The sequence below is a fragment of the Schistocerca nitens genome, chromosome 1 (assembly GCF_023898315.1).
Source record: "Schistocerca nitens isolate TAMUIC-IGC-003100 chromosome 1, iqSchNite1.1, whole genome shotgun sequence".
In the NCBI taxonomy this organism is placed as follows: domain Eukaryota; kingdom Metazoa; phylum Arthropoda; class Insecta; order Orthoptera; family Acrididae; genus Schistocerca; species Schistocerca nitens.
The window spans coordinates 932,484,026-932,556,114 of record NC_064614.1 but is presented as its reverse complement, the minus strand read 5'-3'; the positions used below and the strand labels follow the sequence as shown (position 1 = coordinate 932,556,114).

General features: G+C 41.0%; 1 protein-coding gene and 1 long non-coding RNA gene across 2 annotated transcripts; one reads left to right on the top strand and one right to left on the bottom strand.

The window, feature by feature from the left end:
- The first annotated feature begins 14,930 nt into the window (after positions 1-14,930).
- Positions 14,931-35,400, top strand: LOC126193774 (RNA transcription, translation and transport factor protein). The gene is made up of 5 exons (XM_049932714.1): positions 14,931-15,120; positions 27,268-27,492; positions 34,525-34,620; positions 34,700-34,860; positions 34,945-35,400. The coding sequence occupies exons 1-5, from the start codon at positions 15,060-15,062 to the stop codon at positions 35,146-35,148; spliced, it is 747 nt and encodes a 248-aa protein (XP_049788671.1). The 5' UTR covers positions 14,931-15,059; the 3' UTR covers positions 35,149-35,400.
- LOC126193791 (uncharacterized) lies at positions 35,129-68,704 on the bottom strand. The gene is made up of 2 exons (XR_007538485.1): positions 68,574-68,704; positions 35,129-35,392 (listed from the first exon to the last, which is right to left on the bottom strand). It is a non-coding gene; the product is annotated as an uncharacterized LOC126193791 (long non-coding RNA).
- Positions 68,705-72,089: the final 3,385 nt, after the last annotated feature.

The window sequence follows — 72,089 nt, the reverse complement described above, 5'->3', positions numbered from 1 at the left end:
ATTGTGGCGATTTATTCTGGACCCCATTGCATCCTCATATTGAGAACCCTGTCAAAATGATGGATACTTCCCCCAATATGGACTTCGTGTGTTCAGAAGTTAACTATTCCTTGGAAATAGCGCAGGAAATTGTTGTTTAGAACGGCATCTGAATAGTGGTCATGCTTCCAAAGTTCTTCGAATGTGAACTGGTACTTCCATTTGTCTATTTTCAATTCCACATTTTGTAAACCTATTGAACTAACTATCTTTGTTTCCAATTCATTCAGTCCACAATGAAGCAAATATAATTAACGACCACGAGTAGATTTAACAAATAAAACAGTAATTTGCGTGCCTATATCAATGACAAAAGTAGACTGTGCACTTTGGCTTGCAAAGTTATAATTGCTGTTTGACCAAGTCCCACATCTCTTACTTGATTTATTTTGTGGAAGAACCACTCTTATGCATGTTTCCTGTGTTCGCATTTCTTCTAGCACTTCGGTAACCTGTTTGGTCAGCTGAGTGACGATGTACACATGGACTATTTCCTCTCTCACGTCCGATCTTTCTACATCAGGTACCTGCTGGTGCCAAACGCTCAGGAGTCTTGTAATCTGGGTCTTTGCAGTGCATGCAGCGCACTTCGGCAATGAATTAACGTCTAGCTGGGCCTACCCTAATGGAAGATTAGACGAATTTCATGGGCTCTTTGCACAGAAACGAGAGTTGTAACGCCTCCATTATTCTTAGTGCACTCAATGAAGCACACCCCGCCTCAGCACCTATCTGGGGTTCAGTCCTGCGAAGGAATACATCTACACACTGAGCTTCTACTTCGGGGCTGGGTAATACATGGGTCCTTTTTTACTTTTTCCTAGTATATACACACGACACAGCTCTTATTCTGTCAGCAAAGAAAATTAAATCCTCTCTTGGAATATTGGCATACACTGGAAACTTTGTCCCTATAGCAGCAAACGCTATGCTCATCTCCTTTATGTGTGGTATTGCGGAAAGAGCATGGTGCCAAAGCAAGGTTGCATCAGGCAGCACCTGAAGCAGACTGCAAGTCGCGCAATTGAAATATCTTGTAAGAAAGACGTAGAAACGCGATTGTTCATCATGACAACGCTTCGCCAGGAAAGCCAGAAGAATTACATTAGAAGACTCCACGGGAAGGAAATCTATCTGAATATTAGAAAGGTGGGTAAGCTTAGACAATGGAAGGGGAGAATGCTCAATTCTCTTTGTTTCCTGCTGAGATCCCGAGAAGACGGTGTGGTTCCAGCATTTGCTAGAATTAAATATCATTTCAATTTCAGAGCAGCCAACAGAATTAACCATCGAGCGAGCTTAACATCGGTCAGAGAGAGAGTACGTGACATGCGCCACTGACTTGGTACGACGTCCAGAGAGTTCCTGTCTCTACACCTTTTTTTAGAAAACTCTAACCAGACAAGACTGGGACCGAGTTGATGGCACCTCCTGGTTTCTGACGGAGAGCACAAGGAAGAAATCAGAGTCCACGTTTGGACGTCTTAAAAACAAGGCACAACAGAACGAGGACGCTCGCACGATGTTCAACCTTAGTGAGAAGGAATTCGACTCAATCACGTTGAAAGTACTAACCAAGGGTCTTAATTTCGCATTTACTCGCAGAAATGTTTCTGTTGTGGCCTTCTGCAGTGCAGTGGAGGAGGTGGTTCTGAAACTTCCTGCTGAGGTTGAAGAAATCCGGTGAGAGACATGTATGGCCATCACCAAAGCCAAGCTGCCCCAGTCAAATATCTCTGGTGATAAGGGTGATGAGAGATTAGACCCTCGTTCAACTCCAGGATGATGACGGCATTGAATTATTACCAGCAGATAAGGAGAATGCTGCTGTCGTCTTACAGAATTATGACAAAAAGGTGCGACAACTTCTGGATGACCTGGCATAAATAGCAGTAGAAAGGGACCACACAAACAAGGTGGATAAGAAGACCAGGGCATTTCTAAAAGACTCCACGGGAAGGAAATCTGTCTGAATATTAGAAATGTGGGTAAGCTTAGACAATGGAAGGGGAGAATGCTCAGTTCTCTTTGTTTTCTGCTGAGATCCCGAGAAGACGGTGTGGTTCCAGCATTTTCTAGAATTAAATATCACTTTCGACGTGATTGAGTCGAATTTCTTCTCACTAAGGTTGAAGATCGTGCGAGCGTTATAGGTACAGAAAGCTGGCTGAAGACAGAGATAAATTCTGCCGAAATTTTTACAAAGGTACAGACGGTGTTTAGAAAGGATAGATTGCATGCAACCGGTGGTGGAGTGTTCGTCGCTGTTAGTAGTAGTTTATCCTGTAGTGAAGTAGAAGTGGATAGTTCCTGTGAATTATTATGGGGGGAGGTTACACTCAACAACCGAGCTAGGTTAATAATTGGCTCCTTTTACCGACCTCCCGACTCATCAGCATTAGTGGCAGAACAACTGAGAGAAAATTTGGAATACATTTCACATAAATTTTCTCAGCATGTTGTAGTCTTAGGTGGAGATTTCAATTTACCAGATATAGACTGGGACACTCAGATGTTTAGGACGGGTGGTAGGGACAGAGCATCGAGTGACATTATACTGAGTGCACTATCCGAAAATTACCTCGAGCAATTAAACAGAGAAACGACTCGTGGAGATAACATCTTGGTCCTACTGATAACAAACAGACCTGAACTTTTCGACTCTGTATGTGCAGAACAGGGAATCAGTGATCATAAGGCCGTTACAGCATCCCTGAATATGGAAGTTAATAGGAATATAAAAAAAGGGAGGAAGGTTTATCTGTTTAGCAAGAGTAATAGAAGGCAGATTTCAGACTACCTAACAGATCAAAACGAAAATTTCTGTTCCGACATTTACTATGTTGAGTGTTTATGGAAAAAGTTCAAGGCAATCGTAAAATGCGTTTTAGACAGGTACGTGCCGAGTAAAACTGTGAGGGACGGGAAAAACCCACCGTGGTACAACAAAGTTAGGAAACTACTGCGAAAGCAAAGAGAGCTTCACTCCAAGTTTAAACGCAGCCAAAACCTCTCAGACAAACAGAAGCTAAACGATGTCAAAGTTAGCGTAAGGAGGGCTATGCGTGAAGCGTTCAGTGAATTCGAAAGTAAAATTCTATGTACCGACTTCACAGAAAATCCTAGGAAGTTCTGGTCTTAAGTTAAATCAGTAAGTGGCTCGAAACATCATATCCAGACACTCCGGGATGATGATGGCATTGAAACAGAGGATGACACGCGTAAAGCTGAAATACTAAACACCTTTTTCCAAAGCTGTTTCACAGAGGAAGACCGCACTGCAGTTCCTTCTCTAAATCCTCGCACAAACGAAAAAATGGCTGACATCGAAATAAGTGTCCAAGGAATAGAAAAGCAACTGGAATCACTCAACAGAGGAAAGTCCACTGGACCTGACGGGATACCAATTCGATTCTACACAGAGTACGCGAAAGAACTTGCCCCCCTTCTAACAGCCGTGTACCACAAGTCTCTAGAGGAACGGAAGGTTCCAAATGATTGGAAAAGAGCACAAGTAGTCCCAGTCTTCAAGAAGGGTCGTCGAGCAGATGCGCAAAACTATAGACCTATATCTCTGACGTCGATCTGTTGTAGAATTTTAGAACATGTTTTTTGCTCGAGTATCATGTCGTTTTTGGAAACCCAGAATCTACTATGTAGGAATCAAAATGGATTCCGGAAACAGCGATCGTGTGAGACCCAACTCGCTTTATTTGTTCATGAGACCCAGAAAATATTAGATACAGGCTCCCAGGTAGATGCTATTTTTCTTGACTTCCGGAAGGCATTCGATACAGTTCCGCACTGTCGCCTGATAAACAAAGTAAGAGCCTACGGAATATCAGGCCAGCTGTGTGGCTGGATTGAAGAGTTTTTAGCAAACAGAACACAGCATGTTGTTATCAATGGAGAGACGTCTACAGACGTTAAAGTAACCTCTGGTGTGCCACAGGGGAGTGTTATGGGACCATTGCTTTTCACAATATATATAAATGCACTAGTAGATAGTGTCGGAAGTTCCATGAGGCTTTTCGCGGATGATGCTGTAGTATACAGAGAAGTTGCAGCATTAGAAAATTGTAGCGAAATGCAGGAAGATCTGCAGCGGATAGGCACTTGGTACAGGGAGTGGCAACTGTCCCTTAACATAGACAAATGTAATGTATTGCGAATACATAGAAAGAAGGATCCTTTATTGTATGATTATATGATAGCGGAACAAACACTGGTAGCAGTTACTTCTGTAAAATATCTGGGAGTATGTGTGCGGAACGATTTGAAGTGGAATGATCATATAAAATTAATTGTTGGTGAGGCGGGTACTAGGTTGAGATTCATTGGGAGAGTGCTTAGAAAATGTAGTCCATCAACAAAGGAGGTGGCTTACAAAACACTCGTTCGACCTATACTTGAGTATTGCTCATCAGTGTGGGATCCGTACCAGATCGGGTTGACGGAGGAGATAGAGAAGATCCAAAGAAGAGCGGCGCGTTTCGTCACAGGGTTATTTGGTAACCGTGATAGCGTTACGGAGATGTTTAATAAACTCAAGTGGCAAACTGCACAAGAGAGGCGCTCTGCATCGCGGTGTAGCTTGCTCGCCAGGTTTCGAGAGGGTGCGTTTCTGGATGAGGTATCGAATATATTGCTTCCCCCTACTTATACCTCCCTAGGAGATCACGAATGAGGCTTTCAGACAGTCGTCCTTCCCGCGAACCATACACGACTGGAACAGGAAAGGGAGGTAATGACAGTGGCAAGTAAAGTGCCCTCCGCCACACACCGTTGGGTGGCTTGCGGAGTATAAATGTAGATGTAGATGTAAAAGAAACTGGCCTTCTAGAAAACATCGTTAAGCAGCTAAGGTCAAAAGTACCCAGGCTTTATGGCCTACCTAAGTTGCGCAAGGAAGGGGTACCTTTAGTCCAATAGTCAGCAACAATGGCGCACCACCTACCTTACTCCTCAACACCTTAAGGAGATGCTCTTGTCATATGTGGGGAAGTGTGGCCATCACATTCACAACTCGGATGATTTGCTACAATGTGTCGGGCAGCTACAGATCATGGACTCTGGCATCATGCTCAGTTTCGACGTGGTCAGCCTGATAACTTGTTCCCTGTGTGATGGCATTGATGCGTATAAGTCGCGAATGGCATCGTCTCGTATAGTCATCCATACTGCATTCACCTGGTCCCAAAGGTCATCTGTGTTGGTTGACACTGGGTCACAGCACTGCACTCACCGTTTCACCATATCCCACACATTTTCAACTGGCGACAAGTTTGGTGATCTGGCAAGCCAGGGCAAAAGGCTGACATCCTGTGACAGCAAGAAGGCATGTGTTCATGCAGCAACGTTGGTCATGCATTGTCTTGCTGAAAAATATCGTCTGGAGTGTTATGTGGCTACAGGTCGCAGGATGTCATTCACTGGCCACAGTGCCCTGTACTGAACCAACTGTGATTTGTGGTTGTACCCAATAGCACCCAACACCATAAGGCCTTGCGTTGGCGCTGTATGTCTTGTGCGAATGGAGTCACTGTGAGGCTGCTCCCCCTGTATGTGGCAACAAAATGCAGCCATCATTTTCAAACAAACAAAATCTGGATTAATCCAATAACACTATCTGATGTCATTCTCGTCTCCAGTGATGTCGTTCCATACACCATTGCCGTCTAGCGTGTTCCTGCACATTCGTCAAAGGTAGGGGGAGAAGTGGAGGAAATGCACGTAATGCATGCCGTAATAAACGGTGATAGTGTACGATGTGTTACATTTTTCCACTGTTGCGCCAGAGCTGAGGGGGATACAGATCTGTCCTGCAATGTCATGCAGATGAGATGTCGATCTTCTCGGAGTTGGGGATCTGGATTATGTGACCTGACCCATCTCGTCGTATTCTACACCCTTCCATGAACCATTCAACACACACCCATTGCACTGCCGAAACACTTCGTCCCACACAAGCAGCAATTTCCCGGATTGATGCATCACATTCCCTCATGCCAATAATGCGCACTCTTTCAAACTCACTGATCTGATGGTACTGTTCGCGCATATGTCCGCGAGACATACTGCACGTCTGCTCAAAGTCACACTGGTCCATTACCTTCAGATTATAGCGACAACGACAGCCGCAGGCACATTTTACTCATAGGTGCTGTTGCGCTGCGATAGCGATGTTGACCTTGAACCCACAGGCCGACATGGTTCAAATGCTACTCATTTCTGCAGGACATTCTTATGTACATGCCCTTTGAATGTGAACGTCCTGCTACAGTAATTCAAGGTTTTCTTTTTTTTCTGAACATGAGTCTACCTCTTCAAACTTTCCCTGCAGCAGCAGATCTTTTTGACATTTTAGCCCTCAATATCATCGGACCATTCCCCATAGTAGCCCAAAATAATCGACATGTTTTGTCTATCATTGACCATTTCTCTCGCTAACTTATTATGATGCATATTGAAGACATGAGCACTGAGAAAGTTATGAAAGCATTCGTCACTCATTTAGTACTGCCATATGGGAGGCCACAGGCTGTTGTAGCAGCCCAAGGCGTAAACTCTGTGCCTAATCTTATTGTACAGGTATGTTGACAACCTAAAGTAAAAAACTTGTGAATATCGACATTTTATCCGCAGAGTAACGGCTGGATTGAATGCGTTTATAAAATAATTGTTAAAATTTTGTCTTATTATGTGGACAGATCACACTCAGACTTTGACAGACAACTGTCATTTGTAATTTCATTATACAACGCCAAGGTACAAGAAAGTTCTGAGCCCTCTGAGCTTCTTTACTGTCACCCAATACACTCCCTGTTCGAAATGAAGAAGTTACCTGGATAAAAGATTAAAGTTTACTTGGAAGAAAGCTCAGCAGAACTGTGCAGCCATGACATGGAATCAACAGTTCTGTAGCTAAAAGAATGCTAGGATGCTTACAACAAATCAGAGATTATATGATACGAGCGTTCCCCGGAAAGTAATTCTTTATTGAACGTAATGAGAATTACACACACGAAAGAATGTTGTTTTATCTACACACCCTATTTCTCCCCATAATGTCCATTCTGTTCTATGGCTTTCCTCCAGCGCGAAACAAGGGCGTGTATGCCCTATCGGCACCAATCCTTGTCCTGGTGGCGGAGCCAATGCTTCACTGTGTGAATCACCTCCTCATCGCCCTCGAAATGATTTCCACGAATGGCATCCTTTAATAGCGAATGACAACATCAGGTTTGACAGCCATGCATGGTCTCTCCGACTGCTGCAAATCGTGGAACTCCGCTGAACCGCCTTCTGATGACCTCACCCTCTGTGCCCAGCAACTAATTGTATTTCTGTCGACAGCAGATGCTCAATAGACTTTACACAAGCTTTTGTGAATATTCCTCTCTGCAGTATGAAAGTCAATGACGGTATGTTGCTTGTAGCGCACATCACCTACAGACAGCATTTCGCAACTGTCCTGCAGCTATGCTATTTGTCGGAAGTGACAGAAATTTGGCGTGCTCACTCAGGAGACTTCGAATAATACAAACCTAACGTTTTGCATTCGTAGCATTGTTTTCGGTTGAGAAAAGATGTGGTGCATTACTTTCTGGACAACCCTCGTATTACGACAAAGTTCTGTGAAATCGGGCAGATCTAAGAAATTTACGTGCCCTTGGATGGACGACATTTCAGATATTGTGTTTCATGTTGCTTGTCAATACTAAACTACAGTTCCCAGATCAGAAGATTGTAGTTCAACTTGATTGCTTAACTGGGGACAAAGCAGTAGGGTAATGAGGCTCTGAGGACACTTTTGACACAAAATTGATATGCAAATTAATTAAATTGATTAATTTACCCACAACCCCACCCACAATCCCAGAACATTATGGGCTTTCCCACCCGGCATGGACGTCCTCTCCTACTTCCCCTCCCCTCCCTCCCCCATCCCTCCTCTTGTCCCTCCCCAACGTATCCTATTGGCGAGAATTTTGAATTTTGGTGTGCAATTCAAAACATCGTGGGAATTTCAAAAATGACGGGAATTTTTTTTGTCCCAGGGCTGTGCTGATGTCCCACCCCACCCGGGAATTGGCGGGAAATTCAAAATGGTGGGTGCCCTTTTCAGGACTCGAATCCTGGTCCTCCTGGGCGGAAAGCCGAAGAACACACCCCAACACAGACAAACTGTCCAGGTGCAGGAGAGGAAGGTTATGTTACTGTATTTTATTTATTCTGGATGGAAAACTGAAGTAAAGATCGGTCCTTATTACGTTATTAATCATAAAGATTGTGCCTAAATACGCAGCTGTAGGCAAAGCGCTGCACAAGGAGCGCCTAAAATCGTAACACAGCTCAAAAATTGACGATGTCATACAACTGGTGTTATCCTGCTGGGGAAAAAAATCACAATACCACTCGAAACTAGTAGCAGACACACTCAAACTCTTCAAAGGATGATACCTTCACCTACAAGCTGGCTGGAAAAAAGCTGGAGTGGAAGGTACTATCTTTACTTGTGGCAGGACTTGAGTTCAATGGAAGAGATGTTGGTGTAGGACAGAGAGGAGTTTAATAAGTGTGTCACCAGTAAGCAAACAGCTGAGGACTGTGCGCTGTCAGTTACGTTCTTGTCCGCCCCCGTAGCTGAGTGGTCGCCAGCACAGTAGCTTAGCGTGTTCGGTCAGAGAGCCGGTTGGCCCCTGTAATGAAAAACTGAGTGGAAGGATCAACCATCGAACTTGAACAGCATGTCTTGCGACGTCCGTAAGGACCAAACACAACGATCAATAACGAACAAAATGAAAAAAAAATGTGGTCAGCGTGACAGAATGTTAATCCTAAGGGCCTGGGTTCGGTTCCCAGCTAGGTCAGATACTTTCGCCACTCAGGGACTGTGTATTATTGCGTTGTAATTACCATCATTTCAACCCCATCGACGCGCAAGTCGCCCCAGTGGCGTCAAATCGAAAGACTTGCATCCGATGAACGGTTTACCCGATGGGAGGCCCTAGTCACACGACATTAATTTTTCGTCACGTTATTTATGAATGGCAGGAAAACGTTCGATTTCACCAGCGCTTGAGCATCACTATGATTTCGGCGAAACCGAAAGTTTTCCTGCTATTCATTAAGGACGTGACTGACTGCGTAGGAAAAATCTTAAGAAAGTGGTACATTGCGGTAATTTACACACCCACACGGAAGATACAAGATCATTTAAATTAGCCAAGGATGCTCGCCAACCGCTGGAAAAAGCTGGAATTTATAGGATTCCATGTAGTTGTTGGGAGGTGTACGTGGGTACTACAAAAAGAACTGTCAAAAAATGACTCGAAGAGCACAAGGGTAATTGCAGAAGAGGGGAGATTGACAGACCAGCTGTTGCGGAACATGCTTTAGAGCCAGGAGACCACCACATTCATTTTGACCAGACTCAAGTACTGGCAGCCACAAACGGATGCCACAAAAGGCTATACAGAGAGGCCATAGAGATTGTGAAGCACCCCAGAAATTTTAATAGGAAGGAGGAGGGCGTGAAATTGAATGATATTTGGATTCTGGTGCTGAAGAAAACGTGTACAAGTCTTCCACCATGGAATGATAGTAACAGCCGACGACGGAAGTCGACAATGGCCAGTTGCGCTCTCGTAGTCAAAACGTGATGTCGCGCCACTGCGCGGAAGCTCGCAGAAACGGAATTTTGCTGTAATCAGTATCGAGGCAGAGTGTGAATCAGACATTCAACAAAGGTACTATCCCCCTTGAAAATGCCCTTAGCAGATGGGGACGAAACGTCGGGTTTTGAAGTAAAATTGCTTAGACCGCGGCATAATAACCCGGAATATTTTATTAGTTGTGACAATTCCGTTCATAAAAGTTTAAATTTTTCAATAGTTTTACTCTTTGAGATGTGTTTGAAAATTGGTATATTCTTGGAATTTATAGGTGCGGCCAATGATCTGTTGTTTAACTTGTTCCTTAGTCGAGATTTTCAATTCGCTGTGAGAAGTCTACTAATAGCCTGTTATAGACTTTTGCACCAGAATATAAAACTACATGCTGAACTCTAGACAGGAATCCATATTCTATCACAAAAGTTTTGTCTACTATTGTGGTAGTAAATTCTACAGTTCACCTCTAATTCACTCTTGTTATGAACCATTTATTGTTTTAGAAAGTAAAACAAGTGTAAGAATCCCTATGTTCCTGAAGGCACTCCTGCAATAGCTTTCATTATCAACTTAAAACAATTTTCTGACGATTTTCTTTAGAATAAATAGGGCCTTCTTTTTTGCTATACTGTCACATAATAATGTGGCATAGGACAGTACTGAGTGAAAGATGCTAGCAACCCCTTTTGCAGGTCGACATAATGAGAGAGCTTTCCAAGTGCAAAGCAAATGGAACTGAGAATTTTGATTCAGTTATCCACATGGTAGCGCCACCTTAGTTTCATTAAATTATTTCCATCAGTAGCATGTAAAAGAGTAATTGTATGAAGCTCTGTGTTAATAGCTGCAGTAATTTTCCTCAGTTGTTACCTGTATGCTTTATTGTCATATAGATAAGTGAATACAGTTGTTAAAGAGTAGTAATAATGATTGTTATACAGGAGTGTGCAAATAATCAGTCACTTCCAAATCTACATCCAACGAGTACAGCAGGGATGAGGAGCAGACTGTCAATACAAGACCATAGGCGAGAGCTATATCTTTTGTAATCCTCTTGGCCTTATCAAATAGATTTTGTTTCTTTGTTTAGCTCTTTACAGCAAACAATCTATAACGGATTTTCTTTATTTTATTACCGTTTCTCTATTTGCCATGGAGATAACTGTTAGTAACTTCTCTACTTCTCTGTTAAAGAATTATAAGCCGCCACCTTCTTATCTCGATTGCTGTATTTCTTGCTCTTGATTCTTCACTAACATGTGTGACTCATACACGTTTCAGTAAGTTCAGTAATGAGCTCTCTGGAGCACGCGTATCTGCCATTTTAAAGTTCACTGTGCGCACACAGACGAGAACCACAAGTGTGATCAAACAGCTGACCGAAAAACATTTCGCACACCATATTTACAGTGATATTCTGTTCACATGCTATGGTTTGCCTCTGCAAATGTGGTTGGTTCCCACAGATTTGAACAGCTATACTCAGAACTCCAACTACAACTTCTAGGTTTGTGTACATCTCATATGGGGTCAGATTTCATGTACGTAGGCAACAATTTGTCTGCGAAAATCTTTGCACACATCACATGTGTGCAATGATCTGTTTGGGTAGATGTGATGTATGCAGAGATTCATGTCAGTCAGGCCTTCATGTCAGTCAGTATCGCAAAGCCAGTCTGGTGAGACGCTGGTGGTGATCACCACAGTCTAACATAGTAGCCGCGACACTCACTGCTGTAAAAGTTGCTGTCGTTTGACAGATGGAGTGACACTAGCCCTCCAAGCGGCGGGAAATGAGAATTTCAGATGCGTCGTAAGCATAATGTTTGTTTTACATTCCTTACTTACGTGATTTACGAAATATCTGAATTACTTTTTTTCCTTCCAAGAGTTTGTGTTTCTAAAAAAGAACTAAAATAAGCGCAAGTAGGGATAAAAATCATGAATCCAGTTGCAAGTTACAACACATTCGTGAAGAAACACTTATGATGTTGCATAGGACTGCAGCTTACCAATTGATATCAAAAGAACAGAAAAACACATATTCACATGTAAGAAGCACATGCATACATCTCTATGTGCAAAAGGGATCGATAGTCCATTTTTCTTCCATAAGTCTACGGTGTTTTAGTTACTGTCGCCTGTTGCCACAGGTACGACCTTCATCTTTATATCATTCTGAGTGGGACAAGCTACTGATAAATAGTGGAAAAAATATGCTGTGCATGTAAATCCCAAGTTCTCAAAGCCAATAACTCTGTCAGAAGTGCTGTCATATGTTACACTTGCTATTAGAGACATTTCATCCAATAACATATTCACCAGCTTATCAGTATCGGAGAAACGCTGCATTCCTGCTTTAAAAGGCGAAGTATACTGTCACTTATCCCACATTTTGTTTGTGTGCTTCCACATACCACTGTAATGTCTGCATTGATGGAAGCATGAATCATTCTGACAAAACCTGTATGCCTGAGTGCTATAATATAATAAATTTAGACCAAACAGCTTATTTTCGTCTTTTCATCTTGCATCAGATTTCTCCTTCAATGGCATGCTAATCTGGCTTAACAACGAGTGAAGGGCACCTATTTAAAAAATTTCTGGATCCTATAGTCTTCAAAATTTGTTTCTCCTTCTTCACTTGACCCTTCTGATACAGTTTCTGTTGTTGTCTGTACTTAAAGTGATAGGCATTTTCCTTGTCCCGTAATGGTCTGTACGAAGTCTAGCGATCTGCACATACCTACACTTCACACGCTTTTGCAGGACGTGAATACCTCGACTTAATTCTAACCACTTCATCGTCAAAGCAGGCCTGTATTGACGATTCAGATGAATCTGGCGCTGATATACAGAGAGTTGAAATGGCTGCTTCTGTGCCATGGAACTGTTTTACATCTTTAGACGAATTTTCGAACCTTTGTGGTAGTATTTTTCTTCATCGTCAGTTGAGGTGGCTTATCTGCGATGTCAAACAGTGTGGGTACTGCATTACACACGAGTTTGTTGTTGTCTGCATTTATGAACTGTTTTTGTTCAAAATATAGCGAACAAAACTTAACATTATTATAAAGGGAAAAAAGGGTCTTTTTTCATAAGATCCTCTCGTCTGGTATTCACTACCCGTTTTCTACTCCTAAAATGAAATATTAATCATTAATACACAAGTAGTTTGTAAGCAAATCCTGATGATACAGTTTAGTAACATTATGGTAGATACCTGTCAGGGTCCTTAGGAAACCTAGAAAAGAGACAGATGTGTTTCTTCTTCTTGTTGCTGCAATTCATTGCGTTACAGACGCTCCCGTTTGTAAAAACCATTGTACAAACCAAAACCAAGAAGTACCATAACAGTCGGGACACTCGCTGTCGTAAAAGTTGTTACAGTTTGACAGCTGGAGCAACACTAGCGCTCCAAGCGCATGTCAGATGCATCGTAAGCATAGTGTTTGGTTTGCATCCCTTTCCTATGTGATTTACGAAATATTTGAATTTTTTGCCTCCAAGAGCTTGCGTAATGTTAGAGGACATAGATATTTCTAAAACGATTCTAAAATAAGCGCAAGTTGGGATAAAACTCATGAATCCAGTGGCAAGTTACAACACATTGGTGAAGAAACACTTGTGACATTGGAAAGAACTGCAGCTTACCATGTTGATATCACGGAATACAAACACACAGAGTCACACATAAGAAGCATAGACATGTACCTCTACATGCAAAAGGGATCGACGCTCCATTTGTCGTTCCTTAGACCTAGTTTGTTTTAGTCATTGTCGCCTGTTGCCACAAGTAAGACCTTCATCTTTATATTATTCTAAGTGGGACAGACAACTGCCAAATAGCGGGAGAAATATACTGTGAGTGTAAGCCCCAAGTCCTCAAACACAATAACACTGTCAGAAGTGCTGTCATATGTATATTTGCCATTAGAGACTTTTCATCCAATGAAATATGCACTAGTTTATCAATATCAGAGAGGTGGTGTACCTTCTGATTTAAAAGGTGGAACATATTGTCACTTATCCCACATTTTATTTGTATGCCTTCCACATCCTCTGTAATGTACACACTGATGGAAAAATAAAACATTTTGACAAAATCTTTATGCCTGAGTGCTGTAATATAATAAATTTAGAGCAAACAGCTTAGTTTTGTATCTCCATCTTGCAGATGGCATGCTAATCTGGTTTAACAACAAGCCAAGGGCATCATTTTTTTAATATTGGGATCCTATAGTCTTCAAAATTTGTTTATCCTTCTTCACTTGATCCTTCTCACACAGTTTCCGTTTCTGCCTGTACTTAAAATGACAGGAACTTTACTTGTCCCATAACAATTTTCCACGAAGTCTAGCGATTTGCACATGCTGATACTCTACACGCTTTTTCTAAACACGAATAACTGCACTTAATTTTACCACTTCATCGTCAAAGCAGGTTTGTGCTGACGATTCAGAAAATCTGGCACTGATATTTGGAAAGATGAACTGGCTGCTTTTGTGCCATAGAAGTGTTTTACAGCTTTAGACGGATTGTCGAACCTTTCTGGCGGTCTCCTCTTCATCGTCAGTTGAGGTGGCGTATTTGGAATGTCAAACAATGTGGTTCATTGCATTCCACACGAGTTTATTATCGTTTGTTCGACATGTAGCAGATGAAACTTAACATTACTATAAGGGTTAACAGGGTCTTTTTTCATAAGATCTTCTCCTCTGCTATTCACTAGCCTTTTTCTACTCCTAAAACGAAACATTTATCATCAATATAAACATGGATGTCTCCCTATACCTCCATGAATATAAATGTAATTTGCAAGCGAATCCTGACGATGCAGTTTAGCAACATGATGGTATATACGTCTCAGAATCGTTAGGAAACCTAAAAAAAAAAGAAAAAAAATGTGGTATCTTCTTCTTGTTGTTGCTGCATTTTATTACGCTACGCTATACTCTAGTTTGTAAAGACCATTGTACAAACCAAAATAAACAACATGCAATGTTCACTTTCGCGATCGCCCCGAACCTATCACTTTAACTTACTGGCCGGTTGGCGCGCTGCTGGTGCAATAGGCAACAAGATCGAGGCGAAGTGTCGCGACTGTTATGTTAGGCTGTGGTTTTAGTTGCTGACCTCTTGGTACGCTGCTGGCGTGGTGATCACTGGTTGTAAGAATTTGCCAATGATCTTTGGTGATTGGTGTTCATTGTCATTGCTATGATCTTTGCACAGGATTGTAAATGTTGATGCATTGACGGCGAGTGGTGTGTGAATGTTGAATTTTGAAGTGTGTTATTATAAACTGTTTATTAATAGCATTAGCCTTAGGAGACCACCTTCGGCATGATGTTTAAGAGAAAGCTTGCAGCTCTTGAGTATCCAGTGAAGGATTTTAACGTGAATGGTTAGTAAGTAGTGGTAATGCATTTTTGCTGTTTTGCAAAGTGTCATCATCATTCATGTTTCAGTTATGATTTAATATCCTGACATCTTGTAATTTGCAATAGCCGCAGCTATGGAAAGTAACGCGAACTTATTGCAAGCATCGACTTTAACCGACATTGTTAAGAATTTGACACGAAACACAGCTTTTCACAAGTCCGTGTTTTATGGTTTGCGATAACAACATAAAAAAGTTGTTAATGTGTGCAAATTTTACATCAGTAACAACTTTTTTCCAATTTACTATTTAAGTTGGTATTTCCTTTCGCTAATTTCCATTGTTAAATAAATGGAGTGCGTACACCAAAAATCAGAACATTTTTGCGATTATACAAGGTTCTTCATTTAATCGAAACTAGGTTAGAATGCTGCCTGTTTTCATGGCAACATAAGAGACCATACAATTTTAATGAGCAGTAACCTATTTGTTTAAGAATTTATCATTAAAATGAATATAATAGTATGAGTTGTGTGTGTATGCCAAGCTTCCTTAAATGATGTCCTCCTCATGTTTCCTCACATTATATCTGCAGCTATACTTCGCAAGCTACGTGATGGTGTGTGGTGTTGTGTACTTCTGGTACCACTATCTGTTATTCCCCTCGTTCTCTATTTCATTCACAAATGGGCCATGGAGATAATGATTGCTCCTATATCTCCGTAATAACTCGAATTTTCTCATTGTGGTCATTTTGAAACATGTATATGGGACGAAGTAATACCTTGCCTAACTCTTCCCAGAATTTAATCTCTTGAAATTTCCAAAGTAACGTAACTGAAATGTGGTAAGGATCCCAGAGTGAAGATCCATTGAAGTCTTTTGGAAACCACGCCCATAGAGGAATTAAATTTTTTAAAGGTGCTTCTTATGAATCTGAGCTTGGCATCTGCTTTTCATACTATTTATTTTATGCCTAGGTCATTCCACTTCATGCCATTCTAGATCATTGTTTTCCAACCCGAGGGTAATTACCCCTGAGGGGTAACAACAAGAAGTTGAATTGAATTTCTTGCAAGAAACTATTTTTTTTAAAAAAAGATTGTTACTATTATCACTATTTCGTGAGACTTTAATACTGATTAGGCTATCAAACTTTCCAGAAACAACTAGCATTAACATGTGACACTATGTGGTGGGAATTACAATTTAAGAAACAAATGTGCGAACATCTTCCTCACGTAGTCCACCCCTACTCATATGTAGTACGCGTTCATGGCAGTAAAATTGGGGGGGGGGGGGGTCATATGCTCAAATATTTCATGAAAATGCCTTTGGGAAGTTCCTACAATACACCAGCAATTGTTTCATTATTAACTTTACATCAATAAATGAACTAATTGACAGCAACTATGTAATGCTGACCACACTGCTGAGGGCAAACATTGTATAATAATTATTATTAGTGTCAGTAATGAAACACAACACATTGACAGCCAAGGTCTTCCAATTTCTGTCAGTTCTGAGGTAAGGCGACTGTAGCCAAGTGATTTACAAGTAGTAGACATAAGTACTGTCACATATTTTTACTTTGTTGTTGTTGTTGTGGTCTTCAGTCCTGAGACTGGTTTGATGCAGCTCTCCATGCTACTCTATCCTGTGCAAGCTTCTTCATCTCCCACTACCTACTGCAACCTACATCCTTCTGAATCTGCTTAGTGTATTCATCTCTTGGTCTCCCCCTACGATTTTTACCCTCCACGCTGCCCTCCAATACTAAATTGGTGATCCCTTGATGCCTCAGAACATGTCCTACCAACCGATCCCTTCTTCTGGTCAAGTTGTGCCACAAACTCCTCTTCTCCCCAATCCTATTCAGTACCTCCTCATTAGTTATGTGATCTACCCATCTAATCTTCAGCATTCTTCTGTAGCACCACATTTCGAAAGCTTCTATTCTCTTCTTGTCCAAACTATTTACCGTCCATGTTTCACTTCCATACATGGCTACACTCCATACAAATACTTTCAGAAATGACTTCCTGACACTTAAATCTATACTCAATGTTAACAAATTTCTCTTCTTCAGAAACGCTTTCCCTGCCATTGCCAATCTACATTTTATATCCTCTCTACTTCGACCATTATCAGTTATTTTACACCCCAAATAGCAAAACTCCTTTACTACTTCAAGTGTCTCATTTCCTAATCTAATTCCCTCAGCATCACCCGACTTAATTCGACTACATTCCATTATCCTCGTTTTGCTTTTGTTGATGTTCATCTTATATCCTCCCTTCAAGACACCATCCATTCCGTTCAACTGCTCTTCCAAGTCCTTTGCTGTCTCTGACAGAATTACAATGTCATCGGCGAACCTCAAAGTTTTTATTTCTTCTCCATGGATTTTAATACCTACTCCGAATTTTTCTTTTGTTTCCTTTACTGCTTGCTCAATATACAGATTGAATAAAATCGGGGAGAGGCTACAACCCTGTCTTACTCCCTTACCAACCACTGCTTCCCTTTCATGCCCCTCGACTCTTATAACTGCCATCTGGTTTCTGTACAAATTGTAAATAGCCTTTCGCTCCCTGTATTTTACCCCTGCCACCTTTAGAATTTGAAAGAGAGTATTCCAGTCAACATTGTCAAAAGCTTTCTCTAAGTCTACAAATGCTAGAAACGTAGGTTTGCCTTTCCTTAATCTTTCTTCTAAGATAAGTCGTAAGGTCAGTATTGCCTCACGTGTTCCAGTATTTCTACGGAATCCAAACTGATCTTCCCTGAGGTCGGCTTCTACTAGTTTTTCCATTCGTCTGTAAAGAATTCGTGTTAGTATTTTGCAGCTGTGGCTTATTAAACTGATTGTTCGGTAATTTTCACATCTGTCAACACCTGCTTTCTTTGGGATTGGAATTATTATATTCTTGTTGAAGTCTGAGGGTATTTCGCCTGTTTCATACATCTTGCTCACCAGATGGTAGAGTTTTGTCAGGACTGGCTCTCCCAAGGCCGTCAGTAGTTCCAATGGAATGTTGTCTACTCCGGGGGCCTTGTTTCGACTCAGGTCTTTCAGTGCTCTGTCAAACTCTTCACGCAGTATCGTATCTCCCATTTCATCTTCATCTACATCCTCTTCCATTGCCATAATATTGTCCTCAAGAACATCGCCCCTGTATAGACCCTCTATATACTCCTTCCACCTTTCTGCCTTCCCTTCTTTGCTTAGAACTGGGTTTCCATCTGAGCTCTTGATATTCATACAAGTGGTTCTCTTCTCTCCAAAGGTCTCTTTAATTTTCCTGTAGGGAGTATCTATCTTACCCCTAGTGAGACAAGCCTCTACATCCTTACATTTGTCCTCTAGCCATCACTGCTTAGCCATTTTGCACTTCCTGTCGATCTCATTTTTGAGACATTTGTATTCCTTTTTGCCTGCGTCATTTACTGCATTTTTATATTTTCTCCTTTCATCAATTAAATTCAATATTTCTTCTGTTACCCAAGGATTTTTACTTAACTGATTTTAAATAGGGATGCCGGGTGTGTCTAAAGCAAATGTCGTGAGAGATAGGAGTGCTGGAAAGCAAGCTTTGTAACAAATATCAACGCTCAATGTGGATAGTTACCATTCTTTTCTGTGAAGGAGTTGCAGGTAGCACTTGTAGTGGATCGAGAATTCATAATTCTATAAAGAAAGTCATTAGATCTAAGCAACACCAATTGTCTAGTTGACTCATTAGTTTGAGATTTAACACAGCATCTATATAAACAAATTTTGTCTCTCTTCCATCATTTTAAAAATGTACCTGGTTGAGGGTTCCTCCCCCTCCCCTCCCAGAGTTTACTTAGTTGCTAATGTTGATATTGGAGGAAGGGGGTTGTAAACTAATGTCTGATTACAAACAGGTCTAATGATGTTGGCAACCATTGTTGTAGAATAGTTTCTCGTAGGCATGTTATGGTCTTTACTGCTCTCAGTGATTTAACACCAATAGTGTAATTGTACAGCAGCGGATTTCTTCATCTATTCATATGCAACATGTTACATTTATTTACATTCAGGGTCATCAGCCAATTCTTGCAGCTCTCGTCAGTCCCTTGCAGGTCTTCCTGCAGTTTGTCACAGACTTAAGCCATTGCTAACTTCTTATAGGCAATTGCATTATTTGTGAACAGTGTCATGGAGTTAATGGCATTATTCACTAGGCCATTATATATATATATATTGTAAACGGTACCAGTCCTGTCACATTGCTTTGGGTTACTCTTGAAATTATCTTTACATCTGTCAATTTTGTTCCATTAAGAATATCATGTTGTTGACTTCTGTCTACAAGGAAATCCTGATTCTACTCACATGTCTTCTTTATTTCCCAGCAAGAGAGAGCGCAGAGCTGTATTAAATGTCTTCTTGAAGTCAAAGCACACTTTGTCAGACAGGGTGCTGATTTCTACAGTGGTCTGGACTTCATGGATGAATGGAGCAAGCTGAGTTTTGAAAAGCTTGTGTTTGCAGATTTTATGGTGGTTTTTATAGAGGAAATTTTCATTCTCCAAAGATTCTATAATACATGAGCATAAAGCCTGTTTCATAATTCTACAGCAGATTGACATTACTGATGTAGGCCTATATATGCATCTGATCTACAGCCCCCCTGGGAAACTGGGATGACTACACTTTTTTCGTTCACTAGGTGCCTGTTGTTGCTTCAGCGACATTCAGTTAACTACTGTTAGAAGGGGAGCAAGTTCTTTCCCGGACCAGTAGTCTCCGTAGAATCTTACTCCTATCTCAACCATTCTAGATTACTTTCGCTATGAAGCAGTTGTAGTTTTTTTTCTATCTATTCCATGACTTATCTCAGTATCTGCTATTTTAGCATTTGTGCATTGAATTAAAGGAGAAGCCAAATTGCGCCCTTCTGCAGTGAAATGGGGTTGGAAGACTGACTTCCATATTTCATCCTTGTCTCTGTAATCTTCCATCTCTGCCTGTATGGTCACTGAACAGCTTGACATAGATTTCAGTCTGCGTGCTGACTTTACATAACATTAAACCTTTGTAGGGTTTTTAATCAGTTCAGTTGTTGTTTTCTAATACATTCAACATTACTCTCATTGCTTTCCTTACACTCATTTTTACTTTATTCAGCTTTTATTTGTCAGCTACATTTTTTTCACTTAAATTTGAGATGCTCTCATTGGTTTTGTATGAACTGCCTAACACAGCTATTAAACCACTGTGTGTCCTTCCCATTTGTGAAACAACTGCTTGTCACATACTTATCTTAGGTGCATTGATCAGTGCTTTTTAATTTTATCCATTTGTGCTCCACATCTTTATCCATACGAATTAAAATAAACTGAATACTAGATCCAGAATGAAATTTTCACTTTGCAGCGGAGTGTGCGCTGATATGAAACTTCCTGGCAGATTAAAACTGTGTGCCAGACCGAGACTCGAACTTGAGACCTTTGCCTTTCGCGGGCAAGTGCTCTAACAACTGAGCTACCCAAGCACGGCTCACACCCCATCCTCACAGCTTTAATTCCTCCAGTACCTCGTCTCCTACATTCCAAATACTGGATGTTGACTACACAGACACTCTGTAATTTGTATCCTGTTTCTCTTGCTAAGCAAAAATATTTTCCTGTCTTTACTACATTCCTAGTAGTACCACTATCACTCACTCATCCTATCACAAATTATGATCACTGATGCCCTCCTGTGTGTTAACTGATTTCAGAAGTTCAGATGTGTTTCTTGAAGTAATTCCCAGAAAAGACATTCACAATACATCACACAAATCCCTATTCCCAGTACCAGTTTTGATTGTGTCTCTCTCCCATTAAACAGCCAGGAAATTGAAGTTCCCATCCCACATTACAATAAGATAATCAGGAAGCTTATTCACAATACTCTGCAAGTTCTCTCTGAAGCCCTCTGCCACTACAGCTTCCGATGCAGATGATGTTTAAAAGCTTCCAATTAACATATTTGGCCCAGCTTCCAGCTTTGATGTTTAACTTCACCTAGATTATTTAACATTAAGAATCCATAATACTCCCACCAGGTGGTAGCAAATTAATTCCTTACTGCAGTAAATACGCCATCACTATTGGCATGTAACCTGTCCTTGTGATGTATATTTCAATTTGAATTTAGGAGTTAGTTGCTGTTAATTTCTGGGTTCAATCAACTCTCTTCCTAGGACTATCTTGGCATTGTTCCTTTCAATACTTTACCGTGGGTGCACCTGCAGAAATCTTATATCGTACTAAACTTTTCCCCTAGTAGCGCTTCTTATATTGTTGCAGAATTGACAGATCATCCGGTTTAGACCTTTGACTCGGCTTCAAACCAGAGGACCACATTAATAGCCACTAGCTGGGCATCCTCCCCATCCCGAATGGGACCTCACAGCGCACTTATCAAGTCCATGCTGGCCTTCTTTCCTGGTCTGCCTGCTATTTCTCTGAGGGGCTGTATTACCCACCTATGTAGGAGTTCCATTGACTGACATATCTGGTTCTGCATTTGTCCAAACTTACCAGGAAAATCAGCCACTGGCCCAACAGTTGAGGCATCTTGTGATGGGCCAGATGTGTTATCAACACTGGGTAGTGCTTTGTACCTATTGCTGACTAGTAGAGGGGCAGCTGTGTGGCCAGTTCTCACATCCACACTCCACCCAGAGATGCACGAACCCACCACTGTCCACCATGCACCTTTCAGTGATGACACCATGGTTAGATGTGCACTGGAAAATGTTGTGACAACGGGGTTTCCAGAGGATACCAACAGCACTAAAGGATGATGGCTTCCTCCATGTATTTGTGCAAAGCAACAGCGTGAAGTGTGTTGACCCCAGCCAATGCAGCTTCCAACTGTTTACAGGCAGGGACCAATTCTCTTAATGTCTGTACACAGCAATCACAGTCCCTATCCGTTTTGTACTGTGTAAAAACAGTTTATAATAATTTAAAAATCAAAGCAGTCTGGACCAATTGAGAAAGAACAAATAGGCCTCGAAAAGAATTTTATTGCCTGACTGTGAAGTTGTGATGGGCACAAAATATAAACAAGAAAAATAAAATAAAGGTAACCTACCCATTACTTCATTAATGATTTTAAGCTTTTGTTGAGATGTATATTCCCATAGTTGTTCTCTATATTTATGAATGATAGAGCGCGTACAAGTTAATGATTCTGTAATGTAGCGTACAAGTTAATGATTCTGTAATGTATTTCCCACAATTTCATTAAAATAAAGTCTAGTATTCTGTCATTGCCTATTGTTGTTGTTGTGGTCTTCAGTCCTGAGACTGGTTTGATGCAGCTCTCCATGCTACTCCATCCTGTGCAAGCTTCTTCATCTCCCAGTACCTACTGCAACCTACATCCTTCTGAATTTGCTTAGTGTATTCATCTCTTGGTCTCCCTCTACGATTTTTACCCTCCACGCTGCCCTCCAATGCTAAATTTGTGATCCCTTGATGCCTCAAAACATGTCCTACCAACCGATCCCTCCTTCTAGTCAAGTTGTGCCACAAACTTCTCTTCTCCCCAATCCTACTCAATACCTCATTAGTTACGTGATCAACCCACCTTATCTTCAGCATTCTTCTGTAGCATCACATTTCGAAAGCTTCAATTCTCTTCTTGTCCAAACTATTTATCGTCCATGTTTCACTTCCATACTTGGCTACACTCCATACAAATACTTTCAGAAATGACTTCCTGACACTTAAATCTATACTCAATGTTAACAAATTTCTCTTCTTCAGAAACGATTTCCTTGCCATTGCCAGTCTACATTTTATATCCTCTCTACTTCGACCATCATCAGTTATTTTACACCCTAAATAGCAAAACTCCTTTACTACTTTAAGTGTCTAATTTCCTAATCTAATTCCCTCAGCATCACCAGATTTAATTTGACTACATTCCATTATCCTCGTTTTGCTTTTGTTGATGTTTATCTTATATCCTCCTTTCAAGACACTGTCCATTCCGTTCAACTGCTCTTCCAAGTCCTTTGCTGTCTCTGACAGAATTACAATGTCATCGGCGAACCTCAAAGTTTTTACTTCTTCTCCATGAATTTTAATACCAACTCCGAATTTTTCTTTTGTTTCCTTTACTGCTTGCTCAATATACAGATTGAATAACATCGGGGAGAGGCTACAACCCTGTCTTACTCCTTTCCCAACCACTGCTTCCCTTTCATGCCCCTCGACTCTTATAACTGCCATCTGGTTTCTGTACAAATTGTAAATAGCCTTTCGCTCCCTGTATTTTATCCCTGCCACCTTCAGAATTTGAAAGAGAGTGCTGTGACTTATTAGACTGATAGTTCGGTAATTTTCACATCTGTCAACACCTGCTTTCTTTGGGATTGGAATTATTATATTCTTCTTGAAGTCTGAGGGTATTTCGCCTGTCTCATACATCTTGCTCACCAGATGGTCGAGTTTTGTCAGGACTGGCTCTCCCAAGGCCGTCAGTAGTTCTAATGGAATGTTGTCTACTCCCACGGCCTTGTTTCGACTCAGGTCTTTCAGTGCTCTGTCAAACTCTTCACGCAGTATCGTATCTCCCATTTCATCTTCATCTACATCCTCTTCCATTTCCATAATATTGTCCTCAAGAACATCGCCCCTGTATAGACCCTCTATATACTCCTTCCACCTTTCTGCCTTCCCTTCTTTGCTTAGAACTGGGTTTCCATCTGAGCTCTTGATATTCATACAAGTGGTTCTCTTCTCTCCAAAGGTCTCTTTAATTTTCCTGTAGGCAGTATCTATCTTACCCCTAGTGAGACAAGCCTCTACATCTTTACATTTGTCCTCTAGCCATTCCTGCTTAGCCATTTTGCATTTCCTGTCGATCTCATTTTTGAGATGTTTGTATTCCTTTTTGCCTGCGTCATTTACTGCATTTTTATATTTTCTCCTTTCATCAATTAAATTCAATATTTCTTCTTTTACCCAAGGATTTCTATTAGCCCTCGTCTTTTTACCTACTTGATCGTCTGCTGCCTTCACTACTTCATCCCTCAGAGCTACCCATTCTTCTTCTACTGTATTTCTTTCCCCCATTCCTGTCAATTGTTCCCTTATGCTCTCCCTGAAACTCTCTACAACCTCTGGTTCTTTCAGTTTATCCAGGTCCCATCTCCTTAAATTCCCACCTTTTTGCAGTTTCTTCAGTTTCAATCTGCAGTTCATAACGAATAGATTGTGGTCAGAATCCACATCTGCCCCTGGAAATGTCTTACAATTTAAAATCTGGTTCCTAAATCTCTGTCTTACCATTATATAATCTATCTGATACCTTTTAGTATCTCCAGGATTCTTCCAGGTATAAAACCTTCTTTTATGATTCTTAAACCAAGTGTTAGCTATGATTAAGTTATGCTCTGTGCAAAATTCTACAAGGCGGCTTCCTCTTTCATTTCTTCCCCCCAATCCATATTCGCCTACTATGTTTCCTTCTCTCCCTTTTCCTACTGACGAATTCCAGTCACCCATGACTGTTAAATTTTCGTCTCCCTTCACTACCTGAATAATTTCTTTTATCTCGTCATACATTTCATCAATTTCTTCATCATCTGCAGAGCTAGTTGGCATATAAACTTGTACTACTGTAGTAGGCATGGGCTTTGTGTCTATCTTGGCCACAATAATGCGTTCACTGTGCTGTTTGTAGTAGCTAACCCACACTCCTATTTTTTTATTCATTATTAAACCTACTCCTGCATTACCCCTATTTGATTTTGTATTTATAACCCTGTAATCACCTGACCAAAAGTCTTGTTCCTCCTGCCACCGAACTTCACTAATTCCCACTATATCTAACTTTAACCTATCCATTTCCCTTTTTAAATTTTCTAACCTACCTGCCCGATTAAGGGATCTGACATTCCACGCTCCGATCCGTAGAACGCCAGTTTTCTTTCTCCTGATAACGACGTCCTCTTGAGTAGTCCCCGCCTGGAGATCCGAATGGGGGACTATTTTACCTCCGGAATATTTTACCCAAGAGGATGCCATCATCATTTAATCATACAGTAAAGCTGCATGTCCTCGGGGAAAAAATTACGGCTGTAGTTTCCCCTTGCTTTCAGCCGTTCGCAGTACCAGCACAGCAAGGCCGTTTTGGTTAATGTTACAAGGCCAGATCAGTCAATCATCCAGACTGTTGCCCCTGCAACTACTGAAAAGGCTGCTGCCCCTCTTCAGGAACCACATGTTTGTCTGGCCTCTCAACAGATACCCCTCCATTGTGGTTGCACCTACGGTACGGCCATCTGTATCGCTGTGGCACGCAAGCCTCCCCACCAACGGCAAGGTCCATGGTTCATGGGAGGTGTCATTGCCTATGGAGTATTTATTTATTTATTTTATTTTATGACTGTAGGCACTTTAATGCGTAAAGCTTCATGGAGAAATATAGATGCTTTTATTACTTTTGTATAATATTGATAAGAACTTCTAGCTCTATTGCTCTTGTTGATTTATTAGGTCCTCAGTTATTTTAGTGAAAAAGCCATTGTAGGATTTAATATGTTTTATGGATGTAATGTCACTTCATTTTTGTATACAGTATATTGCTTGTTATCAATTTAAGTTCAAAATGCCTTTCACATATTTGTTAGATTCCTCCATTAATTGATTATTATGTATTAGGGTGTGCTAAAAAGTAATGTCTTTGAATTTTTTATGTGAAAACTCTTTAACTTTTTTTAACATTCTATATCTTTATTCTTCATGTTTATGTATTTGCAGCCCTCTGCAACTAGTGGGCTTCGAATGTAGCACATAACATGGCGTTGTGTAACGTAATTATATGTGTGTAACAGAAACAGCGTGCTGTAATTGAGTTTCAAATTCAAAGAGTTCATCCACACAATGAGCACCTTCTCCATTGAGAAGACAATGTCAGTCCACACACAAGTGCTGCAATATCTGAAACAATCCATCGTCTTGATTTCATTGTCCTTATCATCCTATGTACATTCCCAACTTTGCCTCATTCAATTTTCATCTGTTTCCAAAACACAAAGAACACCTTTGGGTACTTCTCTTTGTTAGTGATGAAGCAGTGCAAGCAGAAGGTTAGGTTGTGGCTCTGCTAACAGCGTCAAAAATTCTGCAGTGATGATATCAGCAAACTGGTCTTTCGTTGGGAGAAATGTGTACATTCCAAGGGTGACTGTGTTGAGAAATAAGTATGTAGACATGAAGAACAAAGATTTAAAATGTTAATAATAATTGTTTTATTTAAAAAGCTGTTATAGTTTTCATATAAAAAATTGGAAGCCATTATTTTCCTTCACACCCTCGTAAAATCTACTCTCATACGATCTATAATGCTTTGCTTGTTGTATTACTTTTCTATACATTGCACAGCATTACTTGTTATGTATTTTAAAATTGTCAACTTCATGATGTTTTGTGTAGTTATTTAGGTAGCACTATTTTGATTGTGTTCAACTTCAGATCAAACCCAGCAGTACTGGGTATTGATGGTATGGCGTTGTTGCACCCTAAAAGTGCAAAAAGAAAGAAAACAGAACACTGACAATGTTCTTTTTGCATCAGTGTTGTTCTACATTAGGTTGGAAGGTGACAGGTGTGTGGTGAATTGGTGAAGCAGTTTCAAATGCTTCAGCTAATCAGATTTTTATCCCTTTTTCTATGTGCATCCATTTTGGCAAGTGATTAGTAGACATAAGTAGTAGAAAGGGAGCCAAATAATTCAAGAAAACAAAATGTGGTTATAAAAGGCTTTGCTACAAATTTTAGGAATATGTGGTGTAAAGCACATTGTATGAAAACCCTACTGCTTTATATAGACAGATTTTCTTCTTCTAAAGGCCTCTTCATATCCTTCTGATGGCACAGTAAGAAATCTTGGAGAGGGATGGGGTGGTTGAGACTGGTATCCATTTCACAGTTTAGTGTTGTATTTTGTGACCTAATATAGAAGCACTAGTGTGTCCTTTTTAATGTATTTTGTGACCTAATATAGAAGCACTAGTGTGTCCTTTTTAATGTATTTTGTGACCCAATCTAGAAGCTCTAGTGTGTCTTTTTTAATGTGTGATCCATTTTAAATATTTGTTGCAAAGACCTTTAACTCTATGTTTCTCTTTTAAGATGAAAGAGAGTGTCGGAGCCTGATCCTGTGGCTGGAGGATCAGAAAATAAGACATTACAAAATAGAAGATAGAAAGGGACTGAGAGATGTGGACTCTCCAGAGTGGAACAATTCCTTCTGTCAATACTTGCATGATTTAGCTTGTCCAGTTCAGAGTGAAAAAATGACAGAACAACTTGAATGGCTGCTGAGCTTCTCTGTCAGAGTTGAATATGCTGACAATGGTATGTATTAATAGCTTTACAGGTTAGGTCCATATTTGCACACAGTCTGCCGGGTTTTTCTTCTCTTTTAAGTAGAAATGTTGCCACACCTATCTATTGCTCTTTCTTGTATTATCATGTCTTCCAAGCACATAAAATATGGCTTTAATGAAATTGAACTTAATACCTTTCATTGAATACATATACAGTGCTAATTATTCGCATGATATTTTAAAAGACTGTTTTGCATTTTGTCAGTTTATAATGTTTATAATTGCCAATGGTTTTCACATACATATGTGTATTATCCTTTTAGTCACTATTGTGCAGAATGTTAGGTTGGTACATCAGAAATAAAGTGGAAAGCAGGCAGTTGTGCTTGTACAAAAAGTTCCCGAAAGGAAATGGTTGGTTGATAGACTGTGCAACAGATTAATTGCTGTACTGTTAATTGTCTTTGCTTGAACACCAAGATAATGATCGGAAGTGAATGTATTTTTTCTGAAATTTATTCACCCGACTGCATCTAAATGCTGTCATCTCATCCTGTTGTGAAGGGAAAGTTGCATTTAAATTGCATTTGCAGTAGGAGAGAGATTAACAGGTATTTCCACCAATGGTGTGGGAGCTCTGTATATGGGTACCAAATCCTGTATTGTTTAGAGGTCATCACACTGCCTATGGCTATACCACATTGGACATCTGCTGCAATTCAGTGAACTAAATGTCCGGTTCCTGCTTGAACGTCAAGTTGAAATTTTGCGGATCAGTGGGGACTGACTGTTTACAAGATAAGGTTTGCTCATTGCCCCAAAGTAAGCTGTTCAAAATTATTTGGAAAGTTTACTATAGTTGAGTCAGCATGAGAAGATTCCTCACAGCTAGCAGTGTTGCTGCCAGCTTTCAGCTATGTAGCAGGGAAAAGTAGTAGTTGTCTGTGTAACTGTGACAGCACTGAGGCATTGACAATTAGAAATGTACAAAATTGCATTATGTGATTGGTTGAGTCAGGCACACAAAGCTGTCACACGAAGGCGACATGGAGTTCCATACACCAACTCGACTACAGTACTCATCCATATTATTCTCCAGTGCAATGAGTAGCTCATGTCATTACAAACTCCTACTTAGGAATGTGGCCAAAAGCTATCAAAGCTATACCGATGTGTCAGTATAGGTGCGGATGGATATGTGTGTGTGTGCGAGTGTATACCTGTCCCTTTTTCCCCCTAAGGTAAGTCTGTCTGCTCCCAGGATTGGAATGACTCCTTACCCTCTCCCTTAAAACCTACATCCTTTCGTCTTTCCCTCTCCTTCCCTCTTTCCTGATGAAGCAACCGTGGGTTGCGAAAGCTTGAATTTTGTGTTTGTGTTTGTTAGTGTCGCTGTCAACATACCAATGCTTTCGCTATATATCATTTGCACTGTAAATACAGAATTGTTAGGCGCTTCAGCAATTCTGTGGAATTTATTTTCAAGTTGTAATCCCATGTAACACTCTCAACCTCTGCGATCTGCATGTCTTCATATGTTACAGACATGCTGGAAGGAAATCTCGTACAGGATGTGAACTGCATATAGTGGGTCTTTTCAAAGTTTAATGACAGTGAATTAGCTTAAAACTGCTTATTAATGTTGGTGAAAATTTGATTAGCAGCAATTTCCAAATCTGCACTTGACTTGCTATTTATTGCAATGTTTGTATCATCTGCAAACAAAACAAACTTGGCATGGAACGAGCATGTAGGGATGTGAAGGTGAATGGTCTACTTTGGTTTATTGGAAGAATTTTAGGGAAGTGTGGTTCATCTGTAAAGGAGACCCCATATAGAACACCAGTGCAACCCATTATTGAGTACTGCTCGGTGTTTGGGATCCGCACCAGATCATATTGAAAGAAGATACCGAAGCAATTCAGTGGAGGGCTGCAAGTATTGCAGAGATGCATCAGGAAATCAAATGTGAATCCTGGAGGAAAGGCGACATTCTTTCTAAGGAACACTGTTGAGAAAATGTAGAAGCTGACTACAGAACAATTCTACTGCCACCAGCATACATTTAATGTAAGGACCCTTAAGAGAAATTCGGGCTGATGTTGAGGAATATAGACAATCATTTTTATTTCATTCTATTTGTGAGTGGAACAGGAAAGGAAATGCTAGTAGTAGTAGTAGTACAGGTATCCTCCAACACAACCGTACTGTGTCTTGTGAAGGATGTATGTGGATGTAGATGTAGAAATTGAAATGTTATTTTTGCTTTTAAAATCTCCCTGCCTAAGATATTGATGACACTACAGTCGCATTTCTTTTGATGTAGCCCCCATTTGTTTATTCATTGTTTGTCTGCCATTCAGTGCACTTTGCTGTGCATGAAGACTTAATAAAAACTCCTAATTTGTACTCCTGTATCTGAATTTTAATACTGTAAACCTTAATAGGTTGTGGGCCCAGTTTAATTGCAGAATTTCAGACAGAAATTTATGACGACATTTTTTTTTTTATACATATTTGAGCCACCTCGTGCATCGTTTATTGTGCCATGTTGGATGAAGGTATCTCGAAGGATAGTGAAATCCGAAGGATCAAATTTGCAACTATGGAAATTTCAAATTCTGGCTTTGTTCGACAGCTACATCATTTGAGATGTGGTGGATGGCCAGAGAGCAAAATCTGAGGATTTTGACAATGTCTGCTTGGAATACTGTGGCTAAAAGAGAGTGCATTTCAACCATGGTGGAGTATTTGCAACTTGAATTTTTTATAACATGCACTACTGCTCATGAAATGTGGGAGAAATTGTTCATGATTCACCGAAAACCATTCAATGCGAACAAACTGTCTTTCATGTAAAACTTTCATGAGTACCAAATGAAGGCTAGTACTCTAGTGTAGCGGCATATCACACAAATCATGAACATTGACTGTCAACTCAAGGACATGGGTGTACCTGTATCAGACATAGCAATCATGGCCAAGATCCTCGTAAATGTTCTGAGTCATGACCTGGGACAGTGTGTCCAGGGATCAGCAAATGATTCTGAAACTGCCTGAGTGGCTCATCTCCAAAGGAAAGCAATTGAACAACATGGTGTCAATGTTTTAGTGAAATTTACAAATGTCAAATCATTGAAATTTCACTTGGAGATTACAGTAAATGTGACAGAAGCAAATCAGATCAATTAAAAAAAAAAAAAAAAAAAGGTTGTACATGGGCATTGGGAATGTGGACGAATTGATGGTGTGCGGTATGACACAGAAATAGGAAAAGTTTTTCTGTTGATATTTGTGTGGCAAAAGGTTTTAAGGTGAGCTTTGTAGATAAGCTTGTAAACATTTATCGCAGTGAAAGTGTTGTTGTCCAAAAAAGAAAACGGGATGGGTAAAACATTGTTCGTATCACACACACAATGTGATGTGAATTTTCGACCACAAATAACCTCAAATGTAGCATGAAAGATTGGGTCATATAAATGTCACATTGATAGCAAATTTGATGAAAACAAGTCTTATCAAGGGAATAAGCATGCCTGATGTGACGTCATTCTTTGTGAAGTGTCAATATGGAAGGTCTCACCGTTTATCTTTTAGCAAGAAATTCAGAAATAGGCATTTTTATACACAGTGATGTATGCGGACCAATACAGTTTGAATCATTTGTTGGTGCAAAGTATTTTGTAATGCTGATGGACAACGTATCTGGAGAATCTTGCATTTAAAGACTTTTTGGTGCACAAAACAACAACATCATTGCATCTCGTGGCATGAATTCACTGAAGGAATCATGACCATCCGTAAACCCATTTCAAAGCAGGATTGTGCTGATTTACATCATTTGTTCTCAATTTTGCACCCCAACACTGAGGAAACTGATGGCGAAGATGGAGAACATGATGTTGAGCCACAAGCTGAAGATGACAGAAAAGTAGGAGGAGAGTAGGATCGAGATTCCGGACACCCTCTTGAAGATCAGCAACAGTCTTATGGACTATGTGGTAGGAGCCAGAACTGAAGTGCAAACTATGTAAATTGTCTTGAGCCAAATGCTTTTAAAGAGCCAATCTTGGATTCAGACAAAGAAAAATGGAAATGTGCAATTGAAGGGTAAGTCGAAGTGCTTCAAATGAATGACACTTGGCTCACTGTGTCAAAACATACCCACAGATGATGAATCCAAAGTAGATTTTCAAAATTCAAGCACGAAAAACCGAAAATGGCTCCTGATGTATATCTCAACTCCTTGCTTGAGGCTTTACTCAATGCTCTGGACTAGACTATAACAAAACTTTATCGTCGGTAGTGACATATGACTCGCTGTGCACTTTGCTCATGATTTCAACCACAATAGATTTTGAAATGTTGCAATTTGATTTAAAGACCACTTTACTATATAGGAAACTAACCGAGGAAATTTATATGTAGGTGCCACAATATGTGATGCTGGATGAGAATGAATATCTATGCGAGCTTAAAAAAATCAATGTACAGTTTAAAGCAGACTTCTCATTGTTGGAATCAAACATTTTGTAAATTCTTGAAGATTTCAAAAAGAGTGATGCAGATATGCATACTTTCGATGTGGATTGAAAAAGCAAAGAATCCCTAGTGGTCATTGCAGAATTACTGTCACTTTACTCTCTGAATCCTGCACTGTTATTGTTATCTTAAGCAACCCATTGAATCAAACAAAATTTTTGATTGTAGAAAAATAGACTTAGTGAGGCAGTTACCTCATACGAAATGCAATGTATTGAGGATAACTTGTTTTTCAAGGCTCATCTTTTTTTCAGTATGTACAAAATTCAGTCTCTACCCAAGATTAATGATAACTGAAAACTACCATGTGATGTACCTAGTGATTTGGGCCGGGCAAATGCCCAGTGGGCAGGACATTTACAAATGGGAATTTGCCCAAAGTAGTTTTAAATACCCAAAATTGGCGCATTTATGTAAAAAAGTACTTTTTATAGTTTTTACTGCTAAAATGGATAATTTGCCAATTAAAATAAGGGATGGGATGATACTCCTAATATTAGAAGTTAGTAAATGTTTAAATTTAAACATATGCGGGTTGGAACTTTAATAGTGGCAACTGTTTATTCACAATCGATACAAAAGAGTTACCTGTTTGCGCCTGTTACTATCCTTCAAAGTAGTCACCAGCATTGTGTAGAACCTGTTACCAGCGATGTGGAAGGCGTAGTATACCATTAGCAGAGCCTTTTCTGTGGATGGCGTGAATGGAGCAGCCTACTGCCTGTTAAATGTCTGGAACAGTTCTGAAGCGAATGTCACAAAGTGGTTCCTTCATCTTCGGAATAAAATCAGTCAAGGCTTAAGTCTGGGGAGTAATGTGGATGGTACAGTACAGAGCAGCCATAGATTGTGCTGAATATGCCCACGCATTGTCGTGCAAAATGATGGCTGGATTGTGCAGAAAGTGTCGCCGCTTCTTTCACAAAGCTGGTCGTAGGTGATGCTCCAAAAATGAACAGTAATACGACTTAAGTCCTTATGACTTTGATTTCATTCTGAAGATGAAGGAACCACTTAGTGGCATTCGCTTCAGAACTGTTCCAGAGATTCGACAGGCATTAGACCGCTCCATTCACACCATCAACGGATCAGGCTCTGCTAACTGCATACTACGTCTTCCACATCACTGGCAACGGGTTCTACACAATGCTGGTGACTACTTTGAAGGACAGTAACAGGTGCAAACATGTAACTGTTTTGTATCGGTTGTGACTAATTAGTTGCCACTATTTAAGTTTCAACCCTCGTAGGTATGTCATTCATTGCCTTTACTACTAAGAACAAAGGGAAAGAAGAGAGAATCATTTTTTCTTCCTGGCATTCCAACTTGCTGTACCAAGGAATGGTGTGTGTTTTTGACAGCTACTTGTCATTTACAATGTCCTTTTTATTTGTACCAGTTCTCTTCTCTCCCGCTCCCCCATGCATGTGCCTCCCCCCCCCCCCCCCCCCCCCCCGCCCCTCCACACACACACACACCGTTGAATGGTTGTGTAGTGATAAGCCAGTATAAAAAATATTGTCTTTACATCATCGATCATCGCTTTGTAATGTAACACCCTATAATCGGTATCAAATTCCTGAATACTACTGATGAATGATTATTTATAGCAAAATTATTACTGAATGGCATGTATTTCTTGATAATAAATGTATTCTCAAATATTAAACTGTTTTCAATGAAAAAAATGCTTTATTGTCAGATGTAGTAACTTTTGAAATGGACTATAGTTTTCTGCGGTGCTCCTTTCTTTATCTACTTTCATATGGCTGCACTGCCATGAAGGTAAAATGAGAACACTAATGTAAAGATGATTTAATAACAAAGAATTGATGCCGAAGACACTGGAATCGTTTAATTCCAATGCTAGTCAATTACTAGAGAATTAGCGATACTTGGTCTCCTGGAATCGTAATCGGGACATGACTCATCCCTAATTAAAATCATTATGTATAAACTTTTTTTGCTCTAATAATTTTGCAGTAGTACAGCATAAGTAAAAATACAACCAACAGGCTACTTACTTAGTATAAACTATTTCAAGAATTACTTTTAAACTTCAGTTTTGTTTTCTTTTTTTATTATATGTTACCACAAGACTTGACCTCATTAAAAATCTATACTTATGTTTTCTGTCCAATTTATAAGTGCCATTTATCAGTTAATCTTTAAAATGCCCAGGTGTTTATACTGCACATTTGCTCCAACTTATAAATGCCCAGGCACTAGGCGCACAAGCTAATCAGCACATTAGCTTCAGTATCAAAACCTTGCTGTACTATGTTCATGATCAACTGACATACTTCCATAACATGTTAACATCCTAGAGAAATATCAGTCAGGCCTTCAGAAACATCACAGCAAATATATTAATTGAAGTGACACTCCCTCAGACAAGATGCAAGTTGATCATTTTAACACTTCTTGGTGTCAGTAATATGTGTAACTTGATTTTTATGTCTTAGTTTTGCAGACCTGCCCCTACAATTTGTTACATATTTAATTTTAATATTTCAGTTGACAAGTACAAGAATCAAACTGCAGAAAAGGTTAAAAAGCCAGAACTCAGTGCTCCAAAAGTCATATCTTCAAATCCCCTGGATAACTTGGATTGTGAGTATGTGAAATAACTTGTATGTAGCCACTTACTGTAACTGAAATTTATATTTTACTGCACTAATTTGGTTCACAGTTGAAAGTCCGGACTTTAAAAAGGGTGTGAATGCCTTAGCCCAATTGCTGAGCGTTACTGCTCACCCGGACCACCTTATAACACTAAAAGCTATCAGTAAAGTTGTTTGTCAGCGACTGTCTGCAGATGCATTGGAAAATCCACAGAGTGTAATAGTAAAGGTTAGTTTTACACACAGTTTCATTAATTATATATATTCTCTTTCATAGTAAGTACTGATTGAAAGCAACTTTTGTTTCACGCAGGGAAAGCCATTCCCATTTCAAGAAGCTGATCTTGGTTTTGACTTAGGAGATTACGTACTGAACCAGGCTGCAAAAATTTTGAGATTACTATACATACATGATGTAAGAGATCTTCAGACCAAAATTAATGAATGTATTGTTGCTGTACAGAGTATTACTGCTAATCCAAAGACTGACACCAAACTTGGAAAAGTTGGAAAATAATGTAATTAAATTCTTTTGTTTACATTAATGTGTTTATTCTTTGATATTAGATAAAATAAATGTTACAGCATAGTTCTGCATGTTTGTTGTTCTTCACATTGTCACAGAAACACTTCTTTTTATGCGTGATAAACGAGACTTGTGCAGTTTTCAAGTGTCCCATGAAGACTGCACATCTATTCTTGTGATGATTTGTTGAAGGGCGGTAAATTAAAAAGTCTTGCTGTACCCAGCACTGCAGCCACTGCAAAATACACACACTTTTTAGTTTGTAAGTGATGATGATAAATTATTACAAGCAGCAGAACAATAAATGTCCAATGTTACTGAAGCAGCTGGAAAATGGGTTAGCTTGTTTGATTCATGAATAAGCTCTTTGCAAATATATATAAAGCTCACACACTAATGCTCCTACAAGATGCCAGGTGGATGATGTGGTGTTGGGGATAGTCTCAGATGAGATCAGGGAGAGGGTTTGCAGGTGGAAGGAGTGGCAGGTTCTTTCTTTTGTGTGTGTATCAATAAGTCAACATTTGTGCATTTTGATGAGTAGTCTCTTTAATTAAAAATTATTTATATTCTACCAGAACTTTCTACAGAAATAGTCACACAGTAACATTATCACAATGGTTCCTGAAAATGCACTTACTTAATGCATATATCTTTATTAGGTATCCACACACGTTAGTTCCACTGTGAGGAGCACAACAAGAACTTAAATGGAAGAACATAATATATGAAGTGAGGTTAGAAGAAAATAATTTACAATTGTGTTTACTGGTCACTACAATGCAAACTGGACTATTGATTACTGGCTAGACTTGTGATATGAACAATGTTTACAATCACCACCTTGAAAAATAATTACAGATCCTGATGAAACAGATTGCTAATATTCCACATTCTGGCAGAAACTGCTCCTTCTGAATGAAAAATATGGTATTGGTGCAACATGAAGTCAGGGAGAAGGCGTATGACCATAAAGTAAACTTTAATATCTATTCGCTGCCGAAGGCGTCACTAAAATAATTTTTCACTCTGCTGTTCTGAAGTGATTTATTGGACCACTTTTGGGCTCTGCCCATCATCAGAATATCTATAAAGCAAGAATGCAAAGTCATAACCACAAATGTAATTAACAATATCTCACTTAGAGCAAATTTTACAAAAGTTTCTACATAAAATACAGTAGTAGACAAAAAAAGAGGTTCTTTGTAAAGAATATGGAATTGTGTGTGTCACCCTTCAGAATCTGTACTAATACCAGGACGGTGTTACAAAGCTTAATTGATACCACTTGCCACAGGTGGTATGCATGTGTAGGTCAGTGGTGCCCTTTTGTACCCAGAGAAATAGTTGAACAACCTTAGATTTTTTCTTTATTACTTATATTGTTAATATAAGTATAAAGCTAAAAATATAAGAGTACACACAACAGTGTGTACACTATACAGGATAAAATAAGCTGCTATACAAGAAAACTTTGTTCTCACACATGTCAACTGTGCCTGCAGATCCTAATACCACAACATGGGGCATAACACTGTATTTTGTGCATTCTTCCTCTTATATATAAGGCCTTAGCTATGCACTTCTGTGTCATTAGCTGCTGGTTTTCCTTAAGAATGTTTTAATGATAATAGCCCTTGGTCAACTTTTTTGTCATTGCAATGATATATCACAACAATTATAAAAACACGCACATATTTCTGAGCCAATGATTACTACAAAACTGCTCATGTGCTTAATATTTAATTGAAGGGGCACCTCCCACTCAATAAAGACACCTCTCCCCATCCTAAACGTGCCTATGTGCTGCCATGCGTTGTGGTTATATGCAATGTATCTCAGGTTAACTATTTTATCATATATTTTCATTTTTGTATGTATGAGGGTTATTTGGAAAGTAAAGAATGATCGGTCAAACCACAGTGAAAATCCAACGAATTTTTGCACAGATGTGTTGGGAAGTGTCTCTCTACTGTGCCCGTCTATCGTGTTATGTCATTCTTTTTAGTTCTGAGTACACGGGGAGCACATAAAGATATCTAGAACAATAGTGTCTCCCACCAAGTACGAGGGCCTGGTGAGAAATTTTGCCTGAAGCTATGCAGCCATCATTACATAACTGTTGTGTGTTTTCTTCTTCAAGACAATCCTCAGCCGCATTCTGCAGGGGCAATGAAGATGCTGCTCCTGCATCATTTTCAATTGGAAATGTTTGATTACCCACAATACAGCTCGTAATTGACTCCCTCCCGAGTTTCATCTCTGCTCACATGAACTGCTGGCTATGAAGACAATGTAGTGAACTGGCAGAAAGCACTGGCAGCTGCCTTCTATAACGAGGGTATGGGAAAGTTGGTACAACACTACGACAAATGTCCAAGTTGGATCGGTGACTATAGAGATAAGTAGCTGGAAGCTGTAGCTAACTGTTGCAAATAAAACAGCTTTGATTTTCAATGTGGTTTCCATTGCGCGACCTATCATTCCTTACCTTCTGAATAGCCCTCATATGTGCATACAAATAGTTTTATTTTACTGTTTACTACTAATCTTGTACAAATTACATAATTTCTCGACTCAGTTTCATGGCAGCTTCTGTCAGCTGTTTTATGGCAAAGCTGCTTATTTTATCCTGAATACCATATGCACAGTTGGGTACACTCTTGTCGTATTATTTTTAAGGATTGTGCTTATCTTAAAAAATATAAATAATGAAAGAAGAAATCTAAAGTTGTTCAACTATTTCAATGGACACAATACTGCGTCACTGTCCTATACACACATGCCACTTGGCGGCAAGTGGTACCAATTAAATTTTGTAAAGTTGTTGTGCTATCAGTTATGCTCTGATACTGATGGGTGGTATATGTCACCCTATTTTGTGTGAAGATCTTATTTTATTTTTGATACATCTACTCCTATATTTTATGTAACATCTTTTGTAAAATTTACTCTAAGTGATGTATTTTAATTACATTTGTGGTTATTCCTTGAAATAAGACATTTTGGTTGCAAACTGTTTTATCTGTTTATTGGCTAATGATTAGTTTCATTCTTGTGGGTCAGCTTCAGATTAATGTAAGAAGTAAAGTTGTTAGTGACATCTGTCCTTCAATGCCAGCATATGGCGTTAGGACAATGTTTTCTTATAATTTTCATCTTACCATCAATAGGCAAATAATATGGAGCCAACTATGTATTATGTTCCTTCTACTTTTTATTTGCCTAATGACAATAGGATGATTATTTCTTATAATTTTTATCTTAATGCCATATGCTGGCATTAAAGGACAAATGTAGACTCACCACATTACTTCTTTTGTTAATCTGAAGATGCCCCCACAAGGACGAAACATGTCATTGTCAATAAACAGACAAAACCATTTTCAACCAAGCCTGTCTTATGTCAAGAAATTCCTTACTGGTTGCTGTAACAGGCACTGAGTGTGAAATGGAAACCATTTGTGGTTATAACTTTGCATTCTACATTGGCAGATATTTCAGATGATGGTCAATGACTTGCTTCTGAACAGTGAGCATGAACAGTTACTTAAAGATTCAAAAATAGTATACTTGAGTTGAATTAATTTACGCAGAACATTTCACACTAATTCTTACAGTAGTGATATAAATAAGAGTTGTTTGCTAGGTGTAAGGCATCTCAAACAACAAATCCACACTCTTATAAGAAAACACTAACATACTTCACAATTGAATGCTACTTTCTTAGTTCCAAAAAGCTCATTTTTTTATACAAAACGTAAGTACAGTTGATACATGACAAAAGAACTGTGTTATGTCCTCATGCTATGAACAGTTGTTACAAGTAGTCAAGTAGTAATACTAGGACCACAACAGGTTGGGGTAAATTATTACTTTGGAGCATCCCAAAATTGGGAAGGTGCTTGGCTTGATAACTCACATCTAAAACTGACAGCAGCTGATTTACTTTTATGAACTGATTATTATTATTATTATTATTATTATTATTTCTTTCCTTTATCAGACGTTATGTCTGGTTAAAAATGGAAAGTGACGCGGACCTTGATCAAGCGTGACTTCCTTTTAACTGTACGGTATATGTTACATTGCATTTAGGAACTTTCGGGTAATTGAACATGTATCAATAATTACAGATTTCTGTAGTTGTTTATATAAGTTTGGATGTAGCTGTATTGCGTTGATGTACTGGTGGATATTGTCTGGTATGACTCCTGAAGTTGATAGTACAATTGGTATAATGTCAACTTTATCCTGATGCCACATGTCCTTGACTTCCTCAGCCAGTTGGATGTATTTTTCAATTTTTTCTCCTGTTTTCTTCTGTATATTTGTTGTATTTGGTATGGATATTTCGATTAGTTGTGTTGATTTCTTCTTTTTATTGGTGAGTATGATGTCAGGTTTGTTATGTGGTGTTGTTTTATCTGTTATAATGGTTCTGTTCCAGTATAATTTGTATTCATCATTCTCCAGTACTGAAATGATAATTAAATGGACACCCTAGCTGCAAACAGGCGTTGATGTACTTCATTGGGGACATGTTGAAAATGTGTGCCCCGACCGGGACTCAAACCCGGGATCTCCTGCTTACATGGCAGACGCTCTATCCATCTGAGCCACCGCGGGCACAGCGGATAGTGCGTCCGCAGGGACTTATCCCTTGCACGCTCCCCGTGAGATCCACATTCCCAACATGTCCACACCACTACATTCGTAGTGCGCCTAATAGATGTTTGCCCATCATACTCATTACTCGTGGCAGATTAATCTACCAAGTCCCGTACGAGTTCGGGCATTGCGTGTGCGTTCACACAAGAAGGTCAATGGCCGGGAAGCCATATTTTAACTATATATGATGGTAGTATCTGTTCTTGAAAGAACAGTCACCGTGGATGACCATGCAGCTTTGCTAGAAATGAAATGATAATTAAATGGACACCCTAGCTGCAAACAGGCGTTGATGTACTTCATTGGGGACATGTTTCGAGAACAGATACTACAATCATATATAGTTAAAATATGGCTTCCCGGCCATTGTCCTTCTTGTGCGAATGCACACGCAATGCCGAGTAATGTGTATAATGGGCAAACATCTATTAGGCGCACTACGAATGTAGTGGTGTGGACGTGTTGGGAATGTGGATCTCACGGGGAGCGTGCAAGGGATAAGTCCCTGCGGACGCACTATCCGCTGTGCCCGCAGTGGCTCAGATGGATAGAGCGTCTGCCATGTAAGCAGGAGATCCCGGGTTCGAGTCCCGGTCGGGGCACACATTTTCAACATGTCCCCAATGAAGTACATCAACGCCTGTTTGCAGCTAGGGTGTCCATTTAATTATCATTTCATTTCTAGCAAAGCTGCATGGTCATCCACGGTGACTGTTCTTTCGAGAACAGATACTACCATCATATATAATTCTCCAGTACATTTTGTGGTGCATACTTGTATGTGGGAACATGTTGTTTTATTAGTTTATGTTGTATGGCAAGTTGTTGATGTATTATTTTTGCTACATTGTCATGTCTTCTGGGGTATTCTGTATTTGCTAGTATTGTACATCCGCTTGTTATGTGATATACTGTTTCTATTTGTTGTTTGCAAAGTCTGCATTTATCTGTTGTGGTATTGGGATCTTTAATAATATGCTAGCTGTAATATCTGGTGTTAATGTTTGATGCTGTATTGCAATTATGAATCCTTCCATCTCACTGTATATATTGCATTTTGTTAGCCATGTGTTGGATGCGTCTTGATCGATGTGTGGCTGTGTTAGATGATACGGGTGCTTGCCATATAGTGTTTTCTTTTTCCAATTTACTTTCTTCGTATCTGTTGATGTTATGTGATCTAAAGGGTTGTAGAAGTGGTTATGAAATTGCAATGGTGTAGCCGATGTATTTATATGAGTGATTGCTTTGTGTATTTTGCTAGTTTCTGCTCGTTCCATAATGTAGGTTTTTTATGTCGATAAATCCCCTTCCTCCTTCCTTTCTGCTTAATGTTTATTTTTCTGTTGCTGAATGTATGTGATGTATTCTATATTTGTGGCATTGTGATCGTGTAAGTGTATTGAGTGCTTCTAGGTCTGTGTTACTCCATTTCACTATTCCAAATGAGTAGGTCAATATTGGTATAGCATAAGTATTTATAGCTTTTGTCTTGTTTCTTGCTGTCAATTCTGTTTTCAGTATTTTTGTTAGTCTTTGTCTATATTTTTCTTTTAGTTCTTCTTTAATATTTGTATTATCTATTCCTATTTTTTGTCTGTATCCTAGATATTTATAGGCATCTGTTTTTTCCATCGCTTCTATGCAGTCACTGTGGTTATCCAATATGTAATCTTCCTGTTTAGTGTGTTTTCCCTTGACTATGCTATTTTTCTTACATTTGACTGTTCCAAAAGCCATATTTATATAATTGCTGAATACTTCTGTTATCTGTAGTAATTGGTTGAGTTGCTGATTTGTTGCTGCAAGTAGTTTTAGATCATCCATGTATAGCAAATGTGTGACTTTGTGTTGGTATGTTCCAGTAATATTGTATCCATAATTTGTATTGTTTAGGATGTTGGATAGTCAGTTCAGAGCAATGCAGAACCAGGAAGGACTTAATGAGTCCCCTTGGTATATTCCACACTTAATCTGTATTGGCTGTGATGTGATACTATTTGAATTGGTTTGGATATTAAGTGTGGTTTTCCAATTTTTCATTAATATGTTTAGGAAATGTATCAATTTAGGATCTACTTTGTATATTTCCAATATTTGTAGTAACCATGAATGGGGTACACTATCAAAAGCTTTTTGGTAATCAATGTATGCGTAGTGTAGCGACCTTTGTTTAGTTATAGCTTGATATGTTACTTCTGCATCTATTATCAGTTGCTCTTTACATCCTCGTGCTCCTTTGCAGCAGCCTTTTTGTTCTTCATTTATAATTTTGTTGTGTGTTGTATGTGTCATTAATTTCTGTGTAATGACTGAAGTTAATATTTTGTATATTGTTGGTAGGCATGTTATGGGGCGATATTTTGCTGGGTTTGCTTGATCTTTAGGTTTCATATAGGTTATTCCATGTGTAAGTGTATCAGGGAATGTGTATGGATCTGCAATGTTATTGTTAAATAATTTAGTTAGATGTGAATGTGTTGAGGTGAACTTCTTTAGCCAGAAATTTGCTATTTTATCTTTTCCAGGGGCTTTCCAATTGTGCGTAGAATTAATTGCTCGGGTGACTTCATGTTGCAAAATTATCACATCAGGCATTTGTGGTATCATCTTGTACGAGTCTGTTTCTGTTTGTATACACCGGGTTTGACCGTATGTTGCTCCAGAAGTGTTCCATGTCTGTTATGTTTGGTGGATTGTCTATTTTAATGTGTGTGTTATCTATTGTCTGGTAAAATTTCTTTTGGTTTGTGTTGAATGTTTGGTTTTGTTTCCTTCTATTTTCACCTTTTTTGTATCTTCTAAGTCGTTTGGCCAATGCTTGTAATTTCTGCTTCTTTTCATCTAATTGCTCCATCGCTTCTTGTTGTGAGATTTTACCTTTTCATTTGATATTTCATTTCTTATAAACTGTGTTAGCTGTTCGATGTCTTTTCTCAGTTTTTCTATTCTGATCTGTAGCCTGTGTTGCCATGCTGGTTTTGTGGGTTTCTTCTGTGTGTTGGTTGGTTCTGATATCTGCCTAGTGTGTATATTTAGTGTAGTGAGTGCTCCTACATAAACCAGTAGTTGTAACTCTTCCATAGTTGTACTTTCATTTATTTTGTTGTGTATGATTGTGTTGATAGTTGTTTTGACTTGTGGGTTATTTGGTGGTCTATGCAAGAATGGTCTAATGTCTGTATTTGTGTCTTTGTAGTCTATATATGTCAGCTGAAATTTTTCTTCTATATCTAACATGTGTGTATCACTTTGTGTTCTATTTGTGCTTGTTCTGGTGGCTGTCTTAAGATTGTTGAGTCCATTACTGTATTTTCTTCTTCTTCTTACTGTACATTATTTTGTTCCAGTATTTGTTGTACTTGTTGTTTGATGTTTTCTAATTCCGACTGGGGTATCCTGTTATTTTTTATTATTACACGGATCTGATCAGCTAGTCATTGTTCTGTTAAAAATTTTAATTCTGGGTATCTGGCTTATTATTATTAATTATTATTATTATTATTATTATTATTATTATTTATTTCTTTCCTCAGACGTTATGTCTGGTCAAAAATGGAAAGTGACGCGGACCTTGATCAAGCGTGACTTCCTTTTAACTGTACGGTATATGTTATATTGCATTTAGGAACTTTCGGGTAATTGAACATGTATCAATAATTACGGATTTCTGTAGTTGTATATATAAGTTTGGATGTAGCTGTTTGCATTGATGTACTGGTGGATATTGTGTGGTATGACTCCTGTAGTTGATAGTATAATTGGTATAATGTCAACTTTATCCTGATGCCACATGTCCTTGACTTCCTTAGCCAGTTGGATGTATTTTTCAATTTTTTCTCCTGTTTTCTTTTGTATATTTGTATTTTGGGTATGGATATTTCGATTAGTTGCGTTAATTTCTTCTTTTTATTGGTGAGTATGATGTCAGGTTTGTTATGTGGTGTTGTTTTATCTGTTATAATGGTTCTGTTCCAGTATAATTTGTATTCATCATTCTCCAGTACATTTTGTGGTGCATACTTGTATGTAGGAACTTGTTGTTTTAAAAGTTTATGTTGTAAGGCAAGCTGTTGATGTATAATTTTTGCTACATTGTCATGTCTTCTGGGGTATTCTGTATTTGCTAGTATTGTGCGTCCGCTTGTGATGTGATCTATTGTTTCTATTTGTTGTTTGCAAAGTCTGCATTTATCTGTTGTGGTATTGGGATCTTTAATAATATGCTTGCTGTAATATCTGGTGTTTATTGTTTGATCCTGTATTGCAATCATGAATCCTTCTGTCTCACTGTATATATTGCCTTTTCTTAGCCATGTGTTGGATGCGTCTTGATCGATGTGTGGCTGTGTTAGATGATACGGGTGCTTGCCATGTAGTGTTTTCTTTTTCCAATTTACTTTCTTCGTATCTGTTGATATTATGTGATCTAAAGGGTTGTAGAGGTGGTTATAAAATTGTAGTGGTGTAGCCGATGTATTTATATGAGTGATTGCTTTGTGTATTTTGCTAGTTTCTGCTCGTTCTAGAAAGAATTTTCTTAAATTGTCTACCTGTCCATAATGTAGGTTTTTTATGTCGATAAATCCCCTTCCTCCTTCCTTTCTGCTTAATGTGAATCTTTCTGTTGCTGAACGTATGTGATGTATTCTATATTTGTGGCACTGTGATCGTGTAAGAGTGTTGAGTGCTTCTAGGTCTGTGTTACTCCAAATGAGTAGGTCAATATTGGTATAGCATAAGTATTTACAGCTTTTGTCTTGTTTCTTGCTGTCAATTCTGTTTTCAGTATTTTTGTTAGTCTTTGTCTATATTTTTCTTTTAGTTCTTCTTTAATATTTGTATTATCTATTCAGAGATTTGAGAAATGTGCAAACATTAAAATAACTAATGATAAGGCAATCAGCTGTGATGAACGGTTGTATAATTCTTTTCTGGGCTTGTATAGCCACATAAATACCACTAACTGAAATGGATGTATTCTTTATTGCATACATTAATGATATTGCTTAACTTGCCTCATCAGAAATGATGGAAGATCTATTGATCTTCTGTCAATCAATAATCACTTTATCATAGGAGGACACTGAAATATTATCAGAACGGATGTATTATTGGAAGGAATAATCTGTACACAAGCTTGTACCAATACAATACCAGTTAGTAGGTCAATATCCGGTTGCTACCGGATTTCCTTTAAATGATGAAAATTTCATAAAATTTACTTTATTTAACTCACAAGTAAAACAACCTCGTCTTAGAATTGAAACACTATTTATTATTTCTTTTATGAAAAAAAGTAAATTAGTACCTACTCATACTGAACCACAAGGAAATTATGGTGAATGGACACCAGTTTCTCTGCATTAAGAGAAAACAAGACCAGCTTCAAAGAAAAGTCACACTATATCTTGCAGCTGCGTATAAATTCTGGCAAACATTGTCAATTTCAGGTAGGTATTTTACTGCATTAGCTGATGGCCAAATAGAAGGGTCATGGTTGTGATCGATCTGAACTTTCTTCAAATAATAAACAATTTAACTTGCAGTCATGTATGTTAGTTGACCGTCACACCAAAGTATTGTTTTCATTTTCCACCGGGTTAAAACAATCCCAAAATGTGTCATGAGCTTGATGAGTCACAGGTGATTTGGTTTTGTCTCCTGTACTTCGTTTAACAGGCATTGGAGACGAACTGCTGCCAGTAGAAAATTCTACTCAAAATTCTAATAGGATTTTCTGTCAAGCTTTTTCAGCTTCAATAACTCAATACCCCCCCCCCCCCTTAATCTTGGGTCAATACAGATTGCAATAAAATAATTTGGATCTTCATTTAAGGAGCTGGAATGAATAATCTAACTTTCGTGTGTGGCAACTGGGGGTACTTTGTGCTGTCTCATACTTCCATAAATACTTATTTAATGCCACAACTTGTGTATGGTATTACTTCCGATAAGCAGGAGAGACCAGAACGTATTTTTAAAAGAGGGCTTCCAAAGCTTAATGTGCTGCTCCATCAAACACCAGTGATGATCCTTCAAATTACTAAGCGTATCATTATCAGCCACATACAATGGCAGAGCTTGTTTATGTTCCAGCAGGTATAATCCCACAATATGTTGATGTATTGCACCAACTGATGACCTTGTAAGTTTAGCTTCTTTGGAAGTGGCAACAGTTCTTGAGCCAAGCTCAAATGCTGGAAGTGTGTTACAATGCAATCATTTGAGCTACTTCTGGCTGGGTATTAGTTAAATTCCTCTGGAGTGAATGAATCATATGCAGCCACTCAAACACCTTTTATCATGTTACTGTGGCTGTCACAAATGAGTAAATGTACTTTGCTTTGGATGATATGCCAGAAATCCTTTACTACATTTTCTCCAATGTGAGAACCTAGATAATACTTCATAGTAAGAATGTTCCAGCAAGAATTCAGGAGATCAGGGAAACTCGGAAAGCTGGCATTGTTAAACAGGTCCACAGATCAGAAGTTACAGAAACCGTGAGAGTAGTTAAAATGTTTCTTCTATTTTTTTCATAAATTCTGTCATAGCTGTAAGGAACGATTTATTGGGGAATGTTTGTATGGATTGGCATTTTACAGCAGGAATTACTTTTCTGCTGCTGTTGTTGTTGATGAACTTGTAGCACAGATAGCTAAAGACTATGTGGACATGAAAGTGGCTGTACCTTTATTAATTGTTTGGAATTCATTTGGACATTTTGTTTGCAGATGCATTTTCACATCCAATGCACCTGTTAGAAAATCAAAATATTTCATTGTATTTAAGGTAGGTTAGGTATTTATTATCAGTTTAAATGGTGTTTATTTAAAACTACATCTAACAAAAGCCTCTATGCATCCAAATCAAGTTTTTAAGCTGAGAATTCAGTAAATAGTTACCTACTTAATGATATTAATCATCATATCTATGGACAAATACTTTGTTGATCAATGTAATAAAACAATTCAAAACAAAAGAATAAAAGGCAAGCTTTAGTACATATCTGCTTTTCTTTTCTTCCTTCTCTGCTCTGAGAAATTTGAACTCAGCACGACAGACGTGGCAAACTTATTATCATCACTGCTTATAAGAAAATATTCGAAAATGTTATTTTTTGTAATTTATCTTGTAATTAACAAATTCTTTTCAGTAGTCACCTCAAATAACAACAATTAAAAGCAATCTCAATTAGCAACATCAAATATTTGAGCCTTTCAGTCAATATGTGATTTGTTTGCTTCACTCATAACGATGATGCCCATTAATTTATCTGTATCTCTCAAATCTCATGCATCTGATGTCTGCAGCCTTGCCCTGACCTACACTTTTGTGATGGCTGCCGGATATCCAGCTTATACTATAACTGGTATATGGCCAAACAGCTATATGTTTAACCTTTATTTATTACTCTTTTCGAGCTCTTTAACCTCTCTGTGTACAACAGTATTATCCTCAAAGAGCCATATAGGACTGAAAATGTTATTCTTCATGTCATTTTTATGTACCCTGCTGGCCCAAATATAAGCTGCATGCTTAATTTTATGGGGCAGAAACAAAGAGGACCTCAGTGAAGAAAAATTCTCACATTACCCATTTACATTCATCACAGGTTTAAGTCCTGTCCAAAAGTGTGTCACCTTCACTATTGCAGCTATTTCTGAGCTCAGTGCAAGTGCAAACTTTCTGTGTTTTACAGAGAATATATGTGATGTCCAGTATCTCCTCCCAAATGTGGCACAGAAATAGGAGGCTTCACGAGTACCAGCACTTTGTGGTTTATAGCCTTCTAGTTCCAATAGGTGCAGAGATAGTCTGCTTTACTGAAAGGTTGAGATGGATAGAGAAGGGGAAGAGTGGGAGATGCATCAGGCAGGTGGAATATACATACAAGTAGTGGGCAGTTGGAAAAGGAAGAGGAGGAGGAAGATATGGTCAGAGAGCGAGTATGGAGGAAATGGACAGAGAGAGGGAGTGAAGCTGTGTGGAAAAGGCTAGTTACTCAATATCTTTGAGCAATTTTTTCAACTGAAAGTTGCTGCTCTTCTTAGATAGATAAATCAGTATGAGCTTGCAACACCTAGGTCAATATTGTTACCACATGCCCGAAGCAGTGTTCGTCAGTTACACTTTTGCTGTCGCGCTTTAAAACTTTTCCATCTATGTGTAAAAAGTAACATGGTTCCTGCAAATACTAATATATTGCTTGTTGTTCCAAGAGAATATGTTCACAAGATTGCCAACTAACACTTATAAAAGTTTCAGTTCCCTGCATTGGGTATGCCTTCTTATAGATGTTCTGAATGAACTCGCATTAATGCCCAGCACACTCATTTCTGAAAGGCGAGCTGTTTCCATGAAGACAGGCCTTGCTGCTCACAAACAATAATTGTAATTATTGCTGATTTGGTGGGTGAGTGACAGAATGATATGCATGCATATGGGGGTATGCAAAAGAAATATTTTAGACCTCCTGGCTACAAATAAACCCAGTCTTTTTGTTAGCAAAGAGGGGATTTAGTAATGATGCTTACATGATTTATTGTCATGAAGGGCAAAATGATCATCAAAAAAGCAAAGCAAGTATTTTTATGTGGCTGATCTTGTAGACAGTCAGTAACAGCCTGCTTAAAAAGTGAACTGGGAACAAACAGTTCATATCCACAAAAACACAACAATTGTGGTCAAAACTCAAACACACTATAACCCACAGTCTAAGTAAGAACATCCATGGTAAAGTAATAAAAGACAGCAAAGAACCACCTTGGTTAGCGGTACCTTTTCAAGATTGTTGCAAAAGTAGAGTACTACACTTTCACAACAATAGATACTACAGGGAAACTTGTAGAGGAAACAATGACAACTTTTGCATCCAATAGGGACTATTTGTGAAACTACAGTCACTTCTACGGTCCGATCCTGGAGGAAAATGTTTTAGATAATCCTACAAAGTTCTAGTCCCACGTAAGTCATCGCACAAATCCGAAACTAATTTTTTTGGCTTTATAATTGTTATTCAAGTCATTTATTGGTGGGATTGTGAGACTGCCCCACTTGGTATGAAACGTCTTATTTTCTTATTTGTAGAAAAAGATGATTTTGGGAAATATATCTGTCATTCATCTTCTTTGTTGAGTTTTGCCATAGATCCAATGTTTGTTATTGTTGCTGGTTACTACTGTTGAGTTGAATTTGACGTTCACTGTTGAGCTGACATTACACGAGTCAGTATTTCATCTGCAAGTAAGGATATCCAAAGGACTTTCTAGCGAAGAGATCATGGAAATTCTATACAATTCTGATGTCAGTGACGATGAAAATGAATGGGACATTGATAATGAACTGAATGAATATATGGCACCTCTTGACAGAGACCAAATCATAGCATCAGATGAAGCTGATGATGAAATATCAGAAGACACTACACATTCATGTGAACAAGAAGAAGTAGAAGAGGAGGATGATGATGATGAAGAAGAAGACACTGGAGATTTGTTTGTTTCTAGAAGTGGACTACAATTTTCTAGTGAACCACCGAAAGGTGGGCGGCGTCGACGTCGCAACATTTTGAACGTAACACCTGGCCCAGTGAATTATGGAAAAACGATCAAAACAATAACAGAGTCATTTTTATTATTTATTTCACCGGAAATCGTGAGCATTATTGTAGAAGAAACGAACAGGGAAGCCAAACGAGTATTTTCTTTGTGGAATGCAGCTCATTCTTCGAACAAAACGACATGGAGGGATATAAATGCAACTGAAGTGTATGCTGCATTAGTAATTCTAATAAGAGCTGGTTGAACACATGGACGTTGCACAAGTGCTTCCAATATGTGGGGAGGTAATGTTGCCTTTCGGCAACTATTCTTTTCTGCTGCCATGTCAAGAAACCGATTTTTGTCTATACTGAAATTCTTGCAATTTGACAACAGGGACACAAGAGCACAGAGAACTGAAGAAACCAAGAACAAGCTACAAGCCATCAGGGTAGTGTTCGACAAATTTCAATCTAACTTGTGCAAAAACTTCTATCCTTATGAATACGTGACTATTGATGAACGATTAGCAACATACCAAGGAAACTGCCCTTTTAGGGTTTATATGAAGAGCAAGCCTGGCAAGTATGGCATTAAAATTTGGGTTTGTGCTGATTTGAAGACATCTTACTTATTATGGATCCAAATTTACACAGGAATGGTGGACAATACTCGGGAAGTGAATCAAGGACAGAGAGTTGTTTTGGATCTGATGGAACCATTTCTGAATAACCGTCATGGTGTAACAACATAATTTTTTCACCAGTTTTCCACTGGCTGCTGAACTACTAAAACGAAACACGACATTGGTTGGTACCTTGCGTTCCAATAAGAAAGAGATTCCGAAGGAATTCTTGCCAAACAGAAAGAGAGAAGTTCACTCTTCAATGTTTGGTTTCAAAAATGACTTGACCCTAGTTTCCTATGTTCCAAAGAAGGGAAAGGCAGTAATACTACTATCTACTCAGCATAATGAGAGACAAGTGAGTGGTGAAGGAAGTGAACACAAATCCGAAATCATACAGCACTACAACAAAACCAAAGGTGCTGTAGATAATGGGGACAAAATGACAAGAGAATACAGTTGTGTTAGAGGAACGAGGCGGTGGCCACTAAAAATCTTCATGGAAATGATAGATATTGCAGCACGGAATGCATATATTCTGTACACTCAAGGATTTCCTGAATGGCAGAAGAATAACCAAAGTCGACGTAAACTCTTCACGACTGAACTGGCATTTGGACTCAGCTGCAAAGGCAACATGGAAGAAAGAGCCAAAAATATCAATGGTCTTCATAAAGATGAACAAGATGCACTGAAAGCTTGTGGTATTGCAATTCCTACAGCAGTGATCCAGACCCAGTGTTCCAAGTTACCAGCACCACAACGATGTCAAGATTGCAAGAGAAACAAAGATCGGAAAACAAGATTCTGTTGTGTAACATGCAAGAAACCTGTTTGTAATATACACAGAAGAAACTGTTACTGTGAAGTGCATGCAGTGCAAAAATGTACTTGACTGAAAAGCTGAAAAAAGTCTTGTTATTTTACTGCAGTGACTGTTGAGGTACTTAGATTATTAATTTGCTGTTCATTGAGTACTGAATTTAGTGAAAGATATAAAAATTGTTTTGTACTTTGTATCTGTGATCTGATTAAATATGTCTAATAACCTGAAAAGCTGTTTTTCAGTACTAAATAAACCCATTCAATGGAAATAACGAAATCTGAGAACAAATATTACAATAAAACACAAAACTTTTCTGGGGTAGTCCAAATACCCCGCTTGGTAAAATAGAGGTGTGAAAAAACTTGGTAACGGGAGGGTTAATGAACGTGTGTACTACTTTCCAACTTCAAGGCTTTTGGGGATCACTTAGCCGTTGCCTGATTGAGCATAAATTTTAGATGGACTATACTGTTGTTGACTGGAAAAGGGTTGGGGTGGGAGTCACATGATTACACCTTATGGAAATTTGGCTACAGCTATGGTCACCCTACTGCACAATGTAGTTTAATATATCAAATGCTTTGAGAATTTCAGTTTTAAGGGTACTTACGGTTCAGTAACCACATAAGATTGTGGCTGCAAATTGAATCTTCAAAATTTTTGTGTTGTGGCTGTCATTGTATGTTCTGGAAGGTTAAAACATGACAAGAACTCAGGGTTGCCACAATTTTCCCCAAGTGAAATTCCCTCATTTCCAGACAAGTTATAGCATCTTTCTCTGGCAAATTTTGAGGTCTCAAGGGTGAGTAATGATATAAGTTGGTAAAAATAAATGGAGGGACTTCTGTATTTCTAAATTTGTGAGCAAAAATCTTAAGTACCAACATCTTTTGTAATAAACTGTTTTTAGAAGGGGAAAGCACGCCAAATGGTATATGTGTTTCATTAAGACCACTTGTGTTATTTTATTTCAATAATACAAAAGACATTTGGTGACAAAAATATGCGTTTCATTGGAATCACAAGACAGATTTAAAATACCTTCACTGGTTTCAGAAATAACCACAGAAAAAGTAGGCCTCTTGAAAGAAGTGTACAAGGTGGGGAAGAGTTGTGTAAACCAGCACTATAGATGACCACCAATAAAATGTTGGTTTTACTATGTTATTGTGTGTTATTATTCACTGTGTTATGTCTATTATTTTAGAGGTATTTTGTGTCCACCTGCTTAGTTGAGTGGTAATGTGTTTGCCTGCCATGCAGCAGACATGGGTTCGATTCCCGGATGGGTTGGAGATTTTCTCCGCCTGTGGACGGGATGCAATGCCACATGATCATTTCATTTTACAGGTACTGGGTTTTTTTTTGTTCGAGAAATATATGAGTGAGTACATAGTATACAAACCTCCAGTGACTGCCACAATTTACTACTTCTTACTGTCCATACTTTCTAATATATTAATTACTTATAAAGTGCCAAAATGTAATAGAATAAATAAAATGTCTATAAAATGCGGTATTGTACAAAGTAATTGCGGTGAGGCAATCGCAATTCCTGAAATCCATCGCCCGTAGCCTGTGGCCTGCCAAGGAGCACCGCAGTCCTGGGCCCATGGATACAACATGAAAATCTGCTGCAGAATGCCACAGAAAAACAGCCGTGGCCTGCGGGCAGGTCAGTGAGACTAGATCCAACAGGCAGGGCGTACACATTAGTGGCAAATGATAGGCTTCAAATTGACAGGTCCGATCCATTATGAGATACACGCAGAAATGGCAGTTTCTGCCCGTCATGGAAGTCCACTTGTGTGGCCAGCTGTTCACGAGTCACAGACACCTTGTTGATGAAATGAGACTAGGGTCATCAATCAATGCTACAGGTGACTTGCACAAATACTCTGAGAATCAATACTAACAAGCATAGGTAACAACTCAACATGAAGATGTTCACTGAGCTGCAACACCCTCTCACAACTAAATTTTCGGCCATAGCCCTTGTCAGAAAACAAGAGCGCACACACTTTCACATAATCACTCAAGACACAACACACGCATACACGACTGCCATCTCTGGCCGCTGTGTGAACAGTCTCTGAGAATCAGATCCAAACAAACCATTCCTCATGATTCCCTGCCTCTCAATGGCAGCTGCAAGGGTAACGACAAGAAGTGGTGGCAGCACTGATTGCAAGCTGAGGGGAATGGTAGGAAGGGGAGACACAGTAAGAATGAGGAAGTAGGGAAGCAGTGCACGTACTCAGCTGCACCCAGTCAGCGACAATGCATGACATCTCAGTAAACAAACCAGACAAAAAACGAGATTTTTCCAGGTTATTCCCCCCCCCCCCCCCCCAACACTTCTGAAATTGCCTGACATTCCCTGATTTCCACAAATTGTGGCGACCATGGGAACTGTAGAAAAGCAGATTTTACTGTCGAAGACCTACAACTAGCAAGAATTCACACACTTATGTTTATAGCCAAAAATATGATCATATGAGGTATCAAGAGAAATCTGTGACTCAATCGAGGACTTTTCTTGGTAGGGAGGACACAAAATGTTATTTTGGACAGAGAATCATTGTCACATGTAAAAGTAACTTTGGGCGTGAGGACCCTTGCTGTTCATGTTGTATATAAATGACCTTGCAGACAATCTTAATAATAAAATCAGGCTTTTTGCAGATGATACAGTTATCTATAATGCAGTACTCCCCCCCATGAACCATGGACCTTGCCGTTGGTGGGGAGGCTTGCGTGCCTCAGCGATACAGATGGCCGTACCATAGGTGCAACTACAATGGAGGGGTATCTGTTGAGAGGCCAGACAAACATGTGGTTCCTGAAGAGGGGCAGCAGCCTTTTCAGTAGTTGCAGGGGCAACAGTCTGGATGATGAACTGATCTGGCCTTGTAACATTAACCAAAACGGCCTTGCTGTGCTGGTACTGCGAACGGCTGAAAGCAAGGGGAAACTACAGCCATAATTTTTCCCGAGGAAATGCAGCTTTACTGTATGATTAAATGATGATGGCGTCTTCTTGGGTAAAATATTCCGGAGGTAAAATAGTCCCCCATTCGGATCTCCGGGCGGGGACTACTCAAGAGGACGTCGTTATCAGGAGAAAGAAAACTGGCGTTCTACGGATCGGAGCGTGGAATGTCAGATCCCTTAATCGGGCAGGTAGGTTAGAAAATTTAAAAAGGGAAATGGATAGGTTGAAGTTAGATATAGTGGGAATTAGTGAAGTTCCGTGGCAGGAGGAACAAGACCTTTGGTCAGGTGAATACAGGGTTATCAATACAAAATCAAATAGGGGTAATGCAGGAGTAGGTTTAATAATGAATAAAAAAATAGGAGTGTGGGTTAGCTACTACAAACAGCATAGTGAAAGCATTATTGTGGCCAAGATAGACACAAAGCCCATGCCTACTACAGTAGTACAAGTTTATATGCCAACTAGCTCTGCAGATGATGAAGAAATAGATGAAATGTATGACGAGATAAAAGAAATTATTCAGGTAGTGAAGGGAGACGAAAATTTAATAGTCATGGGTCACTGGAATTCGTCAGTAGGAAAAGGGAGAGAAGGAAACATAGTAGGAGAATATGGATTGGGGGGAAGAAATGAAAGAGGAAGCCGCCTTGTAGAATTTTGCACAGAGCATGACTTAATCATAGCTAACACTTGGTTCAAGAATCATAAAAGAAGGTTGTATACCTGGAAGAATCCTGGAGATACTAAAAGGTATCAGATAGATTATATAATGGTAAGACAGAGATTTAGGAACCAGGTTTTAAATTGTAAGACATTTCCAGGGGCAGATGTGGATTCTGACCACAATCTATTGGTTATGAACTGCAGATTGAAACTGAAGAAACTGCAAAAAGGTGGGAATTTAAGGAGTTGGGACCTGGATAAACTGAAAGAACCAGAAGTTGTAGAGAGTTTCAGGGAGAGCATAAGGGAACAATTGACAGGAATGGGGGAAAGAAATACAGTAGAAGAAGAATGGGTAGCTCTGAGGGATGAAGTAGTGAAGGCAGCAGACGATCAAGTAGGTAAAAAGACGAGGGCTAATAGAAATCCTTGGGTAACAGAAGAAATATTGAATTTAATTGATGAAAGGAGAAAATATAAAAATGCAGTAAATGAAGCAGGCAAAAAGGAATACAAACGTCTCAAAAATGAGATCGACAGGAAGTGCAAAATGGCTAAGCAGGGATGGCTAGAGGACAAATGTAAAGATGTAGAGGCTTGTCTCACTAGGGGTAAGATAGATACTGCCTACAGGAAAATTAGAGAGACCTTTGGAGAGAAGAGAACCACTTGTATGAATATCAAGAACTCAGATGGAAACCCAGTTCTAAGCAAAGAAGGGAAGGCAGAAAGGTGGAAGGAGTATATAGAGGGTTTATACAAGGGCGATGTGCTTGAGGACAATATTATGGAAATGGAAGAGGATGTATATGAAGACGAAATGGGAGATAAGATACTGCGTGAAGAGTTTGACAGTAGACAACATTCCATTAGAACTACTGATGGCCTTGGGAGAGTCATGACAAAACTCTACCACCTGGTGAGCAAGATGTATGAGACAGGCGAAATACCCTCAGACTTCAAGAAGAATATAATAATTCCAGTCCCAAAGAAAGCAGGTGTTGACAGATGCGAAAATTACCGAACTATCAGTTTAATAAGTCACAGCTGCAAAATACTAACGCGAATTCTGTACAGATGAATGGAAGAACTGATAGAAGCGGACCTCGGGGAAGATCAGTTTGGATTCCGTAGAAATGTTGGAACACATGAGGCAATACTAACCTTACGACTTATCTTAGAAGAAAGATTAAGGAAGGGCAAACCTACGTTTCTAGCATTTGTAGACTTAGAGAAAGCTTTTGACAATGTTAACTGGAATACTCTCTTTCAAATTCTGAAGGTGGTAGGGGTAAAATACAGGGAATGTGGTGCTACAGAGGAATGCTGAAGATTAGATGGGTAGATCACATAACTAATGAAGAGGTGTTGAATAGGATTGGGGAGAAGAGAAGTTTGTGGCACAACTTGACTAGAAGAAGGGATCGGTTGATAGGACATGTTTTGAGGCATCAAGGGATCACAAATTTAGCATCGGAGGGCAGCGTGGAGGGTAAAAAACGTAGAGGGAGACCAAGAGATGAATACACTAAGCAGATTCAGAAGGATGTAGGTTGCAGTAGGTACTGGGAGATGAAGAAGCTTGCACAGGATAGAGTAGCATGGAGAGCTGCATCAAACCAGTCTCAGGACTGAAGACCACAACAACAATGCAGTACTACCCTAGAAAAGCTCCATAAATATTCAGTCAGATCTCGATAAGATTTCAACCTGGTGCAGAGATTGGCTACTTGCTCTAAATGTTCAGAATTGTAAAATTTTGCAATTCACAAAATGAAAAAATGTAGTATCCTAGACTATAATATCAATGAGTCACTGTTGGAAGCTGCCACCTCATACAAATACCTGGGTTTAACACTTTGTAGGAATGTGAAGTGAAATGATCACATAGGCTCCATTGTGAGTCAATCAGACTTCAACTTATTGCTAGAATACTGTGGAAGTGCCATCAGTCTACAAAAGAGATTGCTTATAAATCATTTGTGCGACCCATCCAAAATCAAGTGTTTGTTTTGTTTTGCTTTAGGGTGCAAAAAACAGAATAGGAGACAGCTAAAACAGGCATGTGGCCAAAAAAAACACCATACAGTAAAGGAGGTCCAAAACTAAAAATTAAATGGCCTTCGCCATATTGCTGCTGTGAATAAAAAGTAAAATGCTGTCGACAGGCCATGAGTCATTCACTAAAACAGCTGATAAATCAGGCAGCAAGCCCAAGCTGGAACGTAAATGGTTAAAAAAAGGGCATTCCAGCAGGAAGTGGTGGACCATTAAAATTCGTGTGCAGTGTGGACAAAGTGGTGGGGTTGCACCACTGAGTAAATGATGATGGCTAAAAACGCAGTGCCCAATATGCAGCCGAGTTAAAATAATCTCCTCCCGGTGGGAGACAATGCCAAAGGGACACCACCTCCTGACAGAAGGCAATGCAGAGATCATCGGAGGGAATATAGGTACTCATGGGCTGAGGTACGAGGACTGCAGCCTTGGCAACAGCATTAGCAGCCTCATTTCCTGGCAGACTGACATGACCAGGGACCCACAGAAACATGACACTGGCTCCACCAACAGTGAGCAAGTGACAGGTTTCCTGGACCTGCTGCACTAAGGGATGGGCAGTGTAAAGCGCACATAGACTTTGCAGGGCACTGAGTGAGTCTGAGCAATGATGAAGGCAAACCCGATCCCACCGTCAGTCCGAGAGCCATCAGTGTATACAAAGGTACTATTGCAAAGTTTCATGCGAAGGTCGTGAAAGACTGGAGTAGTGTCCTTACGAAGCTAATGAAGACCAAGGTTAACATGGGCCGCTTCACGAAGCCAAGGTGGTGAAGGGTTCACACCCACTGGGAAAGCTGCAGGTAGTGTGAAGTTAAGCGCCGTAGTAAATGGTGAAAGCAGACTTCAGGAGGTAACAGAGAAGAGGGACGAGCACCATACTGACGATCAAAGAAATCATCAGAGGAGAAGGCATAAGATGGGTGGCAATGCTTGGCAGACAAACGGCATACATACCCGCTGAGGAGAAAGTCAAGGCAGTAGGACAATAGTAGTTCAGCAGCTTCAGCATACAGGCTCCCAACCAGGCTGGTGTAGAAGGCGCCCGTGGCCAGACGGATGCCATGATGGTGGATAGTGTTGGGACGGCATAAGAGGGATGGGTGTGCAGGCACACATAAACAAAGCACCCATAGTCGAGTTTCGAACAGACAAGGGACCAGTACAATCGGCACCCCAGGAAGTACCAGTGAGGACATGTAAGAGATTGAGGGACCGCGTAAAGCGGGCTACCATGTAAAACACATGGGAGGACCAAGAGAGTTTCCTATCGAGCATGAGCCCCAGAAATGTCGTAGTTTAAATGAACGGAAGGGCAACAGGCCCAAGATGTAGAAATGGTGGGAGAAACCATATGCGCCACATGAAATTCATACAGACGGTTTTGTCAGTGGAAAAGCGAAAGCCATTGTCGATGCTCCAGGAGTGAAGACTATCAAGACAGTGCTGAAGATGCCACTCAGTGAGACAGGTCCGTGGAGAACTGCAATAGATAGCAAAATTGTCAACAAAAAGAGAGCAGGAGATGCCCGACGGGAGACAGGCCATTCTAGGGTTAACGGCGATGGCAAAGAGAACGACGCTCAGGATGGAACCCTTAAGCACACCATTTTCAGGGATAAAGGTGTCCGACAAGGCAGAACCCACAAGCACCGTGAAAACTCGGTCTTGTAAAAATGCCCAAAGAAAACAGGGCAGGCACCCACTAAAGCCCCACGTGTAAAGAGTACTGAGGATACCAGTTCTCCAGCAGGTGTCATAGGCCTTCTCCAAATCGAAAAACACAGCCACAGTCTGGGATTTCCACAGAAAACCATTCATGACATGGGTGGACAAAGTAACGGGATGGTCATCTGCAGAACACCGTGCACGAAATCCACACTGTGCTTTCATTAGTAAATGGCGAGACTCGAGCCACCACACCAGACGGGCATGAATCATATGTTCCATCACCTTGCAAACGCAGCTGGTAAGAGAGATTGGTCGGTAGCTAGAAGGAAGGTTTTTGTCCTTACCGGACTTAAGTATGGGTATGACAGTGGCTTCACGCCAGTGTCCAGGAAATGTGCCCTCCACCCAGATGCTGTTGTATGTGTTAAGCAGAAAGCCAGTCAGCCTTAGTAAGCTGCCAGTTGGGCATGTGCGGGAATAGGTGTGCGAGGAGTCGGAAAGGAAAGTGGGTGCTCCAGTGTTAAGGCAGAAGAGGTTAAGGAGGTCAGCCAAGAGGGCACCTCTCTGACCGGTCCTGGGAGAACCCCAAAGGGGATTATGCGCATTAAAGTCACCGAGTAGCAAAACTGTGGGAGGTAGCTGCCCAATAAGCTGAAGGAAGTCTGCCCTTGTGACATCAAATGACGGAGGTACATAAATGGTAAAGAGGGAAAAAGTCAGGCGGGGAAGGAAGAGGCAAATTGCAACAGCTTGAAGATGGGTAGTCAGGGAAATGGGTTGACTATGAAGGTCATCCCGTATGAGCAGTGCGACGCCTCAGGGGGAGGTCAAAACAAATTGATAAGTAATGTGAAATCTCAAAGCTGTCATGAGGGCTCAATTTAGTTTCCTGAAGGCAGAATACAAGGAGATGCTGTGAAACTAAAAGCATCTGTAAATCCTCTTTGTGGGACTGAAGGCCACGTACGTTCCATTGTAGGACAGTCATGAGGAGGAAGAGATGTAGGAGTGTCAACTCGGCTGTCACCAAGTGACAGCTGGTGTGGAGTCACTACTACAGGGCACAGAGGCAGGAGGATCCTGCTCCATGGGGTCCACAGTAGCATTGGCGTGCTTGTGTGGTCGGTCCGTGGAGTCCAACGCTGAAAAACTGTTGGTGGTGCAACGCTGAAAAACTGTTGGTGGTGCGCACTTGCGAGACAGAGCCCGGCCGGGCTATGGTTCCACGCAGCGACACCGTCGAACAGGATCTTAAAGTTGGCGAAGAAGAAGACCATTTGCCTTTAGCGGACTTCTTTGAGCCTTTCTGGTTAGAGGAAGATTTGGGTGGTGTTTGGCTGGAGGGACTGAGGAAGTCTTCACGGGAGTACTCCATCTGTCCTTTCCTGCCCACTGGTTGTGTAATTGGTGGCTTCACCCCTTGAGGTGAGAGATTGACGGTTTGTTGCACAGCGGGACGGGGTGATGGCGACGCTACTTTGAAATTGGGCGACTTCACAACCTCAGAGCCGAGTTTCAGGTTGCATGTCTCCATGGCCACGTCCTTCATGGAGCGAGGGGTAACAACAATAGAACTATAGGTGCCAGAGAGGAGAACACAGGGTTTACAACTAGCCAGTAACTTGCGAGCTACTGGGTAAGGCACCTTTTCCTTTACCTGAATCTCTTGGTCAGCCCGCTCATCTAGGTACACGTGACAATCCCAAGAGGCGGCGGCATGGCCGCCATTGCAGTTGGTACAGCGGGGAGAACAAGGCGGACAATCGTCCTTATGTGCATCTCTGCCACATGTTACACATTTGGCTGAGTGTCAACAAGATGTTCTAGAGTGATGGAACCGATGACACTGGTAGCAGCGCATCAGGTTCGGAATGTACGGCCAGACTGTGATAATTTAATAGCCTGCATGGATCTTTGACGGCAGCACCACTCTATCAAAGGTGAGGAAAAGAGTGCGGGTGGGCACTAAGGAAGAATCTACTTTTTTCATTACATGATGGGCGACAGTGACACCCTGTTTGGAGAGGTAAGATTGTATTTAAGCCTCAGTTAGACCGTCGAGCAGCCTGGTGTAAATTACACCACGGGAAGAATTCAAAGTGCGATGGGCCTCGACATGAACAGGCTGGCTGTGGAGAAGCGAGGCAGCAAGCAGTTATTGCATTTGGGAATCAGAAGCTGTCTCCAAAAACAAAGTGCCATTCTGTAAATGACAGCAGGATTTCACAGGGCCAGCAATTGCATCAACACCTTTCTGAATAATAAACAGATTAACCCTGGTGAAGGACTGACAGTCTTCAGTACACGAGACCACAAGGAACCATGGTGCAGCGGGAAGGATCTTTGAATCAATAGACGTTTGGTAGATCCTGAATGGGGAGATGATTGACTCATCATGAGAAAATCCCCCATGATTGGCAGCATCTCCGATGGTGCACTCCTTCCAACTGGTGGCTCCCTTTACAAGGGAGCGCACCCACCTTAGGTGATTGTTCACACCTCCCGAACATCTGACAGAGGGACCAATCGGCAGTTTGGGAAGGTTGCAGCTCAGGCAATCACCCCTCCCTGGGCCTTACCTTTACCAGAGATATATGCAAACCCTACCTGTTGACCCAGGGCTGGGAATTACGCGTTACCCAGTCACCTGTTACGTATCAGATGCGTGGGCCAGCCTTCAGGAGCGCACAGAAAGGAAGAAGAAAAAAAGAGGATCCTCAAATGCCGAAGCAGAGGAATGAGAGGAGAAGGGAAACAAAGAAAGGAAAAGGCGGCCAAAAACAAAGATGAGACTGTTCGCACATCAGCAACAGAATGCAGAACATTCACAAGAATTCCCCAGACAAGGGAGGGGAAAAAGAACAGCAAGAAGATAGACACGCAGCATGGAAGGGAAGATGCTGCACAGGTTGGGGCCCTGTGGTAGCCAAGCACGAATCCGTCAAAGAGTGGCGAATCCCCTGGAGGGGGGGGGGGGGGAGAAACAAATGTGTGCGACCCATCCCTGATAGGACTAACAGAGGATATTGAACATATACACAGAAGGGCAGCATGAATGATCACAGGTTTGTTTAATCCACGGGAGAGCGTCACAGAGATAATGAAGGAACTGAACTGGCAGACACTTAAAAGACAGATGTACTATCCCGAGAAAGCCTGATAACAAAGTTTGAAGAACCAGCTTTAAATTATTACTCTAGGGATATACTACAGCCCATTATGTACTGTTCACATAGAGATTGTGACAATGGCCGAAAGTTCAAATGTGTAGCAGTCTTTTCATTGTGTATGTTGGTTGGTTGGTTTGGGGGATTAAAGGGACCAGACTGCGACGGTCATCGGTCCCCTTTTCCAAAAAATTAAAACCACCCAAAGAGAATAAAAACGAACAGCAGGAAAGACGTCAGACGACACAAGACAAGAAATACTCCTACAGAGATCAGACAAAACAAATTAAAATCACACAGAGAGTGACGGTGGTTGGCCGACCATAGAGGGGGGGGGGGGGGGGGGGAAGGAAAAGCCAACCACCGAGAACGCATTAAAAACTCAGTTTAAAATCGGAGGCCAAAAGCCAGAATCAACACTAAAAAACAGAAACACTCAGATTAAATGATAAAAACCCCCTGCCCGAATAAAACGCGAAACTAAGCCAGCCGTAACAGGGTCATCAGATAAAAGGGCAGGGAGCGTATCAGGCAGCGCAAATGTCTTCCTGACCACAGCTAAAAGGGGGCAGGGCAACAAAATGTGGGCCACTGTCAAAGCCGCCCCTTAGCGACATAGAGGAGGGTCCTCCCGGCGCAGTAAATAACTGTGTGTCAGCCGGGAGTGGCCAATGCGGAGCCGACAAAGGACGATTGAGTCCCTGCGGTTGGCTCGCATGGATGACCGCCGCACAGTCGTCGTCTCCTTAATGGCACGGAGTTTATTGGGCGTGATCCGATCGCGCCATTCAGCGCCCCAATGCGCAAAAACTTTTCGGCGGAAGACTGCCCGCAAATCAGTCTCTGGGAGGCCAACATTCAGAGGTGGTTTACTCGTGGCCTCTTTCGCCAGGCGGTCAACATGTTCATTGCCTGGGATACTGACATGACCGGGGGACACACAAAGACCACAGAGCGGCCGCAATGGTCAAGAGTATGCCATCACCAGACGAGAACGAGGGAAACACTGGTCGAGAGCTCGTAAACCGCTCAGGGAATCGCTACAGATACCGAAGGACTCACCTGAGCAGGAGCGGATATACTCTAAGGCACGGAAGATGGCGACCAGCTCAGCAGTGTAAACGCTGCAGCCGTCCGGCAAGGAACGTTGTTCGGAATGGTCCCCTAGAGTTAGCGCATAACCGACACGACCAGCAACCATCGAACCGTCAGTGTATACAACTCCAGAGCCCTGATACATGGCCAGGATGGAATAAAAGCGGCGGCGGAAGGCCTCTGGAGGGACTGAGTCCTTCGGGCCCTGTGCCAAGTCGAGCCGAAGGCAAGGGCAAGGAACACACCATGGGGGTGTACGCAAAGTGGCCCGAAAAGGAGTTGGAACAGTGAAAACCCTAAGCCCGGAGAGAAGCTCTTTGACGTGGACCGCGATCGTACAACCTGACCGGGGCCAACGTTCTGGCAGACGGACGACCGATTGCGGGAACAGGAGACAATAGTTTGGATGCCCGGGCAAGCTAAAAACATGGGCAGCATAAGCGGCCAGCAAACGTTGGCGCCGTAACCGCAGGGGAGGGACACCTGCCTCCACTAGTATGCTGTCCACAGGGCTGGTACGGAAAGCACCAGTGGCTAGGCGTATCCCGCTGTGGAGGATCGGGTCCAGCACCCGCAATGCAGATGGGGATGCTGAGCCATAAGCCAGGCTCCCATAATCCAGACGGGACTGGATTAACGCCTGGTAGAGCCGCAACAGGCTAGATTGATCGGCACCCCAGCGGGCGTGGCTCAAGCATCTCAGAGCATTTAGATGGCGCCAACACGCCTGTTTAAGCTGCCGAATATGAGGCAGCCAAGTCAGCCGGGCATCAAAAACTACACCCAAAAACCTGTGGGTCTCCACCACAGCAAGGAGTTCGTCAGCAAGATAAAGCTGCGGCTCTGGATGGACTGTTCGGCGCCGGCAGAAATGCATAACGCGCGTCTTGGCAGCCGAAAACTGAAAACCATGCACTACAGCCCAAGACTGCGCCTTGCGGATTGCGCCCTGTAGCCGACGTTCAACAGCTGCAATGCCAGTACAGCTGTAGTAAAGGCAGAAGTCGTCGTCATACAGGGACGCTGAGACAGACGTCCCCACCGCCGCAGCGAGCCCGTTAATGGCTATTAAAAACAGGCAGACACTTAAAACAGATCCCTGGGGCACACCGTTCTCCTGGACACGGGAGGAACTATGGGAGGCCGCGACTTGCACGCAGAACGTACGATACGACAGAAAATTGCGGATAAAGATCGGCAGAGGGCCCCGAAGACCCCATCCATGAAGCGTAGAAAGGATGTGATGACGCCATGTCGTATCGTACGCCTTCCGCATGTCGAAAAAGACAGCGACCAGGTGCTGACGGCGGGCAAAGGCAGTACGGATGGCCGACTCCAGACTCACCAGATTGTCGGCGGCGGAGCGGCCTTTACGGAATCCACCCTGAGAAGGAGCCAGAAGGCCCCTTGACTCCAGTACCCAGTTCAACCACCAGCTCACCATCCGTTCAAGCAATTTGCAAAGAACGTTGGTGAGGCTAATGGGACGGTAGCTGTCCACCTCCAAAGGGTTCTTCCCAGGTTTCAGATTGGGGATAACAATACTTTCTTGCCATTGCGACGGAAACTCACCCTCGACCCAAATGCGGTTGTAAAGGTCGAGGAGCCGTCGCTGGCAGTCCACTGGAAGGTGTTTCAGCATCTGACAGTGGATGCCATCTGGCCCAGGAGCAGTATCAGGGCAAGCGGCAAGGGTACTGTGAAATTCCCAATCACTGAATGGAGCATTGTAGGATTCAGAATGGTGGGTGCGAAAAGAAAGGCTTCGACGTTCCATCCGCTCTTTAATGGAGTGGAAGGCCAGTGCGTAATTGGAAGAAGCGGAACTAAGAGCAAAATGCTCTGCCAAGCTATTGGCAATTTCGTCGGAGTCTGTACAAACTGCTCCATTCAGTGAGAGCGCAGGGACGCTGACAGGGGTCCGATAGCCGTAGAGGCGTCGGATCTTGGCCCAGACCTGCGATGGAGAAACATGGAGGCCAATGGTGGACACATACCGCTCCCAGACTCCTGCTTGCTTTGGCGGATAAGGCGGCGGGCTCGCGCACGCAGCCATTTGAACGTGATGAGGTTTTCAATGCAGGGATGTCGCTTGTGACGCTGTAGCGCCCGCCGGCGATCTTTAATCGCTGCAGCGATCTCAGGCGACCACCAAGGCACAGTACGCCGCCGAGGGGACCCAGAAGAACAGAGAATGGCAGATTCGGCGGCAGTAACGATGCCGGTGGTGACCGATTGAACCACCGCATCAATGTCACCACTAGAGAGAGGCTCAATAGCGGCAGTGGAGGGAAACAAGTCCCAGTCAACCTTATTCATAGCCCACCTGCAAGGGCGCAGAGAAGACCGACACTGTGGCAGTGACAGGAAGATCGGAAAGTGGTCACTACCACACAGGTCGTCATGCACTCTCCATTGGACAGACGGTAAGAGGCTAGGGCTGCAGATCGAAAGGTCGATGGCGGAGTACGTGCCATGCGCCACGCTAAAGTGTGTGGAGGAACCATCATTTAAAAGCGAAAAGCTGTGCTAATAAATGCTCAATGGTGGCGCCTCGACCTGTCACCACTGACCCACTCCACAGAGGGTTATGGGCGTTGAAGTCGCCCAATAACAAGAAAGGTGGCGGCAATTGGGCTATCAGAGCAGCCAGGACATGCTGCGCGACAGCACCATCCGGTGGAAGGTAAAGACTGCAGACGGTAACAGCCTGTGGCGTCCACACCCGAAAAGTGACAGCCTCTAAAGCTGTTTGTAGAGGTACAGACTCGCTGTGGAGAGAGTTACGGACATATATGCAGACGCCACCAGACACCCTTTCATAAGCTGCCCGGTTCTTATAATAACCCCGATAGCCACGGAGGGCGGGGGTTGGCATTGCTGGAAACCAAGTTTCCTGAAGTGCAATGCAGAAGAAAGGGTGAAGGCTGATAAGTTGTCGGAGCTCAGCAAGATGGTGGAAGAAACCGCTGCAGTTCCACTGGAGGATGGTATTGTCCATGCCTGAGAGAGGCGTGACGGGACTTGGAAGGCAGATTACGCCGCTGGGTCACCTGCTTTCTCCAACTGAGCACTGGTGCTAGCACTATCCATGGCGTCTGAGGGACCGGCGAGATCGAGGTCCTCAGTGGACGCCAGAATCTCCACCTCGTCCTCAGACGCAGAGCTTGTAGGAAGCGGTGGGCTGGGTGCCACCGCAATGTCGTTAGCCTCGGGGACTTTCTTCTTCTTCTGTTTCTCTCGCTGTGCCTTCGGTGGTTCAGGCTGGGAGGGCTTCACTGGGTCAGTCTCAGGGACAGACGACGACCGTGAAGCCCTACGACCAGGGACCGGTGGTTGTTTGAGCCACTTGCGGCTGTCTGCTTTTGTACTGGTCGGAACTTGCGAAGGGAGGTCCCCAAGGGACCCCTTCCTGGCGAGAGGAGCCGAAGAAGACTTACGCTTCTCCGGCTGGGAAGGGGGAACTGATGTCCCCGATGGTTGGGAGGGTGTTGCTCCTGAAGTAGATGGAGCAGGAGCAACAGGGAGTTTAGTGCCCCCCACCATCAAGGGGGCAGGTGTGGGCCTTCGACTCTGAGAGCTGATGGAACTGTAGCAGGAGTGACAGTTGCGGCATAAGAAGATGTCATACGCACTGGATGAAGCCGATCATATTTCCGCTTCGCCTCAGTGTACGTCAGTCGGTCGAGGGTCTTGATTTCCATGATTTTCCGCTCCTTCTGCAGAATCAGACAGTCCGGCGAGCAAGGCGGATGGTGCTCACCACAGTTCACACAGATTGGAGGCAGGGCACAGGGATGATCAGGATGGGATGGTTGACCGCAATCATGACATACGAGGTCGGAAGCACAGCATGAAGACATATGGCCGAACTTCCAACACTTGAAGCACCGCATCGGGGGGAGGGATATATGGCTTGACATCACAACGGTACACCATCACCTTGACCTTCTCAGGTAACGTGTCACCCTCGAAAGCCAAGATGAAGGCACCGGTGGCAACTTGATTATCCCTCGGACCCCGGTGGACGCGCCGGACGAAATGGACACCTCGTCGCTCCAAATTGGCGCGCAGCTCATCATCGGACTGTAAAAGGAGACCCCTGTGGAAGATAATGCCCTGGACCATATTCAGACTTTCATGGGGCGTGATAGTTACGGAGACATCCCCCAGCTTATTACAAGCGAGCAACGCCCGCGACTGGGCGGAGGATGCCGTTTTTATCAACACCGATCCGGACCGCATCTTGGACAAGCCCTCCACCTCCCCAAACTTGTCCTCTAAATGCTCTACAAAGAACTGAGGCTTCACGGATATAAAGGATTCCCCATCAGCTCTGGTACAGACAAGATACCTGGGCGAATACATCTCACTTTCATTCAATGCATTTCGTTCCTCCCATGGTGTGGCGAGGGAGGGGAACGATTTGGGGTCATAAACGTTACCTTTAAAATAGGCCCTCGAACGCTTTGAGACTGCTGGTGGCTGGCCACCAGCAAGAGAAGATGTGCCACGCTTCATTGCGTGTCATCCACCCTGATGCCACCTACTCCGACCAAGGGCCCTCCCCACAGGCGCCACCCAGCCACAGCAAAAGCCACCTGGCAGGATGGCCATTGCCGGGAGTCCCGATGCCCCAGGGAGATGGGCATCTACTCCTTGGCATACGCAGGGAGTGAACGGCGCAGGCATCAGTAGAGCGATCCCTGTGTTGTCAGGGGGCTACAACCAACAGGGTACATGGCAGCCCCACCACAACGGACTGGCTACCGTGCTGGATGTTAGGTGACATGTGGTCCATGGTCGCCGTCAGTGCAGAAAATGGCCCTGCACATTGCTTGGCAGAAAGTGCACGCAGGAGCGTATCCATGCCCAAGCCATGGAGAGCGGGCAGGACTGCAATGCAACGACGAATAAGATGGCGAAAGTTCTCAACGCAAGATGGACACAATGCACCAAGTAAGGCGCCCTTCCCCAATTGTCTTGCTCTTCGGAAAAATTTTGAGATATCAAGGTCAAACCCGACAGGGGACCATCACATAAGGCCGAAACGTTTGAGACTCCTTTTAGTCGCCTCTTACGACAGGCAGGAATACCGTGGGCCTATTCTAACCCCCGAACCCGCAGGGGGACATTGTGTATGTCTATGATTAAACATCTCCTTTACATGGTGAGTAGTACTTTGTCCTTTCCATAATAATGTTGTTATGGCATCCTGACTTTGGTATTGTTTGATAAATGTAATCCAATATAGTAAATACTATGATTTTAGAAAACCACCTATGGAGTAAGAGTTGTAAAGCAGAAATAATTTAAATTGATTTATAAAACAGCTATTATTATCTACCATGACCTTTCAATATTTTTATGTCTGCATGTTTTGCTCCTTTCTGTGCAACAATAAGGTTAAGTTGTGGTAGTGGAGGCTACTTTTGTTCCTATTATTATAGCTATGAATGTTACAATTATTTTCCAGTTATGACTGGTTCTTCCCATATTTCATAAAATAGTAAATTCATTGTGAAGTAGTTGTTAGTATGCCTAATTTTTTAAACAGATGTCTGCAAGAGGTTTGGGAATACAACTCAGATATTACTCTTACAGCAAATTTCTGTGCTATGAATACCTTCTCTGTTTGTGGAATTCCCCCAGAAATTTATTTCATATGATATTAATGAATGGAAACACACAAAGCTAAATACGAAGTGAAGAACTTATTTCCTCATGCATTCTCAACAAAATCAGTAATTACACACAGAATAAATGTTTCTCAAGTCAAGTGTTTGAGGTGATCTACAATATGCGATTTGCAATTCTAGTTCAAATCATGAATTTTGTATGTTCAGTTTCAGACATCTCCTTTCCCCTATGCTCTACAACAATAACACACCCATCTTTGTAAAGAACTGAGTGAACTGTGTTGTTTCTAACTTAATAACAGATAATTTACTGAGAAACAATCAATATTTCTTCTGAATTTTTCAGTATTGTTCCTTCTGTTCTTACACCTGCATTGACTTGATTATGATGTTTGCAAGGAACAATATTTCCGCTTCATCGGTGTAGGAAGGAAAGTCACTTAAGTGGGATAACTCACCTTTCTTTCTTAAAGTCTTCATTGTTCAAAACCATGCTGTAAGAATAATTTGTGCTGTTCACTCATGATCCTCTTGCAGACATCCATTTAATGAGCTGGGTGTGTGTTCTGACTACTGCTTCACAGTATATCTATTCCAACATGTATTGCACTGTATATAATCAAGCACAGTTCAAAAGGAACAATGATATACATAGTTACAATACCAGAAGGTAACATAACATTCATTACTCCACGTGATAGGCTGTCTTTAGCACAAAAAGGGGTACACAATTCTGGAACTAAAATTTTTGATCAATTACCAAGTGACATAAAATGTCAGACAGCAAAGTAAAATTTGAAAGCAAACTGAAAAAGTGTCTCCTTCACAACTCCTCCTATTTCACAGAAGAATTTCTATTACTGTATTGTGTAAAAGGTGGTGGATAGGAATTACTAACTCACATATATATTTAAAGAAAATCATAAATGTTCAGCATGTACCCATATTGACAAATTAATTTGCAATGTGAATGTCACATTACTCACTCCATGTCAATAAGTTTACACAAAATGATCCACGGAACATGAAAGTAACTAAATATATAACAAGAACATGAGCAGTCTCAATATTAAAACCTTTGGAACACCAGTAACTGCAGGTTCTATCTAGGGCAGTCCTTTGTTCCTCTCAGTTAAATATGAAATGAACCTTTTACTCATTGTGCCTCAAAGGCATAAATTTTATGTTTCTCCAAAAGAATGTGGTAATTTGCAAAGTCAAATGTCTTTAACAGATTTCAAAAAATCCCTGTACGTGAAATCTTATCACTGTTTTTCTGAAAGACATTTTTTTCATCAATATTATTTTTGTCCCATTCAACATATTCTCCATAATACATTTGGTACAGTACTTTTTCAAACCTCATAGCTACTGAAACATGATTTTCAGAATGACTTCCAGCTCCTTCAGTGCTTCTGCCTTTATGTCAACATTACAGGGCATTTGAAAAAAGAAAAAAATATCAGTACCTGCTGAGATTGTGCCACTTTAATTGTGACAAGTAATTTCTAGTATTCAGTGGTGTAGGCTCTCACAAGAGATGGGGTATTAAATTATCTCAATATACACATGTGGGCAACTGCAAATCCTCAAGAAATCATGGAGATGAGGCATCAGATCACTTCATTATCAATTTATGGTCAGGTATTGTAGGTGACAGACTATTTGGACCATACATTTTACCAAACAGGTTCAACAGGTGCTGTGAATCACCTATTTCTGTCTGATGAATGCCAGCACTATTACAGAATATTACCCTTGCAGATAGTCAGTAACTGTGGTGTATGCAGAAAGTGCATCTCTTCATATTCTATGGATCATGTGACAGTACCTCACCATACTGTTTCATGGGGGATGGATTGGTCCAGTAGCATGGTCTCCCTATTTACTGGACATGAATCCAGTGGATTTTTGGTTATGAGGACATTTAAAGGTGTTGATGTGTGCCCAATCCATTGACACTGTACAGATGTTACAGAAGCATGTGATCAATGTATGTGACACAATCTGAATGGAACCAGGTGTTTTTGAATGAGTATGTGATTTGCTGCAAGGAAGAGCTGAAGGATGCGTCAGGATGTAGGGTACACACATGCATCATTGGTTATGTCTATGTAACAGACAGATGGGAATGAGATGGACCGGTTTCCAGACACATCATTATGGGAACTTTACTTCTATTTTTTACCTATACTACCTCCTGTAGGAATACGAAACAAAAATATGTGTGTGTGTGTGTGTGTGTGTGTGTGTGTGTGTGTGTGTGTGTGTGCACGCGCGCGCAGCTGGCTGCAGTTCTTCCTATTCCTGAAGATGAAAAGAGATATGACTGGAAGACTTTTGTAAATGTTGACAATTCAGAACCACTGGAAGCCATTATGAAAATCATGTTTCAGAAATGCTATAACGTCTGGAAAAGTACTGTCATACAAGTATCATTTCTTAAACAATTCACAAATGGGCAGCAAAGTGTGACATTGCCAAGATGCAAATTTCCACTAGTTACATTGCCACATGTCAATGGATTTTCATCAGACTGCGGTATGCAAACAGCACAGATCTTCCACATAGTACATCTTAACTGACCCTACAACTAGGTGACACTAACATGTGGTAGAGTAAATCCCTGAGATCTACAAACTCTACGAGTAGAACCTTCACATTTCCTTGGATTTTTAAGTGTTTTTTTTTTTTTTCAGTCTTGGTTCTTCGGAAAGCTTCCAGTGGACCTTGATTTTGAAAATATACCCACTCACTCATGTTTTATCACCAGTTATGACTTCTATCAGCAGTTCTGCATAGTCATGAACTTCATTCAGTAACTTCTGGGCACAGTTTGTTTTAAGTCTGCACGATCTTTGATTGAATTTCAACAACTTTTAAACAAAATTTTGTGACACATGTTTGTTTACCTTACTGACACTGTCAGTAGTTGATAACAAGGGCTGTCCTGGAAGAAACTAAACAAACAAAGAAAATACAAAAAAATAGGGGAAAAACTTTTATTTCTCAATGTTCAGTAGCTTTGATATCTTTTAATAGTAGAACCATCAAGCTCTGCAAAATAGTCAGCAGCTGCAGTCTTCACTACTACATTTTTGGCAAACCTTTTACTACCAAGACGTTTCTTCAAGTCTAGCAACAGAAAACAATCAGAGGGAGTTAATCTGACGGAAAGAGCATATGAGAAAGCAATATGAAATTAAACTTACTGATTTTGGCCATGGCAATAATGTCTGTGTGAACTGATGCAGTACCCTGATGAAGAAAAACTTCCTTCTCTGTTAAATGCACCCGTTTTTGCTTGATTTCATCATTTCAACACTACAATAAGTTTGCATAATACTTGTCATTCATTGCTTTTCATTTTTGTAGATAATCGATTAAAATTATCTCCTGTGCATCCCAAAAAAACTGACAACATGACCTTGCCTGCAGGTGGAACTGTCTTCACCTTCTTTGGAGCTGATTCTACCCTTTCAGTCCATGTTTTGACTGTTCCTTTGTCTCAGAAAGTCACTGGTCATCCAATAACATTTTTTGGATTTTCTTCTAATTTCCGGCATGTTCACCTCTGTTGGTACACCAGTGCAGTGTTTGTCCGAAAAGCTCGCACGGCCTCCCTTAAACCCTGTCACCCAATATTTTACTGATGTATACCAAGGAGAAGACTCTCTCATAGTAGACTCCAGCTCAGCTGTAATATTAGTTGGATTAAGGCATTTCAAATGAAAGTATTGTATTGCATAATGATGCCCAGTTTTATCCATGTTTACAAATTTGCTGAGACTGTTCACTACTGATGGCTGCCAAACTAATACTAAACAATGTAGAATTGTCAAACTTGAACTTTATAAGGTTGGTATCTTCTACCATAGTCATATGTCTGAAACAACAACCACTGCCCACATGGCAGGTATGGTACTTATGGGCCAGCCCTTGTATGTGCCATGATGCCCAGGGAACTTGTATTT

Bases quoted from the DNA above. Each gene is read 5' to 3' on its own strand.
- LOC126193774 (XM_049932714.1), top strand. From the start codon at position 15,060: ATGATGTTTAAGAGAAAGCTTGCAGCTCTTGAGTATCCAGTGAAGGAT. The intron at 15,121-27,267 runs GTTAGTAAGTAG...TTCTCTTTTAAG, and splicing joins GAAGGATTTTAACGTGAATG to ATGAAAGAGAGTGTCGGAGC. The intron at 27,493-34,524 runs GTATGTATTAAT...TTAATATTTCAG, and splicing joins AGTTGAATATGCTGACAATG to TTGACAAGTACAAGAATCAA.